This window comes from Peromyscus eremicus, unplaced genomic scaffold (genome assembly GCF_949786415.1).
Source record: "Peromyscus eremicus unplaced genomic scaffold, PerEre_H2_v1 PerEre#2#unplaced_110, whole genome shotgun sequence".
Taxonomy (NCBI): domain Eukaryota; kingdom Metazoa; phylum Chordata; class Mammalia; order Rodentia; family Cricetidae; genus Peromyscus; species Peromyscus eremicus.
The window spans coordinates 126,357-198,445 of NW_026734349.1; the positions used below are offsets into that span (position 1 = coordinate 126,357).

The window sequence follows — 72,089 nt, forward strand, 5'->3', positions numbered from 1 at the left end:
GACAAAACTTAAGAATAATAGGGATACAAGAAGAAGAATATCAGCTCAAAGGCACAGAAAATATATTCAAAAGCATGGCTTAATGTTAGAATTCAACAACAACACAAACCACAGAAATCATACACAATAATGGAAACTAAATAAAGCTCAACTGAATTACCAATGAGTGAAGGAAGAAATTGAGAAAAAAAATTGAAGACTTCCTAAAGTTCAATTAAAAGGATTGTACAATGAACCCAAACTTATATTACACTATGAAAGCACTAGTAAGAGGAAAGTTTGTAAAACTAAATGCCTACATAGAGAAATTAGAAAAATCTCACACTAGTGACATAACAGCACATCTGAAAACTCTCCAACAAAAAGAAGAAAATTCAGCCTTGAAGAATAGATGTCAGAAAATAATCAAATTGAGGTCTAAAAGCAATAAAGGAGAACCAATAAGAACAATACAAAAATGATTCAAAGAAAGAGTTAGTTATTTGAGAAAAATTAAGAAAATAGACAAACCCCTGTGCAAGCTAACCAAAAGGCAGAGAGAGAGAAAATGTCCAGATTAACAAAATCAAAAATGAAAAGAGTTCATAACAACAGAAAATAAGAAAATATGGAGCATCATAAGATCATACTGCAAAGGGCCACATGGTTTCAGCACAGAATTCTACCAGATTTTCAAAGAAGAGCTAATGCCAATACTCATCAAATTGTTCCACACAATAAAAACAGAAGGAACATTACCAGACTTTTTATGAGGCTACAGTGACTCTGATACCCAAATCACACAAAGATGCAAAAAAGAAAGAGAATTACGGAATAATCTCCCTCATGAACATTGATGCAAAAATATCCAATAAAATACTGGCAATCTGAATACAATAACAAATCAAAAAAATTATCCACAATGATCAAGTAGGCTTTATCCCAGGGATGCAAGGATGGCTCAACATATGAAAACCTGTCAATTTAATACACCATGTAAACAAACTGAAAGAAAAAAATCACATGATCATCTCACTAAATGCTGAAAATGCCTTTGACAAAATCCAACACCCCTTCATGATAAAGGTCTTGGAGAGATCAGGAATACAAGGAACATACCTAAACATAATAAAGTCAATTTACAGCAAGCTGACAGCCAATATAAAATTAAATGGAGGGAAACTCTAAGTGATTTCACTAAAATCAGTAATAAGACAAGGCTGTTGACTCTTGTCATACTTATTCAACATAGTACTTGAAGTTCTAGCTAGAGCAATAAGACAACAAGAGGAGATCAAGGGGATATAAATTGGAAAGGAAGAAGTCAAGCTTTCCCTATTTGCAGGCCCTGACATTAATCCACACACCTATCAACACCTGGTTTTTGACAAAGAGGCCAGAACTATACAATGGAAGAGAGAAGGCATCTTCAACAAATGGTGCTGGCATAACTGGATGTCAATATGTAGAAGACTGCAAATAGATCCACATCTGTCATCATGCACAAAACTCAAGTCCAAGTGCCTCAAAGACCTCAACATAAATCCAGTTACACAGAACCTGATAGAAGAGAAAGTAGGAAGTAGTCTTGAATTCATTGGAACAGGATTCCGGTTCCTAAATATAACACCAGTAGCACAGACACTGAGAGTGATAACTAATAAATGGAACCTCCTGAAACTGAGAAACTTCTGAAAGGCAAAGGACACAGTCAATAAGATAAAAATGGCAGCCTACAGAATGAGAAAAGATCTTCACCAGCCCCACATATGACAGAGGGCTAATATCCAGAATATATAAAGAACTCAAGAAATTGGACATCAAAATGCCCAACAGTGCAATTAAAAAAATGGGTTATAGAGATAAACAGAGAATTCTCAACAGAAGAAACTCAAATGGCTGAAAAACATTTAAGGAATTGGTCAACATCCTTAATCATCAGGGAAATGCAAATAAAAATGACTCTGAGATACTCTGAGCAGGAGTAATGGAGGGCAAGATTCGGGGGAAAGAGAGCTTAGGGAAGTGGGAGGTCCCAGTTGAATCAGGAGCAGATTGGGAGAATGGGAAGGGAGATACCATGATAAATGAAGACACCACGGGAATAAGAATAAGAAGAGTGCTAGAAAGGTCCCCAGAAATCCACAAAGATATCTCCACAATAGACTACTGACAATGGTCGAGAGAAAGCCTAAACTGACCTATTCTGGTGATTGGATGGCCGACTACCCTAACTGTCATGATAGAACTTTCATCCAGTGACTGATGGAAGCAGATGCAGAGATCCATGGCCAAACTCAGGTGGAGCTCCAGAAGTCCAATCAGTGAGAGAGAAGTGGGATTCTATGAGCAAGAGATATGGAGACCATGATTGGAAAAAGCACAGGGACAAATAGCTGAACCTGTGGAAGCATATAAACTATGAACCAATAGCTGAGGAACCCCCTTGGAACTGGACTAGGCCCTCTGGATAAGTGAGACAGTTGATTAGCTTGAAATATTTAGGAGGCCCCCAGACTGTGGGACCGGGACCTGTCCTTAGTGCATGAGCTGGCTTTTTGGAACCTAGGGTCTATGCTGGGAATTTGCTCAGCCTGGGTGAAGGGAGGAGGTGACTGGACCTGCCTCAAGTGTGAATCTAAAAGGCTGAGTTGAATCCCCAGGGCAGACCTTGTCTTGGATTAGGTGGGAATGGGGCATGGATTGGGAGGGGTAAGGAGTGGGAGGAGGGAGTACAGAGGAATCCATGGCTGATATGTAAAATTAAATTAATTATTAAAAAATTTAAAAAAATTACCACTCCTCCCCAAAAATCAGATAAACAAAACAGAAATTCTCAACTGATAAAGGTCTAATATCCAAAATAGACATATTGAACACAAGAAATTGTAAAGCAAAACAAATATTCTCATGTGATGAAAGTCTAATATCAAAAATTTACTTAGTGAAGACAAGAAATTAAATAAAACAAAAATTCTCATCAGATAAATGTCGAATATCCAAAATATACATACTGATCCAAAGAGATCACATAAATAAAACAAATTTTCTCTTCTAATAAAGGTGTAATATCCAAAATATACATATTGAACATAATTAGATAAACAAAACAAAAACATTCATCTGATAAAAGTCTATTATGCAAAATATACATATGAAGCATATAAGAAATTAAACAAAACTCATCTGATTAAGGTCTAATATCCAAAATACATATTGAACCCAAGAAATCAGATAAATAAAACAAAAATTTTCATCTGAAAAAGGTCTAATATCCAAAATATACATATTGAACATAGATAAATAAAATAAAAATTTTCATCTTATAAAGTTCTAATATTGAATAATATACTTATTGAACACAAGAAATCAGATAAATAACCAAAAATTCTCATTTGAAAAGGACTAATATCCAAAATATACATGTTGAACCCAAGAAATAAGATAAATAAATCAGCTCTTTTACCGGGACCCATCAACATGGGCCGCGTTCGCACCAAGACTGTGAAGAAGACGGCCCAGGTCATCATCGAGAAGTACTACACGTGCCTGGTTAATGACTTCCACACCAACAAGCACGTGTGCAAGGAGATCGCCATTATCCCCAGCAAGAAACTCAGCAACAAGATAGCCGGCTATGTCATGCATCTGATGAAGAGGATTCAGAGAGGCCCTGTGAGAGGTATCTCTATCAAGTTGCAGGAAGAAGAGAGAGAAAGGAGAGATAATTATGTTCCTGAGGTCTCAGGCCTGGATCAGGAGATCATTGAGGTAGATCCTGACACCAAGGAAATGCTGAAGCTTCTGGACTTTGGCAGCCTCTCTAACCTGCAGGTTACTCAGCCTACAGTTGGGGTGAATTTTAAAACACCGCGTGGAGCCGTTAGAATCTGTTTTGTCATGTTTTCAATAAACCTGAAAACAACAACAACAAAAAAGATAAATAAATCAAAAATTTTCATCTAATAAAGGTCTAAGATAAAAATATACACATAGAACATAAATAGGAAAATGAAAAAATTCTCTTCTGACAAAAGTCTAATAACTATAACATATATTGAACATAGGAGATTAAATAAAACAGAAAAATTTATCTGATAAAAGTCTAATATCCAAAATATATATATTGAACACAAGAATTCAAATAAAACAAAAATTCTCATCTGATAAAAGTCTAATAACTAAAATATAATTATTGAACACAAGAAATTAAATAAAATAAAAATTCTCATTTGATATAGGTCAAATATAAAACAATACATTGAACACAAGAATTCAGATAAACCAAACAAAAATTCTAATCTGAAAATCGTCTAATATCCAAAATGTACATATTGAACAGAGGAAATCATAAACAGGACAAAGTTCTCATGAGATAAAAGTCAAATATCAAAAATATACTTATTGAACACAAAAAATTAAATAAAAGAAAAATTCTCTGCAGTTCTAATATCCAAAATATACACATTGATGACAAAAAAACAGATAAATAAAACTAAAATTCTCACCTGTTAATGGTTTAATAACCAAAAAAATACATTGCAACCAAAAATCAGATAATAAAACAAAAATTCTCATCTGATAAAGGTCAAAAATCAAAAATGTATTTATTGTACACAAGAACTTAAATAAAACAATTTTTTCCCTCTGAGAACATTCTAATATCCAAAATATACATATTGAACACAAGAAGTTCAATAAAACAAAAATTCTCCTCTAATAGAGGTCTAATATCAAAAATATACATATTGAACACAAGAAATTAGATAAATAAAACAGAAATTCTCACCTGATAAAGGTCTAATGTCAACAATATCATTATTGAACACAAGAAATTAAATAAAACAAGAATTCTAATCTAATAAAAGTTTAATACCAAGAATACATATATTAAACATAATCAGAAAAATAAAACTAAAATTCTCATCTGAGAAAGGAGTAATATCAACAATATACATATTCAACACAAGAAATCATAAAAAGAAGATGAAATTCTCATGTGATAAATGTCAAATATCAAACATATAGTTATTGAACACAAGAAATAAAATAAAACAAAAATTCTCAGCTAACAAAAGTCTAATATCAAAAATATACATATTGAACAAAGAAATTAAATAAAAAATTCTCACCGAAAAAAGGTCTATCTCCAAAATTTACATGTTGAATCTAAGAAATAAAATAAATATAACAAAAATTCTCATCTCATATAAGTCGAATATTCAAAATATACCCATTGAACCAAAGAAATCAAATAAATCAAAAATTTTATTCTGATAAAGTTTTAATATCCAAATATACAAATTGATCCCAAGAAACCAGAAAAATAGAAGAAAAATTATCATCTGATAAAGGTCTAATATCCAAAATATACATATTGAACTGAAGAAACAAGATCAATAAGACAAAAACACTCATCAGATAAAGATCTAATATCCGGCCAGGCGGTGGTGGCGCACACCTTTAATCCCAGCACTTGGGAGGCAGAAACAGGCGGATCTTTGTGAGTTCAAGGCCAGCCTGGTCTACAGAGCGAGATCCAGGAAAGGCGCAAAGCTACACAGAGAAACCCTGTCTCGGGGAAAAAAAAAAAAAGATCTAATATCCAAAATATACATGCTGAACACAAGATATCAGAGTAATACAACAAAAATTGTCATCTGATATATGTCTAATATCAAAAATATACATATTGAACATATTTAGATAAACAAAACAAAAATTCTAATATGATAAAGATCTAATAACCTAAATATACATACTGAACACAATAAATTAATTAAATAAAAATTCTCAACTGACAAAGAACTAAAATTCTTACCTGATAAAGGTCTAATATCCAAAATATATATACACTGTACACAAGAAATTAAATAAAAGAAAAATTCTAATCTGATAAAGATCTAATAATAAAATATGCATATGGGATATAATTGGATAAATAAAACAAAAATTCTGATTTGAAAAAGGTCAAATATCCCAAATATTCATATTGAACACAAGAAATCCTATAAACGAATGAAAATTCTCATCTGATAAAGGTTTAGTATGCAAAATATACATATTGAACACAAGAAATCAGATCAATGAAACAAAAATTGCCACCTGATAAAGGCTTAACATTCACCATATACATATAGAATACAAATAAGCACAAAAACAAAACAAAATTCACATGTTATAAAGGTCTACTATGAAAAATATACTTATTGAACACAAGAAATAAAATAAAACAAAAATTCTGTTCTGATGAAGGTCTAATATAAAAAATATACCAATTGAAAGTAGAAATCAGATAAATAAAACAAAAAATTCTCATCTGTTAAAGTTTTAATATTAAAAATATCCATGTTGAACAGAAGAAATTAGATCAATAAAGCAAAATTTCTCACTTGACAAAGATCAAGTATCCAAACATACATATTGAACACAAAAACTAGTATAAATAAATCACAAAATCTCATCATATCAAAGAAACAAAAATTCTAACCTGATAAAGGTCTCATATCCAAAATATAGATATGGAACATAAGAAATCAGAAGAACAAAACAAAATTCTCATGTAATAAAGGTTTAATATGAAAAATATACTTGTTGAACACAAGAAATAAAACAAATTGTGTTCTGAAAAGGTCTAATATCAAAAATATGAATATGGAACATAATTAGACAAATAAAACAAAAATTCTCATCTGATAAATGTTTAATACCTAAAATATACATATTGAACACAAGAAATCAGAAAAAACAATTCTAATTTGATAAAGCTCTAATATTAAAATATACATATTGAACACAAGAAATGAGATAAATAAAATGAACAATTCTTTTCTGATAAAAATCTAATATCAAAAACGTACATACTGAAAACAGTAAATTAATTAAAACAAAAATTATTATCTCAGGAAAGTCTAAATCCAATCATACATACTGAACAGGATATTAAATAAAACAAAAATTCTAACCTGATAAAAGTGTAATATTCAAAATATACATATTGAATACAAGATATCAGGTAAATAAAAGGAAAATTCTCATCTGATAAAGGTCTAATATCCAAAATATACATAAAGAACACAAGAAATCAGAAAAAGAAAACAAAATTCACATGTGATAATGGTCTAATAAGAAAAATATACTTATTAAACATAAGAAATTAACTGAAAAATTCTGTTCTGATAAAGGTCTCATATCCAAAATATACATGTTGAACACAAGAAATCATAAAAATAAAACAAAAATTCTCATCTGATAGTGGTGTAATATTGAAAAAATACATAATGAACAAAAAATGAGATAAATAAAATGAAAATTCTTATCTGATTTATGTCTAATATCAAAAATACACATACTGAACACAAGTAATTAAATAAAACAAAAATTCACACCTGATAACAGTCTAATATCCAAATACTCCTATTGACTACAATAAATCAGATAAATAAACCAAAATTTCTCATCTGATAAAAGTTTAATATCAGAAATATACACATTGATCACAATAAATTGCAAAAATAACAAAAATTATCAGCGGCAGGTCTAATATCCAAAAATTACATATTGAACACTAGAAATCAGTTAAATAATATAAAAATTCTCATCTAATAAAGGTTTAATATCCAAAATATCCATATTGAACTCAAGAAATTAAATAAAACAATATTTCTCACCTGAACAAGAACTTACATCGAAAATATACATATTCAAGCAAAGAAATCAAATAAATCAACAAAATTTCTCATCTGATAAATGTTGAATATCCAAATATTACTTACTGAACACTAGAATTTAAATAAAAAACATTGTCATCTGATACTAGTCTAATATCCAAAATATCATATGGAACACGAGAAATCATATGAATACAACAAATATTCTCATCTGATAAAAGTCTAATGCCCTAATTATACATATTGAACACAAAAAAATAGATTAATAAAACAAAAATTCTCTTCTGATAAAGGACTAATATAAACAATATGCCTATTGAGCACAAGAAATCTGATAATTAAAACAAACATTCTCATCTGTTAAAGGTCTAATATCCAAAATATACATACTGAACACCAGAAATTATATAAAATAAAATCCTCTTCTGATAAATGTCTAATATCAAAAATATGATTAGGGAACATAACTAGAAAAAACACAGAAATTCTCATTAGATAAAAGTCTAATATCAAAAATATACAAATTGAACCAACAAATCAGATAAATACAATGAAAATTCTCATATGATAAGGGTGTGATATCAAATGTATACGTACTGAACACAAGAAATTAAGTAAAACAAAAATTTTCATTACATGAAATTCAAATGTAAAAAATATACATATTGAACATGAGAATGCATATAAATAATACAAAAATTCTCATCTGATAAAGGACTAATATTGAAAATAGACATATTGAACATAACTAGATGAATAAAATAAATAATCTCATCTGATACAGGTCTAATATTCAAAATACACATATTGAAAACAAGAAATTAGATAAAACAAAAATTCTCACCAGATAAATAACTAGTATCCAAAATATGCATATTCAAAAAAGAAATCAAATAAATAAAACAAAATTTCTCATCTGATAAATGTCTAATATCAAAACTACACTTATTAAAGATAAAAAAAATCAGATAAATAAAACAAAAATTCTCATCTGAGAAGGGACTAATATCCAAAATATGCACATTGATCCCAAGAAATCATGTAAATAAAACAAAAATTTTCATCTGATAAAGGCCTATTATCCAAAATATCCATATGCAACAAGAGAAATCTGAAAAAAAAACAAAAATTCTCATGTGATAAAGGTCAAAAATCAAACATATACTTATTGAACACAAGAAATCAGATACATAAAACAAAAATTCTCACTTGATGAAGGTTAAATATCAAAAATATACACATTGAACACAAAATATCATAAGAATAAAACAAAAATTCTCATCCGATAAAGGTGAAAAATCCAAAATATACATATTGAACATAATTAGATAAAAAAGTACTCTCATCTGATAAATATCTAATATCTAATATATATATGTAGAACACAGGAAATTAGATAAAACAAAAATTCTCACCAGTAATGTTCTAATATCGAAAATATAAATATTGAAAATGAAAAATAGGATAAGAAAACTAAAATTCAAACCTGATAAAGGTCTAATATCCAAAACAAATATTGAACACAATAAATCAAAATTTCTCACCTGAGAAAGGACAAATATGCAAAATATTCATACTGAACACAAGAAATTAACTAAAAGAAAAATTCACATCTGATAAATGTCTAATATCAAAAATATGCATGTGTAATGTAATTAGATAAATAAAGCAAAAATTCCCATCTGATAAAAGTCTAATAACCAAAATATACATACTGAACATAAGAAAACAGGTAGATAAAAGGAAAATTCCCATCTTATAAATGTCTATTATCCAAAATATACATATTGAACACAAGAAATCACATAAATAAAATGAAATTCTCATCTGATAAAGGTCTAATATCAAAAATATACACACTGAACACAAGAAATTAAATAATAAAAATCCTCACCTGATAAAGAACTAATATCCAAAATATACATACTGAACACAGCAAATCAAATATATAAACTAAAAATTCTTATCTGATAAAGGTCTAATAACAAAAATATACATATTGAACCATAATTAGACTTATAAAACCAAAACTGACACTTGATAAATATCTAATATCTTTAAAAAAATTATCATCTGAAAAGGTCTAATATCCAAAATATACATATTAACATAATAGATAAATTAAACAAACATTTTCATCTGATAAAGGTTTAATATCCTAAATAGACATGTTGAATATGTTGAGATAAATAAAACAAAAATTTTCATCTGATAAATTTCTATTATCCAAAATACACATAGTATAGAAAAGAATTCACATAAACAAAACAACAGGTCTCATCTGATAAAGGTCTAATATCCAATACAGACATATTGAACACAAGAAATCAGAAAAAGAAAACAAAATTTCTCATGTGATAAAGGTCTAATATCAAAAATATATTTAAGAAACATAATAAATGAAAAAAAACACAAACTCTCGTTTGATAAAGGTCTAAAACCAAAAAATACACACTGAACACAAGAAATCATATAAATAAAACAAAACATCAAATCTGATAAAAATCTAATACCAGAAACATACATATTGAACATAATTAAATAAATAAAACAAAAATTTTCTTATGATAAAAGTCTAATATTCAAAACATACATATTTAATACAAGAAATCAAATTAACAAAACAAAAATTCTCATCCCATAAAGGTCGAATACCCTAAATATACATATTGAACACAAGAAATCAGAAAAGCAAAAAAAATTTCTCATATGATAAATATAAAATATCAAAAATATTCTTATTGAACACAAAAAATTAAATTAAACAAAACTTTTCACTTGATGAAGGTCTAATATCAAAAATACACATATTGAACATAATTAGATAAATAAAACAAAAATTGTCATCTGATAAATGTCTTATATACAAAATATACATATTTAACCCAAGAAATCAAATAAATAAAACAAAAGTTGTCATCTGATGTTCATCTAATATCAAAAACATACTTATTGTACTCAAGAAATTAAATAAAAGCAAAATTCTCATCTGATAAAGTCTAATATACCAAACATACCTGTTGAATACAGAAATTTAAATAAAATAAATTTTTTTGTCTGATAAAATTCTAATATCAATTATATACATATTGAACACAAGATATTAAATAAAACAAATATTCTCATTTGATAAAGGTCTAATATAAAAAATAAACTTATTGAACACAGGAAATTAAATAAAAAAATTCTCATGTGATAAAGGTCTAATATTAAAATATACATATGGAACACAAGAAAACAGAAAAAACAAAAGGTCTGATTGGCAAAGGTTGAATATCCAAAATGTACATTTTGAACACAAGTAATTATATAAATAAAACAGAAATTATCACCTGATAAAAGTCTATTATCCAAAATATACACATTTAACCCAAGAAATCATATCAATGAAATGAAAATACTAATCTGATAAAGGTTCATAGCAGCATTATTTGTAAAAGCCAAAACCTGTAAACAACCTAGATGCCCTTCAATGGAAGAATGGATAAAGAAAATGTGGTACATATACATAATGGAGCACTATTCAGCCGAGAAAAACATTGACATCATGAGGTTTACAGGCAAATGAATGGAACTAGAAAATATCATCCTGAGTGAGGTAACCCAGACTCAGAAAGACAAACATGGTATGTACTCACTCATAAGTGGATACTAGATATAAATCAAAGGATAACCAGACTGCTACTCACAACTCCAGGGAGGCTAGCTAGTAAAGAGGACCCTAGGCAAGAATTTGACTTCCAGCATCCACATAAAAACTCACAGTCATCTTTAATTCTAGTTGCAGGGAATCTGACATCTACTTCTGGCCTCAATAGGCACCAGAAATGCAAGTGGTACATAGACATACATGTAGGCAAAGTACAAACATAGGGAACCTTAAATTAAAGCTACTATCTTCTAGTAAGAAATGTGCTAAGAAAAAATGTGGGGCAGGAGCAGCTACTTGTGCTGTGGGCTATAAACATAAAAAGGTAATAATGTATAAACAAGCACCAGGATTGAATACATAGTTCTACTAGGCTGAATTAGAGACAAAGAGCTCTCTTGGATTCTGGCAATGCTTAATTTTTTGTTCACAGAAAACACCAAACTGATCCTAAGAGTCACACGGGCTAAGCAGGTCAAGTGCTGTGACAGAGCAAGGCACTTAGTTTCCCTACAAGGAGCACAACCTGTTCTCAGGGGCCTAGAAGAACATAATCCAGGGCTGCAGGAAAACTTTATTCCTTAATTTGTATTTGTCTGGACAATCCTGGTATATTGTTTCTGTTATAGAAAAATAATTATAACCTCACTTAAACATACATAATGTCTCCACATTCCATAGGACTGAAAACATATCCTGAATTTAAGTAATTGAACTGAAAAACGCTAACTACCAAGTGAAGAATAAAAAAAAAAACATCTACCCAAATGATTGTCTACATTTATTAGCAGATTTCACATTTGCTGGAATACACAATCATTTATTTAGACATTTATGAGGGGAGAAAATAACTGGAAGATAAATGATAGTTTACTGTACACACACCTGTACTCACAGCTCTCAGAATGTAGCAGGATTACCCCAAGTGTGAGACCAGCCTGGTCTATGTAGATGAATTCCAGGAAAGCCACCCAGCAAAACTAGCTCAGATATATTGATTAAATCATTAATTATAATTTTAAAAATAGGGCAAATGTAATTTAGCTACAACATTTTTTCAGCTTTGTAACAAGATGATAGACACTTTCTTACACACAGTCTCAATATTATCCACAAGAAAAGCATGAGTCTTTGTTCAAAAATAGGATATATGAAAAAAAGCCTTAAAAACCAGGAAATGAAGTCATGTAACATCACAATTATCTTAATATAAGAAAAGTAGATGAAGTGAAAACTAATCTACAAGATTCATTAAGCAAAGGACAAGATCTATTTACTGAGATTGTACCAAAGAAAAAAATATTTTCATGCCATGAGGTGCAGGCCTTTAATCCCAGGACACAGGAGGCACAGCCAAGTGGATCTGTAAGTTCAAGGCCAGTCTGGTCTACAGACCAAGATCGAGGACAGACACCAAAACTATGCAGGGAAAACCTGTCATGAAAAACCAAGAAAAAGAAAAAAAGAAAGAAAGAAAGAAAAAATATTTTCACATATCAAACAAGTAGTCCTAAGGAAGAAAGCAGTACAGTGGAAGAGCCACTGCCTTGCATGAGCCCTGCCTGGGTTTCACTCCATGATGAAATTGTCTAGAATAATAAATCTAAGATATACAAAAAAACCTAATTCTAAAAGCAATAAACTTTTTAATAGAAAAGCTGAATAATAAAAAAAATTTATAAATAATTTGTGTAGCCATGGGCTGAAAAGGACAAAAATCAAACAAAGATAACACAGACAGAATGAAAGACAATATTATTCTTCATCTCTGAATCAAAACCTATACAGTATGAAAAAAGGAGCAACATTTTCATATTTTATATTTATATATCATAAAATGGACAGTGGCTGGTGTGGGGCTAAGGGCATCCAGACAAAGCCATCCTCAGGTAAATATAAAGTTCAAGGTCACCCTGGCCTGCTAAACAGCAGGTGGCAAAATAAGTAAATCAGGCTCCGAATTTTTAGCCCACATGTGTTGTTATACTTTCTCAAAGCAAAACCAACACTGACATTTAGTAGCCATATAAAAGTATCTAGCAAGTTATGGCAACATATATTTTAATTCCAGAGCTCTGGATTCAGAAGCAAACAAATCTCTGTGCCTGATGTCAGCCTGCTCTACTCAGCAGTGCTAGGCCCAACAAGGCCACATATTGAGACTGTTTCACAGAACCTAAATAAAGACCAGACATGCTGGTGTAAGCTTTCCTTCCCAGAACTTGAGAATCAGAGACAGGAGGATCTGTCTGAGTTCAAGGTCAGCCTGATCACCAGGTAATTTACAGGACAGCCAGGCCTACATAGAAAGAATGTGTCAAAAGAAAAAAATCAAAACAAGGTCTGTTTTTATTACATAAAAACATTAAAGTTCTTTACTATGACCCTAAAAAGTCTTTAAAATTTCAGTGTCTTCAACAGTTGCAGCCTTATACAATACTGAAAAAGATTTAAAATGATTTTTCTAAACCACAAATATTAAATGCAAAAATGTTTTATGCATCTTCTCCTCAGAGAATCCAAATTATCCCAAGTATCCCACATTCCAAATATTTATTTTATGGCTACCAAAAAAGACTAGTTCTATGAGTTCAGAATTTTCAGAACATACTGTCATGTTATACAAAATTGGTGAAGGCCAAAGACTTTCCAGAGAAACAGTCATATAATTAGATGATAATAAAACTAAAAACATAGAAGGGCCACCTGGGGAAAAAATGTGACATAAAGACATACCAACAAATTATATCATGCTCCATTAAACAAGAATGACAAGATTCTAATCGAAATCACTGGCCATCACTCATCCTATATACTCATTCTCTCCTTTGCCAAAAATAGAAAATATGTTATGTGAGGAGCATCTTCCACTAAAATTGGAGAGGTTCACTTGAAGCCCTCTGATACTTTAACTTTGTAGAAAACAGTTTTGACTACTAAAAGGATCTCATTCTCTTATGATGAAGAAATAGATATCTGTTAGGATCACTTAGACAACATCTTGTTTCTTGTGACTGAATGTGGGTTCCTGAGAACTTTCCTAGCACCCTGTCTTTTCCTATTCCCATGATGTCTTCATTTATCATGGTATCTCTTTCCTTGCTCTCCCACTCTGTCCCTTTCCAGCTCAAACCTCCTCTTCCCCTATATGCTCATCCCCCATTCTTTGCCCTCCATTCCCCCCCCCCTTTCAGTTGGCTCAGAGATCTCATCTATTTCTCCTTTGCTGTGCTATCTATGTGTCCCTCCTAGTTTGCTGGCTTCCCTGAAGCTATGGGTTGCAGTCTGGTTATCCTTTGCTTTACATCTAATATCCACTTATGAGTGAGTACATACCATGTTTGTCTTGTGAGTCTGGGTTACCTCACTCAGGATGATAATTGCTAGTTCCATCCATTTGCCTCCCAGTTTCATGATATCCTTGTTTTTTTTTTACTGCTGAGTAGTACTCCTTTGTGTATATGTGCCATATTTTCTTCAGCTCGGGTCATCTAGGTTGTTTCTAGGTTATAGCTATTATGAATTATACTGCTATGAACATAGTTGAGCATTTGTCCTAGTGGCAAGATTGAGCATTCCTTGGGTATATTCCCAAGAGTGGTATAGCTGGGTCCTGAGGTAGTTTAACTGCCAATTTTCTGACAAACAATTTATGGAAATAAATTTTAAAAAGGAGGGGCTAGAGGCATGGCTCAGTAATTAAGAGCACTGGGTGTTGTTACAGAGGACCCAGGTTCCATTTCTAGAACCTACATGGTAGCTAACAATTTGCTGTAACTCCAGTCGCAGGTATCTACTGCCTTCTTCTGACCTCTCTAAGTAGTGTGCTGCTGTGGGATGTATGGCAAATGTGTTGCTAATTAATCAATAAAACATTGATTGGCCGTTGGCTAGGCAGGAAATATAGGCGGGGCAAAGAGGAGAATAAAGCTGGGAAGTGGAAGGCTGAGTCAGGGAGACATTGCCAGCTGCCATGATGACAAACAGCTTGTAAAGATGCTGGTAAGCCACGAGCCACGTGGCAAGGTATAGATTAATGGAAATGCATTAATTTAAGCTGTAAGAACAGTTAGCAAGAAGCCTGCCACGGCCATACAGTTTGTAACCAATATAAGTCTCTGTGTTTACTTGGTTGGGTCTGAGGCTGTGGGACTGGCGAGTGAGAGAGATTTGCCCTGACCCTGGGCCAGGCAAAAAAACTCTAGCTACAAATGGCGCCCAATGTGGGGCAAGAGTTTCCACCTAAAACCTGAGAAAAGATTTTAAAATGGAGCTAAAAAATAGTTCCTAACTGTCTCTCTCAAATGAGCAGCAGCTGCCGGTTTGAGATACTGGTGGGTTCCAAGAATGTGCGCTCGACCTGCAGTTTGGCGGGAATGAGACCTCTGCAAGTGGCACATTAAGCTACATGGTGGATTTAGCCTTTGCTAGTACAAAGCAGAAGAGGTTTCTGGGCTGCACGCTGCTTGGATAAAACCATAGACCCATCATAGCTCCCAGAGCTGGCGGTAAACGTACTGTACCATACCACCATGTTGGGAAGCTGAGGTGGGCGGAGCCAGCAGCCACAGCTGCTGCAGTTTAAGGCAATAGATTCATGATAAGACAGATTCAGATTGCCGTTTCAGTCTTACAAATGCTGCAGTTTAAAGCAATAGATTTACAATAAGACAGATTCAGATGTAATAGTTTACAATGTGTGTAAAAATGTACGTAGGCTTGAAAGAGAGAGAAAAAGGAATATATACAGTTATATAAAGAAATAGAGTTTTTAAAAATAAAGTCTTTAAAGAGACAGTAAAGGTAGTATATAAAATAAGCCACGTAAAGATGGATATTACACAGAGAATCTGGATTGTGTTGTCTTTGGGATTTTTAACTGCAGAAAAACATTTGATTGTAAAAGCTGTTGAGTTATGCCAAAATGTATATTTTAAAGATACCTTGACTTCAAAATTTGGGTGTAAGGATATGTTACTTTGGAAAGGAGACTCTGCTTTTGTTCCCACAGAAAGCCAGAGGCTATGGATTTGTTCAAGATTAAGATACATCAGGTTTGACCAGCCAAGACCCCCTGAAAGGTCTCCGATGACACCATGGCCCAGATGATCCAACATCCAGAATGGTTTGAAGGCAACTGGCTCAGATGATACACCCTCATGGACTATTCCATAATTCTAAAATTTTCTTTGTATCCCCATAAGATACAGCGCCCCTCTCCAGCAGGAAGTAGTAAGAGAAGCTACGCCCAAATTCCCAAATTATATGTAATTTTACTTTGTTAAGGTTAAAACCTTCCTTTTTGAAAAAAAAAAGGGGGAAGTGCTGTGGGATGTATGGCAAATGTGTTGCTAATTAATCAATAAAACACTGATTGGCCGTTGGCTAGGCAGGAAATATAGGCGGGGCAAGGAGGAGAATAAAGCTGGGAAGTGGAAGGCTGAGTCAGGGAGACACTGCCAGCTGCCATGATGACAAACAGCTTGTAAAGATGCTGGTAAGCCACGAGCCACGTGGCAAGGTATAGATTAATGGAAATGCATTAATTTAAGCTGTAAGAACAGTTAGCAAGAAGCCTGCCACGGCCATACAGTTTGTAACCAATATAAGTCTCTGTGTTTACTTGGTTGGGTCTGAGGCTGTGGGACTGGCGAGTGAGAGAGATTTGCCCTGACCCTGGGCCAGGCAAAAAAACTCTAGCTACAGTGTGCACTGCCACATGCATGGACAAAACTCATAAAATTTCATTTTGTTAAAAGTTACAAAAAGTGAACAATGGGATTTTCTACAGTGATGTCACAGCCCTGAGACAGGCAGCAGCCAGAGATAGTTAAAATGACTTCCCTAAGGTCTTTCATGGAAGGAGCCATGGCCTTCCACTGACCCAGCCTGCTCAGAGGCAAAAGCAGCTTCATTCTGAGGTTAATATAGTTCATCATAACCATTCATCTAAGAGCAGAGTAAACAGTGCTCTTAAGTGTCTTTTTCCTGAAGTTTCCTTTGTGTTCTCTATCTTTTCTATATATGAAGCATATTGAAGGAGGAAGCTCTCTCTCTTTGCCACTTTGCCCTAGCACTGACTACCAAGTACATCTCTTTCCCACCATTAGATCCTTCTTCCTTGGTATTTTGGTGTATACTAAAGACCAGCTGAGACATGCAGCCTCATGGAATGAACAACTACTGGCTTCTTCAAATTTCCATTGGTAGGCAGCCATTGTTGGACTACCTGGACCACAGCTTGTAAGACATTCTAAGAAAACAACTTTCTACATACGTGGAAAGATTCATTCTCCCAGTCTTGTTCATATAGAGAATATTGAATAATACAGATGTGTTGTTTTATTTTTTTAACCTGCCCACTGAAGATGATGTGCTGGCTAACAATGGTGTTTATAACCACCTTCTGCCCATTTCCATCATTCTCTAAGAATTCAACTATGTATGAAGACTACTCTTTATTATTACATAATTTGCCCACACTCTGCTCTGATTTTCAGGAATAAAACTCCTTAAGCAATAGAGCCATGATCCAGCTTTCTGATGCTGAAAGACCTATTTATCCTGTTTGTGATCTAGTTCCTGCTTTTTTCCCCTGGTTGTCTGAAGTTCCTGTGACGAGCAGGTAAAAAGTATAATCAATTCACCTGACCTCAGTGTGAAGCCACCTAAGAAACATCTCCTTTTGTGTGCTTAAATCTCTCTTTAGTTGTTAATATTCTTGGAATCTTTCCACCTGTATGACAGGAAATCTCCACCCCACATAGTATAGTCGGTTGTACAAGCTAGTTACCCACATTGTGTCCAGGAGGAAGAAGGGGGAGTGCCTATGGAGAGCAGCAAGATCAGGTTGTCTGCTACTAGAGCCAGGGTCAAGTGCTATTGAATTGCAAATCTTTGCTGGTTCAGAAAAGGTCTGGGTCTAGTGTGTAAGGCAGGATCAGGAATCATTGTGCTGTGTCTTTAAGTGCAGTGTAACCCTATGGGAGCTGCTTCTGTCACTCAGGCTGTATTAGCCAATCAGGTGCTTTAGGTAACCTGCCAGTCTGAAGTTATGCAGGGTCTTTCCGGCCTCCTGCTTCAGGGTCTTTCAGTCCTCCTGCTTCAGAATTGGCTTAGAAGGGAATCTGTCTCCAGCAGTTTTTTTTTGTTGTTGTTGTTTTTTGTTTTTTTTGTTTTTGTTTTTTTTTGCTGTGCTGTGAGTGTTGCTGCTGCAAGCTGAGCAAAGAGCATGGCCGAGCTGGAAAACCACAATATGGTGAGCGAGGGGCTGCTGTCCTCAGACTGGGAGGAGTGCTCAGTTGAGTAATGGGAGTCAGTGTGTTGAGTCCTTCCCTTGCTGGGTGGGAGCAAGTGGTCAGATGCAGAGTTCTGCTTGTTCTTGCCTTGTCCTGCATTGTCCAGCACGGTGCCGCTCTTCCTACCTGCTCCAGCATGGATCTTCGTGGTCCTGCAAAGTCTTTGCAATTGTTGGGGCAGCTGGCAGCTTCTGAATAACTCCACTCTGCTGGCTGCATCTGTGCAGAGCATTGGGAGCAGGACTGCACTTTGAAATGTCCTTGTTGACATCACTGTGAAATGCCAGCACCATGTGTGTGTTGTTCTTATGGAACATAGCTTTCCAAACTCAAAGAGAACTTGTCCGTCCCTTATCTTCCAGAAGTTCTACACTTTCAACATTTAACATTAAGCTTTAAAATCCAACTGGAATTAATTTTATGAGCTTGTAAACAGTATTTCCTGTTTAAAGCTGCACTCCAATGCTCAACTGTGTTGTAGGAGAGTAGAATTGGTCATAGTAAAATTGATGGTATGTTATCTTTACACTTCTTAGGAGACATTCACAAAATAGAATTTAGGTAAGATAAGGCTGTATCACAAATACCCCAAAAATAAGTAGTATGGTAACCATGCCGATGAGAAATTACCATGATAAGATGTAAAAGTTTGTTCCTCAGGATTAACCAGCTACATTTCTTAACATGGGAGACAACCCTGGTTTACAACCAGTAGAAAGGCCCATCCTTCAACTAAAAACCTGGCTTTTAACATGCTTTTCAAGAGATCATTACAGGGTCACAACCAACATTAATTCCTGGTATGCCATGGAGGCATATTAATTCTTGAACAGGAAGTCTCCAGTCTTTTTGAAAAGCAGTTTTGAGTCAAGGTTTTCTATATTGGTTGAGGTGGACTTGAACCCTGTCTGTAGCCCCATAGAGCATTGCCTTTATTATCCCCAACTAATCCCGTAAATTCTGTATTACATGTCTACATCACCACAGAGTTCTAAAATTACCAGTTTGAGACACATAGTGGACTGTCCACTGCACAACAGGGAAAGGAAATGAGTGTAGAAAATGGCTTCTTCCTTCAGACCAGAAGAGGAAGAATGGAATTGGCCTGTAGACAGGTAGTGAGGTCTCCAGTCAGGGGGACGTGCCGAGGACAATTTTAAGAGACATGCCATATTGGCTGCCTGAGTTAAGTTTCTGTTGTCCAGTATTGAGCCACTAATCAGAAACTTTTGACATGCCTGGACAAGTCTGTAGCTTGAGTTTTCCTGCCTGGCCCACGGTCAGGGCAAATCTCTCTCACCCGCCAGTCCCACAGCTGCTCAAACCCGACCAAGTAAACACAGAGACTTATATTGGTTACAAACTGTATGGCTGTGTCAGGCTTCTTGCTAACTGTTCTTACAGCTTAAGTTAATCCATTTCTATAAATCTATACCTTGCCACGTGGCTTGTGGCTTACCGGCATCTTCACATGCGGCTTGTCATGGTGGTGGCTGGCAGTTTCTCTCCCTCAGCCTTCCACTTCCCAGAATTCTTCTCTTTGTCCCACCTATACTTCCTGCCTAGCCAATGGCCAATCAGTGATTTATTTACTGACCAATCAGCAACACACTTGACATACAGACCATCCCACAGCACAAGTCCTGAGTTAATAGAAAATAACTTAACATTTCCTTATCTTTCTGCTACAGTGACCATTATTAACAATGTTTTCTGGTTAGGTTGCTTGGTTGGGTTGCTTGGCAACTCAACAGTCCCCTGATCTTTTCCCAAAGAAAGTTTTCTGGTCTGCCTCTATAAAACCCACCTGAGAAAAGTAAAATTTTGCCGCTTGATCAGAATACTGTCTTGCTGTCAATTCTTTGTGTCTCTTGTCCCTTTCATTTGCCATTTGCCCTTCTAGGGTCTCTGCTGAAGATCCCACTGGCCAGGACAGGGATGGGCCACTGTTTACACCACAGGGGGCATTAGACTAGGCAATAGCTTGATCACAGACTGAAGTTGAGTGCAGTGAGGTGCAAAGGTCTCCATTACAAAGAAGGGCTGATGGGGCACAGTGAGTGACTTTCTCTGTAATTTCTCTGCATGAATTAATTCCTCCTATGTGAATGAAGACTGGCACTATTAGGTGGTGTACAGTTTATGGAGGATAGCTTGAACTACTAAGTATTCAGTTTCCAAATAGCAAACTCTTCTACGGAGATGTGTGCAATCCTTATTGATACAGTGAAGTCAGATGAGAGTTTGGAGATACAGGCCATTGGCTGTAACTCCATGTGTTAGTTTATACTACACAGTAGCTATCATTTTATGTGGGACAAAGTCATACAGTCTCTTATTAATGGTATTCACTCTACCATGGAGGTGCCTACTCTGATTCAAAGTCAGTATAGCTACATATGCTTTCAGTTATTTTTGTCACTTTTAAACATCAATTATTGGTATCCTTTTTAATATTAATTTTCTTTTGATGCATTACTGATAGTTTTTTCTATGTTTCCTAATTTAACAATTTTATTCCATTTTTTTCTTAACTGGTATTTGTTTATGTATTTATTTATGTCAGTTTATAATAGTGCTTCTCAAACTTGGAGGTCATGGCTCCCTTTGGGGGATCAAATTACCCTATCACAGGACTGGCCTAAGACTGTCAGAAAGTGTGGATATTTATATTATAATTCTAACATGAACAAAAATATAATTATGAAGTAGCAGTGAAAACAATTTTATAGTTGGGGTGTCACCACATTATGAGAAACTGTATTAAAGAGTCACAGCATTAGGAAGGTTGTGAACCATTGGTCAACATACCTTGTAGCTCAGGCTTGCCTCACACAATATACTTTAGAATTGCTTTGAATACCTATTCCTTCCTCTGCCTTCCAGTGCTGGAAAGATAGTCCTGCAACTCCTTCCAGGCTGGGCTTTGACTAGTCTGTGGGAAGGAAAAAGAGACCAGTGTATGAGTATCCTCCAACTTCTCTAGATTTCATTGTGAATTTACAAATGAAGTGGAACTTGTGTAAGAATTGAGTTCACTGACCAACTATAAAGCAGGTATAGTCACCGCAGAGAGAGAGATGAGGAAGAAAGAGGGTGAAAACTTTCCTGCTGTGATAGTAGTTGACCTTAGCAATGAGTAGTGAGATAATCAATGTTACAAGATCAATAAATGTTCTGACTGGCCATTTCTTTGGTCCACAGACCAGGCAATCAAGAATCTGGATACCAAAGAATTGAAATTTCATGAAAGCAAATTAGAGTAGTTACACCATTTGAACCTAAGAAATAGAACTGGAAAGAATGGTGTGGCCCTGCCTAACATGACTGTGTTTTCCAGGTTTAAGATGTATACCCCAAGAGAAATGGTATGAGTAGTACTTGGTGTCCTCTAATACAAATCCCTGGTCTCTGGAGCACATGGCCATAAATCCTGTTTCAACTTTTTAACAAAATTATTTGTGATTATGTTTACAATATTATCACTTTGTCTTCCCTGCTTTCATACCCTCCCATAGACCCTTCATTGTGTTCTAATCCATGGCTTCTTTTTGTTTAAGAACAGTTTCTGTTTGAATGTGACCTGTGTTTGGTTGTAGGACTTCCCAGCTATGAAGCAACAGGTTGGTTACACTGGACATTGCGTATATAATGAACTGTGCAACCATAGGACCCTGTGCCTTGGAAGAAAAACAGTGCTCTAGGAGATTAGGGAATTTTACCAAACTACCAAATACCCTGGTTAGTGTCCTGCCACAACTATGGTGTGGCAGGACCCATCTGGGAGGGTTTGTTTCTCTCTGAGTCCTTTGAATTCTGCTCATCCAGTAGGGAAACTGCTAATGTCCTGAAGCCCAGTTGGGTGGTCCTAGCTGATGAGGGACTCTGGGGAGGGTTAGCAATCAGGAGCACCAGCAGAAGGAAGCTTCCAGTTTCTTTCCAGGATTCTCCTCTTGTTCTGCTATATTGATCTGTAAGGAAGTCCACAAGCCATGCCATGGTGAGTGTAGAATGTTCAGAACAGGTCTGCTGAACTGTCATTTCTGCAGGGACTTGGATGAACCATGATCCAGACTTGGTTTTGTTGGTCCATGTGGTGACATGGGCACTAGTCCTTGTCCTCTGAGCCTTTATGTGTATGGATTTTCTGGATATGTGGAGACTCTGCGGCTCTGGCTTGGAAAGATATGATGCTTGTAATATCACTGTCCAGAGTGCACACATGGCCCAGTTTTTGTGTAATGGGAAGACAGATTGGAAACCTGAAGGTCTGGTGTCTAGAAGTTCTGAACATTGCACTCCACTTTCAGGTTTGTGTTATAAATATTACAAATATTTTAGAAACTGGTAGAAAAATGGTGATATGGATTGTCTTTCAGCAATACATGATTAGAATGCTTCTAACTTTTCTACCACCAGCTATAATTAGTATGATTTGGTGAAGGTTAGTTGCGGGGACAAAGGCAGTTTCTGATCTGCAGAAAATTCTCAACTGTGCATGGTGTTGTTTGGGTGCATATGGCAGAATCCATATCTTGTGCCATAATCCATGTGACCAGAAAACATTTGTAATTAATAAGAAGTATTTGTGTCATGATTTGGGAGCTGGTTGGTGTCCTAAATAAAACCCTGCTCCATGCCCCCACTCATTCTGTCTCAAACTGGTTTTCTCTTTAAATATTACTATTGCATATGTTATTTATACATCTATGCACATAAATAAATATGAGCTGCTGAGTCCATTTTTTATTTTTTCTATTTATATGATTTCAGTACAACCACTTTGTTTTGGATAACCAACTAGGAGGCTCATCCATGGGAAACAGAATTCTCCCTCTCAATAGTCATTAGTTTCCCATAGTTCTTGGTCTCTGGAGAGGGTTCATTAGATTCTTTCAAACCTTCTATGTTACTATATCTACTGGCCATGTTTTCTCCTCCACATGAGATCTTCTTGCAGGGCTCAGCATCTGTCTACTTTGTCAGCTACACCTTTGGGTTCCCAGCTTCTGTGTGAATGCAGCTATGGAGTAGGTCTCCTCTTCCAGAGCCCTGTGTTTGTAGTGGATGGGCTGCCCTGCTGTCTCCTCTGGCCTTGATTTTAGAGCAGATGTCCAGTTTAGCTGCTAAGCACTCCCCATTCTGCTAATTACCAAAAAAATGATGTCACCACAGGATTTTCATATCCTCTGAGTCAGGCAAAAAATAGTGTCTGGAAGGGCATTTTCAGGGAGGAGGAATGTCTGTAAGCAAGTTTTGTGGGTGTGTCTGAGGGACTTGCCTGGGGGGATGCATCTGGAGATTGCAGTGCTTGTGAGGAGAGGACTGGAGGAATTTCTGTTGAGTTTGTCTCAGGGAGAGGGTGTGTTTAGTAGGTGATTTGTGGGCTTGGCCCAGAGAAGTAGGAATGCAGGGCTGCAAAAGCTCACAGGTCTTGTGCACCAATACTGCTCTTTTGCCTATCTCAAATATCTGTGGAACTGAAGGAGGTGTTCATGGAGTGTCATCTGGCCTGATATTATGCAGCCCTGGAACTACTCCCTTGAAACCTCTGGACCTGGATCTAGCAGGACAAGGAGTCAACCAAGGCTGATGATGAAACTCAGAGATGTGAAGGTCACAGTGTTGCTGCTGTAGTTGCTAGGAGTAGCTGCATGGTGGGAATAATGCATGAAGAGCTTGCCATGGTCATATAGGTGAGAACCTGATGCAGGAAAAGTGAGACAGAAATCCACCCACATTTTTAAGGATTTTCCTGCCACCCAGTTGTCTTCTGATTCTTTAGTCTATAAGCCAATCTTCAGATCCTTTTTTGATTCCATATGCCTTTCAAATACTTCTTGGTTGCCCAGCTGTCATACTTAGCTTTCCAGGAGCCCCCATTGCCTCTGAAACTTCAGATATTACTATAGTCTTGAATGTTCCTGAGACAGCATGGGTGATCCTCATAGGTGAGCTCCTTGGTAAAACTGGAAATGTTATAAGGCAAATAATCTCATTACTGATGTTTGAGGCATTTACTATTTTGTATTTAAAACTCTTGTTATGTTGGCTATCATGAGAATGATGGAGCTTGTTGATATTATAAATTATTGTTGTTTCTATAGATTGTGGTTTTGGTCTGTTGGAAAGAGTTGTGGTAATTACATTCAGAATGGCAAAGACCTGCCAAACAACTGATAACAAGTGCTGGCAAGAACTGGGGCAAAAGAGTAATGTCATGAGCAAGAAAGATATGTGTAGTTAGTGTGACAAAAATTATATTTTATGATGCTGATGGTCATCACACAAAGTTCACACTCTTAATTTCTAACTAAGGTACTAAGACTCCTTCCTCAAGGCTGCTCACCTGTTCTAAGTATGTTTGCTGAAGAAATGCACAACTATACTCCCTGTTCACTTCAAGGACAAGGAGCAACCTTGTCATTATTCCCACATTGGGTTAAATGTAAGCTGAATACTTCACTTAATCTATCATGGGAACTTAGGTGGGTCCTACCAAAATTTTCATGATCTAATAAATTATGGTATAGAAACAAACTTATAATTTTAGTCTTTCTCAATAGAATGGGTTCATTGTTTTCTCACACAGGACTTATCGTATTTCTTTGTGAACATTAATACTTAGTACCTGTGGTAGTCTGGATGGAAATTTCCCCCATAAGTTCATAGGGATTGGCACTATTAGAAGGTGTGGCTTTGTTGGAGGAAGTGTGTCACTGTGGAGGTGGGCTTTGAGATCTCATATATGTTTAAACTATGTCCAGTCTCCCAGATTACCTGTAGATCATGGTGTAAATGCCCAGCTCCTTTTCCAGCACCATGTCTGCCTACATGCTGTGTTGTTCACCATGATGATAATGGACTAAACCTCTAAGAATGTAAGCCACGCCAATTAAATATTTTTCCTTTGTAAAAGTTGCCATGTTTATGGTGTCTCTTCACAACAATAGAAACCCTAACTTAGGCAGTACATGATTCAATAATCTTTAGGGAGGAAATACTTTTGAGAAACACTACTAATTTTTCTTTTTTGATAGAATCATATTATCTATAGGCTTATATGATTTCTCTTCATGTTTTATTAATAGAAATCCTAGTAATCCACTATAGCCAATCTTTATTTCATGTAACATATAACAACAGGTATTTAACTCAAAGTGTCGATAGCATAATAAATAATACTAAAATTGTTTATCAACAATCTCCTATTTTGATTCTAGTAAAATTAAAAATAGAGGGATATTTCAAAAATTTCAATACAATACTTGGAAAATTTCCAACTATTTTGGAAAAATAGTCTTAAAAATTCATTGGGTTACCAGTAGCTGGAACATTTACTTTTATAGGTGCTGTTTCTGCTTCCACAGTTGGGGTCTTAGCATTAAAACAAAATCTGTAAATACCTCAATTTACAAATAAATTAGTTAAAATGTTTCTAAATTAGAAGAAGTTCAAGGAAAGATGGATATTAATTTCATAGAATGATTGGATGGCAGAAAAACAACCTAGGAATGAAACAGTATAAATTTTATCCCACTTCCAGATCTTCTGAAGTTCAAGGAAATATAAAGACCATTGTTTGAAAGGTCCCTCCTGTTCAGAAAACTGTCATGCTTTGAATAATGGGCCAATGGTATAGAATGAAATGTTTTCTGGGAGTTGTTTAAAAATCTTCAATATATATTATCCATTAAACTATACAGTGTGAGGATTATTCTTGTTGGAGCTTTCTAATGATTCCTTGTCTCAAACAACAAAGCAAAATATATTAAACTATATTTGTGTGTGTGTATGTGCATGTTTGTGTCTGAGTGTGTCTGTGTCTGTGTTTATTGAGGAATGTCTTACTATCGTATTCCCTTCATAGACCAAAATGTCTTGAATTCAAGGAGAACTGCTTGACTCTGCTACCATACTAAGCTATATTTATTTCTGAGAATGATTTGACAGGAACCAGTGGCTGACACCTGAAAGGATTTTAAGAGATATTGTCCTGAACCATGAGACCTCTGCAGAGGTTAAGCTGGGACACTTCAATTCATTTTGGAAAATGATTTCAGGATGAGACAATGCAAATCAGAATTGAAATTTTATTTTGAGACAGGGTTTCTCTGTGTATCTCTAGATGTCCTTGAACTCAGAATATAGATTAGGTTGGCCCCAAACTCCCACAACTCTGCCTACCTCTGCTGCCCAAGTATTGGAATAAAAGTCATGTGCCACATCATCCATTTGTAATTTTATTATTTATTTGCTTATGACTGTTTTTATCTGTGTCCTAATTTATATGTGGATAGGTATGCATGTGTTTTGTGGTTTAGTTATAATAGTCAGAGAACATTTTGCTTGTTGGTCTTTTTCCTTCAGCATGTTTGAGACAGGGTCCTTTGTTTACTATCACATGTAAATAACCTTGCAAGATTTCTCCTGTCTGCCTTTTATCTTGCCTTAAAATTACTGGATTAGAAACATGCATTGTGGCAACTGTTTTTATAAGACAGAAGTAAAAGGATAGTTGCAAGGTGAGTACTTTATTTGTCGAACCTTTTTAACAGCCCTGAAGTTTATTGAGTAGAGATTTTAGAGCACGTGTGTTATGAGACATGGTCTGACATTCTTACCCTGTCTTACCTTGAACTCACTAAGTGGTAGATAGGCTACGCCTGGAACTTGAAGAGATCCACTAGTTTCTGCTTCATGTGTCTAGACTTGGAAAAAAAGAGACTTTTTAAAATGGATTTAACACAGATATTGGTAGGAAGTAGGGACTTTGGGAAAGTGTCATTTTGTGAGGGAGAGCTACACTTAATTAATACAGAGCCTTGTTACAATTTTGGGGACATTGTAAGTTCCAGTTCAGTGAGTTTTTTGTGAGCTCCTCTCTTTTTCTGTGTTTCTGTCTCTTCTCTGTGTCTCTCTGCCTCTCTGTCTCTGTCTCTCCTTTTTTTAATACAGAAAGGGGTAGAAGTAGCAAGCCAGAGACATGTAAGAAACATTTCATGTACAGAGCTAACTAAGCCCTTTGAGAATGAAGCCACACCTGTCTGAAACAGAGCTACAGGATTTGTTGTTTTTCCACACTGTGTCCACGTTTCAAACTTTCTTTTTTATTTTTTTATTCTTTTGTCATTCAATACACCCCAACTGCAGTTTTCCCTCCCTCTACTCCTTTGCATCCTCTCCATTTCTTCCTTTTTTACCAGATCCACTCCTCCTTCTTTTCCCTTCAGAACAGAGCAGATATCCCAGGGTTATCAATCAAACCCTGCATAACAAGTGACAAAAAGACTAGGCAGGAACCCTCATATCAAAGCTGGATGAAACAAGCTAGTACGAGTTAAAGGACTTCAAGAGCAGGCAAAGATGTCAGAGACACACCACCCACTTCTACTGTGAAGAGTTGCACAAAAACACCAAGCCATACAAGGGTAACACATATGTAGAAGAACTGGTGTGGACCCATGTAGGTAGTAAATGCTGTTTCAGTCTCTGTGAGCCCCTGTGAGCAACCTGTGAGCTCTGCTTAGTAGATTATCTGGGCTATGTTCTCTTCTGTTCCTTTATTTAAGAATTTTTTTTTTGAAAATTGTTTCTGGGATTTGACCTGAGATTTTCCTCCTTCTATTCCTATTATTCTTAGGTTTGGTCTTTTAATAGTGTGGCAGATTTCCTGGATCTTATGTTTCAGGAAATCTTTCAATTTAACATTTTCTTTCATCAATATAGCCATATTTCCTATCATAAGTTTAAAGCCTGTAATTCTCTATTCTATGTCTTTTATTCCTTTGGTGAAGCTTGCCTCTGTAGTTCCTGTTTGAATACCTAAATTTTTATTTCTAGAATTTCTTCAGTTTGCATTTTTTAATTGCTTCTATTTCTATTATCAGGTCTTGAAGAGATCATTCATTACCACCAACTGTTTGTTTGTCTTTAGTTTTCTTTAAGGGATTTGTTAATATTTTTCCAATATTAAATTTATCCTTTCTCTGCTTTCTTTAAACAATTCATTCACTTCCTCTTTAAGAACTCCTTATAAAGTTTGTCTTAATTGTCCTTCACCTGAGATGGAATATCCAGGGCTTGCTGTAGTAGGATAGCAGGAATCTGGTAGTGAAATATTACTCCAGCTGTTGTTATTATGTTCTTATTCTGGTGTCCAGGTATCTGGATTTGAGGTGATTGTGGCTCTGGGTGCTGGTTTTTCAGTTTGTCTTTTTTGGATGGGTGTTTTATTCCTTGGTTTCTATTTGCTCTTTGTTCTTCTCTTCTTTGTGGTCTATGATTGAACAGGGGTTCTCATCCTAAGTTGGGACCTTGAAATCTTGCAGTGTTACCTTTGTTCCAGCAGAGAGTATCTGCCCAAGTTTCAGGATGACCAAAGGGAGGAGAAGAGGAAGTTTGGGGATAGGGTTAAGGGGGCATTGAGAAAGTAGGGGAGGTCTATGGGCAGGTGGCCTACATAGACATCTGGCAGATTATGTATCCTTTGTTAGAGAAAAGATTTATGTAGCTTAAGTTTTCCTGCCTGGCCCACAGTCAGGACAAATCTCTCTCACCTGCCAGTCCCACATCCACTCAGACCCGACCAATAAACACAGAGACTTATGTTGCTTTCAAACTGTATGGCCGTGGCAGGCTTCTTGCTAAATGTTCTTATAGCTTAAATTAATCCATTTCCATTAATCTATACCTTGCCACATGGCTCGTGGCTTACCGGCATCTTCACAAGCTGTTTCTCATCGTGGTGGCTGGCAGTGTCTCTCTGACTCAGCCTTCCACTTCCCAGCTTTATTGTCCTCCTTGCCCCGCCTACACTTCCTGCCTAGCCAACGGCCAATCAGTGTTTTATTGATTAATCAGTAACACATTTGCCATACATCACACAGCAGATTTACCCAATTTTGAGGCAACAACACAGAGATGAAGAGAGAAGTGGGATTGAAGATATTGTTAGGGGATTATTGAAAGACTGCAGGATGTCCATAAGTGAGCAGGTTACATGGATTTCTGGTGGCTGGCATTGCCTCTGGTCCAGCAAGGCATTTCTACCTCATGTTGTCTACCTGTTCTTCTGGCTGGTGTGGCTTGCCTTTGAGCAGAGGATATCCATCCAATTTTGGGTGGGGACATGGATTTGGGAGTGGCAGCTGTATGGTTGGGGGAGGATTGTGTCTGTGGATATGTGGGGATGGTGGAAGTTTCATGGGCTGGTGGCCTGGCTACCTAACCTTCTGGCTGGTGTGATATGCACATGACCCGGGGATTCTTCATGTGTTGGGTCCAGGAACACAGTCACATTCCTTTTTTCTGAATGGGAATATATACTGCACCATTATTTGTTGGAAATCCTTGTCTCTTGATTTATACAAGATGTGACAGGCAAGAGATTATAGTGAGTGTCAAAAGAAACTGGACATTTGAGCTGTTTGGGGCTGTTACACACTATGAGGATCATTGTACTAATATTAAATGCATTTCCCTTTTTCTTTTTCTCTTGGTATTTATTCTTCTCTCATACAATACATCCTAACTTGCAGCTTCCTTCTCCTTTCTCCACTCCTTCTTGTCTCCACCCTGAAATCCTCATTCCTCCAAATCCACTGCTACCCTGTTTTCCTTCAGAAAATAGTAGGCCTCCCAGGGATATCAACCAAACACATCATAACAAGGTGCAATAAGGCTAGGAACAAACCCTCATATCAAGGCTGGACAGGGTAACCCAAGAGGAGGAGAGGGGTCCCAAAAGCAAGCAAAAGAGCCAGACACCAGGACTCCTACAGTTATAAGTCCCACAAACACACCAAGCTAAACAACCATAGAATGTGTGCAGATGACCTGGCACAGAACCATAGAGGCTTTATGATTGCCACTTCAATTTCTCTGAACCCCTATGCACCCTGCTTTGTTGACTCTATGGGACAAGATTTCCTTGTTTTCACAACCCTTCTGTATTCTACAATATTCATTCCCTCCTCCCACAGGATTCTTAGAGCTCATCCTCATGTTTGCGTAGGGATCTCTGCATGTGCTCCCATCATCTACTGAAAGAAGCCTCTCTGATAACAATTAGGCTAGGCACAAATCTTTGATTATAACAGAATATAGTTATACATCATCTCATTGTATTTTCCTTGGTCAGTTGTACTTGGTCCTTTCCTAGATTTCTGGACCATCCTATTGCAGTTCCTATCCATCTAGGCTTTATAAGGCATGAGCCTCCTTTCATAGCTTGGGCAACAATTTACACTAGTCATTCATTGGTTAGACACTCTGAGCCACGATTGCTCCAGCATATCCTTCACGCCGGACAAGTGTTAGCTGAGTGTTTTGTGTCTAGTTTGGTGTCCCAATCCTACCACTGGGAGTATTGTGTGCTTAGAGAAGATGGTTGGTTCAGCCTCTGTATTCTTTTTGTTTGTTTGTTTATTTTTTCTCTTTGTAGCTTTTGGAGCCTGTCCTAGAACTCACTTTGTAAAGAAAGCTGGCCTCAAACTCATAGAGATCTGCCTGCCTCTGCCTCCTGAGTATGTGCTATCACTACCCAGCCAGCCTCTGAATTCTTAATAACTAGGACTCCTCACTAGGGTCACCCTATTAGGTTCCATGAAGTTTACATTCCACTGTGTCCATGTCTCCTGCTAAAATCTCTACTAATCCAGTTATCTCTTCCTGTCTTCTCCTCTGTCCCTTCTTTACTCACCTGACCAATTCTGATCCCATCTCCAAATGCCTCCAGTGTACCCACAAAATCTATTCTATATACTTCTCTCAGTGAGATTCATGCATATACCCTAGAGCTGCTCTTCTTACTTAGCCTCTATGCATCTGTGGATTGTACTTTGATTAACTATGTTTATTGTGAGTGTACTTTACTTAACAGCTAATTTTCATGTATCAGTGAGTACAACATGTTTGTCTATGTGCTTCTGGGTTTTCTCACAAAAGATAATAAAGAACTCTAAAAACTAAACAACAAACCAAATAATGCAATTATAATGGGGTATAACTCTAAATAGAATTCTCAGTGGAAGAATCTAAAGTGGCTGAGAAACACTTGAACAAATGTTCAACATTCTTAGCCATCAGGCAAATGCACATTGAAAGGACTCTGAGCTTTCCTCTTACACTTGTAAGAATGGCTAAGATCAATAACACAAGTGACCGCAAATGTTAGAAAGGATATGGAGCTAGGGAATTCATTGCTGTCACAGGTTCAAATTTATACAGGCACTGTGGAAATCAATATATACTATATACAGTGTAGAGTCCTCAGATAATTGGGAATCAATCTACCTCAAGATCCAGTTATACCACTTTTGTGCATGTACCCACTGTTACTCTTCCATCTTACCACAAGGACAATTGCTCATCTAGGTTCTATCTGTCTTGGACCTGATGACATAGACTATTCTGGCATTCAACTCAGAGGCAGATATACCTGCACCCGGCTTTGGAGTGTTGGAATTAAAGTCATTAGCCAATAGCTTGTCTATCTTATTTCTTCTTTGTAGTTAGTTCATACAATTTTTCTCATTGCTCTGCCTGCAGGGTTTCAATGGGTTCTTGACCACCCTAAGGACAGAATGATAGGGACAGGAGATACAAAGGAAATACACCAAGTCTAGATTCTGATCAAGGTGCAACTTTATTTTTCTCCAAGAAGGTTTATATAGTTTCTGCAGGGTGGGGGGAGCAAGAAGCTGTTAATTTGCATAAGGTGGGGCAAGCTAACAGGATGTTTGTATAGGATGTTTTCAGGGTGAAAGGGTCAAAAGCTCTGCCTCAATGTCCTGTTGCTAGGCAACCTGAGTATAAGGTGATCTAGTTGCCTGTCCTTAGAGATTCTGTCCTTGTCCTTGACATCTCCCGCTTCTTAGTAATAAATCTAAGGGCCAACATAAACCAGGTTCAAATGGTCTAAAAGGAGGGCTCTGAAAGAGGCTTTGCATGGAGGATTACAGAGGCCCTATCCCTCTAAAGTTGAGAAAAAAGGGTCCAAGAGGGTATGTCTCTCCAGACTCAAGCACCTCAGGCGTCCCCATAGTGTGGGAATCAATGGACCATGCAGTTTTTTGAGGGAGCAGAAATGGGTAAGTGTAAGGTTGCTATTCTACAACCGCTATGCAACAGGGCATATAATCCAGGCTCTCAGGATTTTGGTGTACCATGGTCCCCAGCCTGTGCAGTCCCAGCTGCACTCCAATCATGCCTTGAGCGAGCCTTTTTGCCACACACAGTTGCAGTCTTCTCCGAGTGAAGGGGTCTGTGTGGGGCATCTCTCGTCAAACGAAATTTCAACCCTGGAGTCCTGTATATCAAAGCAGTGGTAATGAACCTGGATCTGCCTGGCTGGCAGGTCTGTTATTTGGCTTCCGATGAACCGAGTGAGCCAGAAAAGTGCCCATGGCCCAAAAGCAAGGACCAGGAGCAGGCCTACAACAGGTCCTAGGAGAGAGGAAAAAAGGGTTGTTAGCTAAGGGGAGTTGGAAAAACAATTCTGGAACCACCCAAGCTCTTGTTCTCCTTTTCTTTTTCTCTTTGTCTAGTCCTTTTCTGACCTTTACTATACTGTCCCTGACTACTCTGGTGTGGTAAAGAAGCAACATTTCTCTTTGAGTGCAGTACAAAGGCCACCCTGTTGTAGAAAGAGGAGATGCAGGCCTCTCCTGTTCTGTAAAACTACCTCAGCTAGGGAGGAAAGGGATGACTTGAGGGCAGAAATTCTCTGTTCAAATTGGGCAATATCCTCGTCTATGGACAGTCAAAGTTCAGAGTAATGTTGGTTGGACAGGACCAGAGAGGCAATTCCTGTGCCTGTTTCCATTGCTTCAACCCCCTAAATGACTGCTAAGGTGATGGCAGTAACAGGCTCCTGTCAAGGCAGTCGTCTCAGCGTGGCTTCTCTTCCTAGAGATCTAGGAATTGATCTGAGGAATAATAGGTTAGTCTAGGTGGAAGGGACCTAAGTGCCCTGAGTGGCATCTCTGGTGCTACCCTGTTTGCTGTGCTATCTGCCAGCCACAGGCTGTGTCAAGCTAACCCAACATGGCTATGACCACCTCTGACACCAAGGCCAGCCGGTCCGACAAGTCTTTCTGACTCCTTGGATGAAAATTCAGCACTGCCCTTGGAAAACATGACCTCTGCTGTCAGACTGGATTTGTGACAAGCAGTGTCACAGCCCAGAATGTGATTGACTATGGGACTTGTATACTGTGTGAAAGGTCTCAAACACAGTTTGCTGTAAAGTTCCCACTGTCCCCCCACAGGAACTCTGAGCAGAGTGATAACAGAGCTAAAGTGCTGGTGGGTGTTGCTGTGGGTAAGGACAACACCCTGGAGGGCTTGCCAGAAGGACAGCATTTGAAACAGAATTAGTTTCCTCAGGAGAGAGGCTATCTCTCCTGGGCAGATCAGGTATATTTACAGCTCTAACCAGGCGTTTTGATAACCATCTGGGAGCAGAGTGTATCTGGTCAAGAATGCAGGCCGAACCTCCTCCCCAAATAAGGACCGGGTCGGGGCCCTTCCAATGCCCTGTGAGGGGATCTCGCCACATGGCTAGCATCCGGGTGGCATCTGGAGAAGTGTGCCAGTGCCTGTCAGTGGCAGAGTGCCCTGCAGCATCTAAGATGAGGAACTTGAGAACAAACAGAGCATGGTTCAATTGATCTCTGGGGGAGGTAAAATGAAGGTTAGAAGACTTCAGGCAAGCCAACCAGGTCTTTAGGGTCTGGTGGGCTCGTTTTATTATGCCCTGTCCCTGGGGATTGTAAGGTATCCCTGTGGTATGAATAATTTGTAGACTATCACAAAATTTTTTGAAGCCTGTGTTGGAATAATCAGGGCCATTGTCTGTCTTTATCTTAGCTGGTTTTCCCAAGGCAGATAAGGCAAGAATCAGGTGAGAAAGAACATCCTTTGTGGCTTCCCCAGCATGAGGAGAGGCAAAGATAAAGCCACTAAAGGTATCTATAGAGACATGGGGCAATGAGTAACATCTGTCTGCCAGATTTGGTTGGGAAGGAGGCCTCGAGGGTTGACTCCCAAGTGTGGGGCAGGGTGAGAAACAATACAAGAGGGACATTGTTTGACAATTTCTTGGGCCTGTTGTTTAAAGATCTTAAAAAGAAGACGGAGGATCTGAGAATTTAAATGGTGGATCTTATGGGCAGTTTGTGCCTGTAGGACTGAGCCGACCATGACAGGGAAAGTCAGCCTGGTGGTGGCATCAGCCTGTGCATTGCCATCGGTTAATGGTCCAGGAAGATCACTATGGGCTCTAATATGGCCTATAAAATTGAGTGTTGGCGAGTCAGGATAAGCTGTTGAATCTTGGAGAAAAGTGGGGTGGTGTTGGAGGTAGGCCTTATGGCTGGAGAAGTTTCTAACAAGGGGATGGAAAAGGCAATATAGGCACTATCTGTATAGATATTAATAGGTTGATCAGAATAGGTCTGAAAAACCTTTAAAATTGCTGAAATTTCAACTGCGCTGACCGGAAAGGCGTTAGGAAGGAGGTAGGGCGGCCTTGGGCCACAAAGTCTGCAACACCATTAGTGCAACCATCAGTAAAGACTGTAAGTGCACGAGAAATGGGACCAGTTTTTGTAATTTTTGGAAAGATGAAGGGATGTAGCCGGGCAAAATGGAGCAAGAGGTCATCTGGGAGGTGATTATCCAAGGTCCCCATAAACCCTGCCAAGGTAACCCCCCACTTATTTAAGGTTTGGAAAAAAAACTGAGTTTGATCCTTGGAATAGGGTGTGAGTATGATATCAGGGTCCTTACCAAAATATTGGCGAGAAGTCTGTCCTTTCATAATGAGTAAGGCCACCTGTTCGGAGTAGAGGGAAATGACTCTCGAAAGGGCAGCGGGCATGTGGACCCAGAGGAGTATCTTGCCTTTAAGTTTTGGTTCTTGAGCATGTTGCCAAAAGACTCCTGTGGGTGTGTGTGGTGTGGGCAGAACTATAAAATATAGAGGTATGGCATAGGTAATCTGAAAGCAAGACTGTTGGTTAATGGCAATGGCTATCTGAATCAAAGCCTTGTTTCCTGCAGGGGAAAGCACACGGGGTGATGTGGGGTCAGGGTTGCCCCGGAGGATCTCATAGAGGGGAAGGAGAGAATCTGTAGGAAGCTTAAGGTAAGACCTAAGCCATTGGATATGGCCGAGCAATTGTTGGAAATCATTTAGGGTATGGAAATGGTCAGTGTGTAACTGGACGTGAGAAACGAGGACCCAGTTTGAATGGAGTTCCAACCCCAGGTAATTGAAAGAATCCTGGGTTTGGACCTTTTCTGGAGCAATCTGTAGTCCCAGTCCATTAAGGATTCTACTGAGTTCTGGAAAACATTGCTCAAGTGAGATGGGGTCAGGTGCAGCGAGGAGAAGGTCATCCATGTAATATAAGATATATATCTGGGGCCAATTAAGTCTGACAGGGTCCACAGCCTGAGCCATGAATTTCTGGCAGAGAGTAAGACTCTTGGCCATAGCCTGGGGTAATACCTTCCATTGGTAGCGAAGCATGGGTCCCTGAAAATTGGGGCGGGGAAGGCTGAATGCAAAATAGGCTCTGTGCTTGGGGTGTAAGGGAATAGTAAAGAAACAATCTTTAAGGTCAATGACCATCTTATAAAATTTAGCAGGAATAGCCACAGGCGAAGGCAATCCAGGCTGAAGTGCCCCCATAGGCCTCATTACCTCAATTACTGCCCTTAAGTCTTGAAGGAGCCTCCATTTTCCTGACTTCTTTTTGATAACAAATATAGGTGTACTCCAAGGGGAGTTGGAAGGCTCAATGTGGCCAGCCATAAGCTGCTCCTGTACAAGCATAGTGGCGGCCTGTAGCTTTTCTTGAGTAGGGGCCACTGATCCACCCAGACAGGGGTCTGGGTCATCCAGGTAATTTTGTCTGCATGGGGTACAGGAGGGTCAGTGACCACTACTAAAAACCAGAATATCCCAGCCCATGTCTATCTTCCTTGGGAACGGGCTGAATTGGTTGGACTCTCCCCTGAGCTGCCTTGCCCAAGCCTGTGCCAGGGGTGTAATTCATCCGTAGCATTTGTTGTGTGACTGTAGAGTTTGGGCTATATAAGATTACTTGCATTTGTGAAAGTATGTCCCTTCCCCAAAGAGTAACAGGCAGGCCCGTAACCACAAAAGGAGTGACAGTCCCCTGGTTTCCTTCCTCGTCCTTCCAGGAAAGTGTCCTTGAACTAATTAAAGGATTATTAGACTGACCGATTCCTTTTAAATTGGTGAGGGATGGAACCAGTGGCCAAGCGAACGGCCAGTGAGACTGTGAAATGACTGTGGTATCTGCCCCTGTATCCAAGATACCCTGAAACTTCTTTCCCTCTATTGTAAGAGTCAGAGTAGGGCAATCCTGAGTAACAGGCTGGACCCAGTAGGTTTCTGAGGAGCCCAATCCAGCTGACCCCCCAAGGGGTGTTTGTAATTGAGGGATTATCACAGACAGAGGAGGGTAGAGGAACTAGCTGTGCCAAGCGCGTACCTTGAGGAATCGTGACCATGCTGTTTACAGCAGTGGACAGAATCTAATTTTCACCTGAGAAATCACTATCTATTATGCCAGGGTAGACCTGGACCCCTCGGAGGGCCACAGAAGCACGGCCAAGGACAAGCGCACAAACATTAGGAGGTAAGGGCCCTGTCACCCCTGTAGGGATGACCTGAGCCCCTTCAAGGGAGTTTAATACTGTTTCGGTGGTGGCACACAAGTCCAATCTGGCACTGTCTGGAGTTGCTCTCTGGAAGGAGGAGAATGGAACTGGGGCAGAAGAATTTGTTGAGGCTGGGGAGGCAGGAGGTGAGCTGACCTCAAGGCCCCAGGGTGCGCTCTTGGAGGCATTGTGGCCAGGGGCTGGCCCCTTTGGAAGTTTCCTGGCATCTGCAGAGGAAGGGGCTGACCGAGATAATTGACTTTTGACCTGCATTCTGTAGCCCAATGACGGCCCTTGTTGCAGCAGGGGCAGAGAGTGGAAGGCAGGGGCCTCATAGAGGCGGCCTTCTGAGCTGGCTGGGCTAAGGGCGCGAGGCTGTGACCTATCTGGGGACATTCCCTAGCGAAATGTCCGGGTTGTTACAGAAGTAACAGGTGCGGGCTCCAGGCTGTTGTGAAGCCCTGAGGGCAGCACCTATAGCTGATCCCATGGCATGGGCGGCAGCAACACCTGAACAGAGTCTCACACATTCAGACAGGTCCGCTCTGTTTTTATGAGGGCAGAGGACTTCCTGGCAGGCAGGGTTTGCATTTTCAAAGGCCAAGTGTTTAACAAAGGTGCTTTCGTGTTCGTTTGGCCCAAAAAGTCTCTCAGCTGCGTCATTTAAGCTAGAGACAAATTCACTATAAGGTTCATCAGGGCCCTGACAAATCTTTGCTAATGAGGTGGTAGCCGAACCGTTTTGGGGCAGGCATTTCTAGGCCTGGACCCTTGTGTTTTGAATCTGGGCCAGGAGGCCAGGAGGGAATTTTGCATGTGCTGCATTTATATCGTAAGGGGGGTTGCCGAGGAGTTTATTTAGTGTTCAAATTTTTGAGGATGGCCTTTCAATATTTTTTTGAACAACTTCAAGAAAATTTTCTGTAAATTCTATTTTCCAGAGGACAAAGTCACCCCCAGAAAGAGCCGCACGGGCAAGAAAATACCAGTCATTAGGGGTCAACCAATGTTTGCTCTGGTTTTCCACTAAGGCTAATGTAAAAGGAGCTGTAGGACAATACTGAGCACAGGCGGATTTCAACTTTTCATCAAGGCAGAAATTTAATTTGTGATAAGTCTGTCCTGGTCGGGGTTGGGGGGGTGATCCTCTGGTGATGGCTTGTCCTCCTCCTCTGCCTCCCCCTCCTCCCCCTCCTCATTTTGATCTTCCAAACCCCCTGAGGGGCCACTCTGGGCGGCCACCTCACATGAGTCCCCAGAGGTCTGGCTTCTGGTAACAGGAAATGCCAGGACAGGCTGTGGCTTACTCTTCTATTTACTAGATTTTTGAGATGATTTTAGTGGACCAGGAGCCACCACTTCAAGAGCAAGATCTTTAAATTCTTTGTCAAGAGTTTTCAATTCCCTTAAAAGCTCAACATGTTCCCTACAAGCCTGGAGGGCCCGTCTCAGTGAGCCGAGATCTGGGACAGGGGGAGCCAACTCATCAAGAATAGGCACGCAAAAATGGGAAGACAGAGAAACATAGGCAGAGGGCATTGTGGAAGGGGGAACTTCCAGAGATTTTTGAGGTGGTATAAAAGGGCCCAAGGACTCTTGTGTTAAGGGGAGATTTTTGCACGGGGGCCAGTCTGGATTATGGTAATGGGTCACCCCTTTCTCTAGAGAAGCCTCCTAGGTGGGTTCTAGAGGGGAGATAGAGGTCAAATTAACAGAGGGATGAGGATGGGCAGGAGCGGACTCCTGGGGATTGTTAGGTTTAAAAGTCGTGAGCATCCCTCTTCCATAGAGCGCAGGTTGTGAACCGAGGGACAGACTGAAGGCGGAACAGAAAGAACTTGGGGGCCTTAGAGCAGGTAGAGGGGGAGTGAAAGGCTTCTTTGAAGATTTTTTCTCCTATATTAATAAGATTTTGTATGTCAGGGGAATATTTATAGACCTTGAGAATGTCATTAATAATCAACAAAGGCTTTAAGGTCTTTTTTCCTTACCCTAGTTCCTTGTATCTTTTTTTTTTCTTTTGTTTTTTTGAGACAGGGTTTCTCTGTGTAGCTTTGCACCTTTTTTTGGAACTCACTTGGTAGCCCAGGCTGGCCTCGAACTCACTGAGATCTGCCTGCTTCTGTCTCAGGAGTGCTGGGATTAAAGGCGTGCACCACCAATGCCTGGCTTAGTTCCTTGTATATTGAGGGGCTCATTTAGACTAGAAATAAATAAACCTTGTGACGAAGTTGCCTGTCCCATGGCTTGTCACTTTCTTACCTGCATCGTCTCAGCTCTCCTCCAGGATCCCATCCTGAACCGGCGATTTCAGGGGGATCCAACAACTTCACCAAGGCCTTGGTCTTTCTCCAGGAGACGATGTTCCGAATCCTCAAGAGGTGGTTTCATCCACGTTGGGCGCCAGTTGCCCCACCTGCAGGGCTTCAAAGAGTTCTCGATCACTCTAAGGACGGAATGATAGGGATAGGAGATACAAAGAAAATACACCAAGTCTAGATTCTGATCAAGGTGCCACTTTATTTTTCTCCAAGAGAGTTTATATAGTTCCTGCAGGGTGGGGGGAGCAAAAAGCTGTTATTTGCATAAGGTGGAGCAGGCTAACAGGATGTTTGTATAGGATGTTTACAGGGTGAAAGGATCAAGGGCTCTGCCTCAATGTCCTGTTGCTAGGCAACCTGACTGTAAGATGATCTAGTTGCCTATCCTTAGAGATTCTGTCCTTGTCCCTGACATTGTCAGGGCCTTGGAAATCTAGAATGTTCGTCAAAGGTAAGGAGGCAATTTAGAAAGCTCTGGTTCATTGACCAGCTGAAGAAACAGCATTTGCATCAGTTGGATTAGTTTATAACAGCTTTCATGAAGTTCAGGACTCATAGTCACATGGATCAGGTTGTCATTAACAATTGATGCTTCAATGGGTCTGTCAGCAAAGTGCAAACCTGTGGAGACAGATATAAACTAGGAACAGAAATAAAAATTTATGACCTTACTTGGAAATTTTAGACCCATATAATGCAAGCCTTTATGTCATCAGACCTTTATATTTCTCAGACCCTTGTCAGGATCATACAACCTGTCAAACAATACCTGAATGGGGTAGTGTAGATTAAGAAAAGACAGAAAAAACAGAGACAAACAAGAAACACAGAGACATAGGATAGATATGGGAGGACTATCACTGAATACTGTTGTATCCAGTTTATTGTATCCAGTGCTTATATACAGCTGAGCAATAGACAAGAGAGCATCTGCAAAGCATACTACATTGTTACAGACTTCTTTATATGAAGGTTCTTTGGGTTCAAGGAGCAGTTAAGCCACTTCACTGCAACACAGATCTTAGAAGGTCTTATTAATAAAAAACCACAAGACAGATATTGGGGTAAAAGCTGAAAGATTAGAGAGGTAGAGAGCAAGCTACTACATTTTAGCCCTATGAAATCCTGTGCCAAAAGAGAGAGTTAGCTCCTCTATGAACCCTGCCTTATTACTTCCTCTCTTCAGAACCTCTCGACATAGTCACTGAATCTCAGTATGCAGAAAAAGTGGTCCTACATATTGAAACTGCAGAATATATCCGTGATGAGTCAGAATTAACTTTGTTATTTATTCATTTACAAGATATAATCAGAAACAGGAAGTATCCCTTATATATAACTCACATCCAATACCATATGAGTCTGTCAGGCCCTTTAGCACAAGAAAATGAGGAGATTGTTCAATTATTGATAAGAAATGTACAGAAGGCCTCAGAGTTTCATAAAAAAAATCATGTCAATAGTGAGGTTTTAAAAAAGGATTTTTCCATAACCTGGAAACAAGATAAGGAAGTTATATGGAAATATCCTACTTGTTCATTTTACAATCAGAATCCACTACCCAAAGGATGTAACCCAAAGGGCACTCAGAGGAATGAAATCTGGCAGATGGATGCATTTCATTTTGTAGAATTTGGAAAATTGAAACATGTGCACCACACCATTGATACCTACTCAGGATTTGCATGAGCAACTGCTCTGAGTTTCAAAAAGGTTGATTCTGTAATCCAGAAATTGCTAGAAGTTATGGCCATCATGGGTATACCTATGTACGTTAAACCTAACAATATCTAGCCTATGTCTCTGGTAAAATGAAACAGTTTTTTGCTTATTACAATATAAAACATATTACAGGTATACCACACAATGCTACAGGAGAAAGTCATAGAAACATCAAATTGAACTCTAAAGAGTATCTAAATAAAGAAAAAGGAGCAACAAAATACCCCAGAAATAGATTACATAATGCTTTATTAATTTTGTATTTTCTCAATGCTAATGAGAAAGGAATAAACCTGCAGAGAGACATTGGATAATAGAAAAAAATACAGAGTTAAGTCAGCCTGTATATTTTAAGGATGTGCTGACCTCAGAATGGAAACCAGGATATGTGTTACCTTGGGGATGAGGTTTTGCTTTTGTTTCTGTCAGAGAAGGTAAGCTATAAATACCATCAAAATTGATAAAGGGCCAGGCGGTGGTGGCGGCGGCGCATGCCTTTAATCCAAGCACTCGGGAGGCAGAGCCAGCAGATCTTTGTGAGTTCAAGGCCAGCCAGGTCTACAGAGCGAGATCCAGGAAAGGCACAAAGCTACACAGAGTAACCCTGTCTCGAAAAAAACCAAAAAAATTATGGGCTTGGGGATTTAGCTCAGTGGTAGAGTGCTTGCCTAGCATGTGCAAGACCCTGGGTTTGATCCTCAGCTCCAGAAAAAAAATTGATAAAAGTTCGATTTGAACAAGACAGACATCTTAATTAGAAAAGGTGGTAATTCCTCAACCATCAGGAGCATCCAATTTAAAGTAACTTGGCCTATTGGTATTACATCACACATAAAATTCATAAGTCTTCCTAAATGTTTGTTTTTACTCTTCTCTACAAACACTTATCACAAATGGTGTTTATGTAGTCCCAGATCAATTAAAAATTAAAGCTGGCTTTGAAGTTGGATAATGACTCTCTCATTCTTTAAAGCCAAGCATTTTGTTAAAAAGAAAATGCATAATCTCTGTATCATGTCAGAAGAATCAACTGATATGGGGCAGAAGAAAGCCAAAATTAAGGGACGATTCTATTGCCACTGTTCTCATAATACTTTGATGCCATTTTGATTCTTTAAACTTTCCTTAAAGTATGAATTTTATATCAAAATTTATATATATATATATATATTTGTAACTCAACATAAATCCAGTTACTCTGATCCTAATAGAAGAAAAAGTAGGAAGTAGTCTTGAACACATTGGCATAGGAGATCACTTCCTAAATATAACACCAGTATCACAGTCACTGAGAAAAACAATAAATCAATGGGACCTTTTATACCAGAGAAGCTTTTGTAGAGAAAAGGACACAGTCAACAAGACAAAGTGACAGCCTACAGAATGGGAAAAGATCTTCACCAACCCCACATCTGACAGAGGGCTGATATCCAGAATATATAAAGAACTCAAGAAATTAGACATCAAAATATCCCACAGTCCAATTAAGAAATGGGCTACAGAGCTAAACAGAGGATTCTCAACAGAGGAAGCTCAAATGGCTGAAAGACATTTAAGGAATTGCTCAACCTCCCTAATCAGCAGGGAAATGCAAATCAAAAGGACTGTGAGATACCACCTAATCACATCAGAATGGCTAAGATCAAAAACATTGGAGAGGATGTAGAGCAAGAGAAACACTCCTACATTGTTGGTGGAAATGCAAGCTTGTACTTTTCCACTTTGGAAATGAATATGGCGATTTCTTAGAAAATTGGGACTCAATCTCTCCCAAACACAGCTATACCACTCTTGGGCATATACCCAAGGAATGCTCAATCATACCACAAGGGCACATGCTCAGCTATGTTCATAGCAGTATTTTTTGTAATAGCCAGAACCTGGAAACAACCTAGATGCCCTTCGACTGAAGAATGGATAAATAAAATGTGGTACATATACACAATGGAGTACTACTCAACAGAGAAAAACAATGACATCATGAGGTTTACAGGCAAATGGGTGGATTTAGAAAAAAAATCATCCTGAGTGAGGTAACCCATACTCAGAAAGACAAACAAAACGAAGGATGACTAGAGTTCCAGGGAGGCTACCTAGAAAACAGAACCCTAAGAAAGACACAGGGATCACCCAACAACGGAGAAATGAATGAGGTCTACATGAGCAAACTGGACATGAGGGGAGTTAATGAAGGGCAAGTGTCGGGGGAAAGAGAGCTTAGGGAAGTGGGAGGTCCCAGCTGGATCAGGAACAGAGAGGGAGAACAAGAAAAAAGAGACCAAGATAAATGAAGACCCCATGGGAATAGGAAGAAGAAAAGTGCTAGAGAAGTCCCCAGAAATCAACAAAGATACTTCCACAATAGACTGCTGGCAATGGTCAAGAGAAAGCCCGAACTGACCTTCTCTGGTGATCAGATGGCTAACCACCCTAACTGTCGTGCTAAAACTCTCCTCCAATGACTGATGGAAGTGGATGCAGAGATCCACGGCCAGGCCCCAGGTGGAGCTCCAGGAGTCTGATCAGTGAGAGAGAAGAGGGATTGTGTGAGCAAGAGATATTGAGACCATCATTGGAAAAAGCACAGGGACAAATAGCCAAACTAGTGGAAGCACATCAGCTATGAACCAATAGCTGAGGAGCCCCCAACTGGATGAGGTCCTCTGGATAAGTGAGACAGTTGATTAGCTTGAACTATTTAGGAGGCCCCCAGGCAGTGGGACCAGAACCTATTCTTAGTGCATGAGCTGGTTTTTTTTGGAGCCCAGAGCCTATGCTTGGACTCTTTGCTCAGCCTGGGTGAAAGGAGCAGGGGACTGGACCTGACTCCACTGAATCTACCAGGCTGTACTGAATCCCCAGGGGAGTCCTTGCACTGGAGCAGATGGGAATGGTGTGTGGATTGGGGGAAGAGTGAGGGGGGGACCTATAGAAGGGACGACAGTGGAATATATGGCTGATACATAAAATTAAATTAATTATAAAATTAAAGAAAATGAAATGCTTCTTCCATCAAAGTGCTAAAAGAAAAAAAAATCTGTTTTTGCAAGCTTTGCTGACTCTGATGTCTGCCCCCCAGCATGTAACAGGATCCTCTTAAATTCTGATTTTTTTCAGTGGAAAAACTTTTACAACTCCCAAACATATTCTGTTACAGTAGTTTATTGAAAAATTTTTCTCCCATTTAAATTGGGGCAGTTCACTTCCACTCAAACAAACAAATGTTCCAAATAAGAATAGCAAGACGGAGAAGAAAATATTAATAGCTGAACTCAATACATACTACATGAGGTATAGTAAGTCACCAAAATCGTTTATGTGCTTTTATTAAAATACAACAATGGGCACAGGTGGCATTTATTTTTTATTAGATTAGCCAGATAAGGATTAGAATTCTGAGATTGGAACAGGCAAATACAACTCTATATTTAGGATCAAACAAGTTGATTTCTAGCATCCCTCTCCATCTTCTTTACTTTTAGCATCTGAAAGTGGCTAATCAATAAAGAATAGCCAGCTGGTGAGTCTTTCCAAATGGCAAAGGACAGGAGCCACGCACAATATTTGGTAATGGTCATGAAGAGAAGTGTTAATTTTTTTCAACGAAGTGAAGTGATTCTCTGCTCTGAAGCATAATTTTCAGCATTTTTGTAAGTTTAATATCTGATTCCTTTGTTCCCAGAAAGAGATGTTCTCCAGAAATAGATGTGAGGCTTAGCTCATATAAATGCTAGCTTGTAACCCCACACACAAAAAGAAACATAAAAAAACAAAGTCCCACTTATGAAGGAAGTGATTTTGTAAGTCATGCCTTGTGACAGCACCCATCTCCATGGTGTATCCCAACCCATCTTTCTCTAGGTAGAAGAAACTGGCATGCAGGGAGGCTAAACTGCCAAAGACATAACCAAGAATTTCTTGGGTGTGCCTGCTTGTCCTGCCCTTGTTTTGCACTCTGTTCCTCAGACCTGCATTCTAAAGCTTTAACTGTGGCTATTTCAGACCTTATTCTCCTTGGATAACCTTTCATGTAACTCAAAAGGGCCTGTTTCATGTCCTAGGAGGAGAAGGAAAAAATCAAAGTGACTTTTCACATCTGATAAGGTCTATTTACTTTCAAAGGAGAAAATTTGTCAAAGATCCATTTACAGAAAACCTGTTGAAGAGGCACAGAAATTAGAGTGATACCGACAAGTTTTTATAGGGATCTATGTACATCAGCCCTGGAGTTAATCTCCAACATAAGGTAACTAGTGGACACATTGCCAATCATTATTTATACCCCCACATACCTGGAATTTATGGTGCTACATTGCTCTCAGCTTTAAGAAGCCTCTTATGACCTTCAAGGAAGGACATAGCATAAGATTGAGATTCATTTTCAAGGCAGTGAATTCAGACCCAGTTCCCCATATCTGAAAATTCCAATGATCAGGAAATTCAAGGAATAATACATTCGTTGAAGTGAGGCTTGCATATAACACATTAAAAGAATTTAGCATGGTACTTGTTATGGCAAGACAATTTCAGGGGACACTTATTGACAGGGTGAAGTGGTTTGTGAGTCTTTTGGTGTCTCTGGGTCTTTGTAAAACTGTGACAGGGAAACACAGGTTGGGTTCAGGAGGAAGTAGGATCTCTTCTTCTGAGACAGATAAGGTGCTGTTGAGCATTTCATGAAACACACATCTCACTGACTTGTGAAAACCCCTCTGTCATAGAGTGCTTTCTTAATATCTTTATTGCACTGAATTATCAGGCACAGCAACTTAGAATGGGAAAAATTGATCATAGCCCACAATTCCAGGTAATAGTTTCATTTTTAGAAAATCAGAATAGGAACTCAGCTAATCATAGTGCTGTGGGATGGTCTGTATGTCAAATGTGTTGCTGATTGGTCAATAAATAAATCACTGCTTGGCCAGTGGCCAGGCAGGAAGTATAGGCGGGATAACGAGGAGAATAAAGCTGGGAAGTGTAAAGCTGAGTCAGAGAGACAATGCCAGCCGCCTCGATGACAAACAGCATGTGAAGATGCCGGTAAGCCACGAGCCATGTGGCAGGGTATAGATTAATGGAAATGGATTAATTTAAGCTGTAAGAAAAGTTAGCAAGAAGCCTGCCACGGCTATACAGTTTGTAAGCAATATAATTCTCTGTGTTTACTTCTTCGGGTCTGAGTGACTGTGGGACTGGCAGGTGAGAGAGATTTGTCCTGACTGTGGGCCAGGCAGGAAAACTCAAGCTACATCATATCACATCCACAGCCAAGAGCAGAGATAAACAAATGTACCCATGCTGCCTGTTTGCTTATGCTTATGCTCTAGCTTCTTCATACTTACACAGTATAGGGTGCAGACAATGAAATATTCTGCCCATTTTAGGGAGTCTTATCTCAATTAACAATTAATAAATCCCACAGAGACAAGTTCAAAGAAAAATCTGATCTATATAATTCCTCATTGAGGGTCCCTCTTCCCAGGTGACTAGTTTGATTCAGTCTGATAATCAAAACTAAGAATCACACTGCCCTACCATCACTGCCAGGATTTGAGATTTCTGCCTGCATTCAGAGCTGTGGTCCTCAGCCTGTGTGGGTCACCACCCCATTGGGGGTCACATATCAGATATACTGCTCATCAAATATTTGAATTACAATTCATAACAGTAGCAAAATTAGGGCTGGAGAGATGGCTCAGAGGTTAAAAGCACTGCTTGCTCTTCCAAAGATCCTGAGTTCAATTCCCAGCAACCACATGGTGGCTCACAACCATCTGTAATGATATCCGGTGCCCTCTTCTGGCCTGCAGGGATATGTGCATACAGAATACTGTATACATAATTAATAAATAAAACTTTAAAAAAACAGTAGCAAAATTAAAGTTAAGAAACAATGAAGTAGTTATGTTAATGGCTCACCACAACATGAGGAACTACTGTTCATGCTATTTAAAGATTTTCATTCATTTATTTATTTATTTATTTATTTATTTATTTATTTATTTATTTTTGGTTTTTCGAGACAGGGTTTTTCTGTGTAGCTTTTCGCCTTTCCTGGGACTCACTTGGTAGCCCAGGCTGGCCTCAAACTCACAGAGATCCACTTGGCTCTGCCTCCCGAGTGCTGGGATTAAAGGTGTGTGCCACCACCACCTGGCTATTTAAAGATTTAAAGGGTCAGAGAATTGGAAAAAAATACCATTGATCTAGAGTGTTCAGTGGAACCCGAGTATCTATGTTGCTAACTATGAAGGGGCTAGCAAAGGATTTTCCTGAATATCCTTTGCTCTAAGGGAAACTCAAGTTCTGTGGGGAAGACTCCAGCTATCTGGCCACCTTTACTACCCAGTAATAGCAGACCACTTTGAGCTACTGAACAGAGAGTACAACACCCACTACACACATGGTGATGACACAGATTTTAGTCACACTGGGCTCCATGACCATATCACGCTCCTATGAGTGCTTGTTCCTAGACTGTATCAGCCTCTTCCTCTAGCATAACTCTGCCTAGCTGTTTCCTGTAGATTCTTTACCAGAAAGTTGTTCAACAAGTGTCCTTCTCAGTCAGCATTAAGTCTATAATGTCTTGTGGCTAAGGAGATAAGGAGATGTAGGTACTTTTTTTTTTTACATCTTTTTTGTATTGTTTTGTTTTTTTTTTTCATTTTTCATTATTAAGAAATTTTCTCCTCACCCCACATACTGTCCACAGAACCCGGTTCATCCCTCTACCCTCCCCATCCCTCTCTCCCAAGCCACTGCACATCCCCACATCCCCCAAATCGAGGTCTCCCATGGGCAGTCAGCAGAGTCCAGAACACTGAGCCTAGGCAGGTCCAACCCCCTCCACATAAACCAAAGCTGTTCAAGGTGTCACACCACAGGCACTGGGTTCTAGAGGCCTGTCCATTGACCATGGATTGATCCCTATCCCATGTCTGGGTGCCTCCCAAACAGTTTGAGCTGAAAAACCATCTTCTGTATCCAGAGGACCTAGTCCAGTCTCATGGGGGCTCCACAGCCACTTGTCCACAGTTCATAGGTTTCCACTAGTGTGGCCAGTCACTTCAGATGCGGTACTTATGATGAACTTTAGCATATATAAATTTCTATGATATTATTACCTTGTGTACATAAAATTTCAGTAGGAGATAAAGATTCAGTTCTACACAGGGAAAGAACTGAAGGATGTTCAATCAATCAGGGAGAGATCTCTGGCTTTGGATGAAGGGGATGCTGAAGGGCTTCCCTTGTATCCCAGCAGAGGCTCCTGCAAAGGAAAACTTGACTTCCAGTGCAAGGAAAGCTCTTAGCAATCGCAGTTCCCATGACATCTGCAGCTCTTCCCTAGACATTCTAATGTATCTTGGAGAGCCCTGGCATCCTCTGTGATGTCACTATGTTGTGGCCACACCCACTGTTTTTGGGAAGGTTATTCAGTGCCTTCACCATTTATTGATGAACATGATGGCATACTGGAGTCTAATTCAGAAAGAGAATGGAGAGGTTAGAGAAACCAGAGAGTGACTGAAGAAAGCTGACCTTCAGCCTCAATGTAAAACGTCCAGAAAGAAATGGTCAAGAGAATCATGTAATGAGTTCTGTGCAAGAAAAGGGAATCTTCCTGGAGGAAGTGGGCTTGTGCTGAATCTTCCAGTAATGGGGAACAGAAAGCTGGAGTCTCTGGGAACCAACAGAACTTCCCTGCTTGTCATGCCTCTTGGAATTCAAGGATTCCAGGATATTAATTGTTCTGGCTCAGAAGTCAGGAACTGGTAAGGCCAATGCTTTATGCTGGGAACTCTTGGCTTTCATTCCTTTTGGTAGATAGGCATTGATGTGTGAACATGAGATTGACATTAAAGCGGGAGGGATTAATGAGGTGTGCCCATTTCAAGGCAGGACATCACTCTACTTCAACCACAGTGGCTAACTTTAGGTACTTCCCAGCTGCTCTGTGTTCCTCAGTTGTCAGTGAGGAGACTTGTTGAGTTTGGTGACCATGTTCTGCCCTTATATGTCTTCTCCATAAATAGTTATATGGTTAGAGTGACCTATCAAGATATTTGGGGAACCTCTAAATGACTGGGGTGATTATGAACTATGGCAATTTTTTCCTGACTTGCAAACCCACAGGCTTGTGGACTCTGCAGGCAAGTTGAATTCTGAGTCTGCAGCTGTGAATGAGCCTGAAGAGGCTATCTCCTTGGTTACTTGGAGCATGTGCTATGAGGGCAGAGAAAACCAGATAGCTGGGATAACCACTTCCCTTCAAATAGAGGACACAGCTGAGTTCCCCAGAGAGGGCATCTGAAGAACAGGACAAAATAATTTGGGGTGTCACCGAGTCACTGGTAAACAAGCTTTCTCAAACATTTGATTAGGACTCAGTGTGGTCTGTCCATTATCTTTGCCTTGTGATACTGCAAGTTTATTTATGTTCATCTACCCACAAGGAGCACCAGAGTGCCACCATCCCACCAAACCTTCCTCACCAAGATGCAGGTGAAGCCGAAGGTGCAGACTGGCCACTCAGCTACAAGAAATGACTACTGAAAAAAATAACAGTGAGATCGCCTGATGTTTATCACAGGAGAGAGCATGAAGATTAGGTGTTAATTCTTTCAAAACCTGTGGTTTCAATCTCAGGTCCACTCTGTCATCATTACTTCATTTTATATAAGGTCTGTGATTCTGGTAGGCTGCATCTTCAGGGTATGCCTTCAGGGTATGCCAAAATCATGTCTCTGAACTCCTCCCAAAGGCAGAACCTCAAATGTGGACAGGAATGTCATGAGGACAAAGACTATTCTGCTTCCTCTAAAAAGAAACAAAAACAGAGCCTGTGGCATGAGTCATAGTACTCATGGACTGAGGCAGTAGTAGGTGAGTTACCAGCATGAATTTATAGAGATTCTATAAAGTGCTGGCGAGTCTGAGATGTTAGTTGCTGTGAGTTTGAGTTAATTTTTTTTGTTACTTACTTTAAAAGGCCTTGTAAATTTGATTCTCCAAGCAGCAGTTGGAGAGGCCTGGTCACATATCTAAATGTGTCCATACAGGGACTCAGACTGATCCCTGCTCCTTTTGTTCCCCTCTGAGAGGACACACCTGCATTCATTTGTTCAGCATCCAATTGATAGAGTTCTCCCACTCTCACTCAGTCTTTCTTTCTCTGTCTCTCTAAGTATCTCTTTCTCTCTCTGTCTCTCACATACATGTGTTTATGTTGTGTATTTTTCTATGTGTTTGTGCATGTATCTCCCTCTAGTCCCTGCAGTCAGGGATCTGTGGTTGGGCATGAGCAGTTCCCTATCTCACAGTTCCCAGGTGATACATTGGTGAAAATTGGGAGTACCAATTTGAGTATTATAGTTCCACCAGTATACTTACTTTAGTGACACATAGATATTTCCATGCAGGTGTTTATAAATCTGTCATGATGTTGACTCCCATCCTCAAAACTGTTCATGATGTTATTGTGGTCTCCATTGTGACAGGTCCCATCATAGACAATTTGTTTTTTAAGACAGAAGATACATCTTCACAGACTCTGGAGGGTACACATCTGTGGAGTAGACATCAGGGAAATTCTTAGACAGCTATTTCGGCAAGCCTCCTGAGAGAGCTCATGCAGCTCCACCTCCCATCATCTAAACAGCCTGCCTCTACCGGTGTAGGGTCAGCATAGGTATAAGTAAATTGTTTTCAAATCTGTGGGCTGGTCCCGGGTTTGGGTACCAACAATATAAGTAAATTTGTTGCAACAACTCTGGGGAAAGGTGTCCTGACTACCTGGGGTGTCAGGCAACACCTTGATCAGCTTCCGACAGCTCTGATGGCTGGAACTGCAAGGAGACAGTTTATCCTGGAGGACGAGGAATCCCACACACCTTGAGCTGATCATAACAGCAGCTCTGCCTTGAAGGTGCCCTGGACACCTGAAGTTGTTTAGCACAGCTCTGATGGCTGAAACTACAAGGGACAGTTTAGCCCTGGAGGGTGAGGTATTCCGGACACCTCAAGCTGCTCTCAACAGCTCTGCCCTGAAGGTATCCCAGAGACCTGGAGCTGTTGTGCACAGCTCTGACAGCTGGAACTGCAAAGAAGCAGCCCAACACTGGATGGGACAATTTTCTGACTTCTTGGGAAATTCAGGCCTGGCACTGATGGGGGATGATCTTCCTGCAGGATACAAAAATCCTGCTCTTCTCCCGGAGAGCTGCTACAGCTGAGCTTTGCTCAGTCCCCTCATAAGGGGGCTTCCTAGCAGAGCTCTGCTTCTCTTGCCTATGCTGTGGCTTTCTTTTGCTTCACTCTGCAAAAAGGGGAAAAAAACCTTCAGAAATGTAGCAATGTACTCTGGCTCTGGAGAAAAGTGTTACTTTTTAGCTCTTTATGGCTCTGTCCACTGAGGGACGTCTCAGCAAAGATCTTCTGTTCAGCTCCTCCTTGCTCTGCTCTTTCAGCTCCCTCTTGCTCTGTCCACTGGGGGACATCTCAACAAGGATCTTCTCTATGCCAGTGAATGAAGATCATTACACCCAAAATTGTTTTGAGAAAGGTATTTATTTGAGAAAGGAGTCCAGGAGAGTAGCTGCCTCTACCAGGGTGGACAGAACAGCCTTTTAAAAAAAAATGACCAGGCAGGGCGGTTTATACTGGATGTTTTGGGGGTGCAGTCAACCTTGGGTTGACTTGGAGCCCAGGGTTCTACTGTTCTGCTCTGTGATTGGTTGATTTCACAAGTCAGTTGGGCAGGGGCAGAGTTGACTCTGATCTGACTGAGACAAACAGTGTGTTTCTTTCTGCCCTGATCTGAGTCTTTCCTCCCTAGTTCTGGGCTTCAGGGTCAGGGTGGGTTTTTTTAGCCAGCCCCTTGTCCCTACAACAGCAAGTTTAATAAATACCAGAAGTTCCCATTACTTAGGAGACAGGATGTGGCATCCCATGACATCCAGTAGTCTAGAACACCCCCTGAATTCCTGTGATACTTGAGGACTATGTTCATGGAGTTCATTACCTCTAGGTCCAGGACCATCTACCAGCCAAATCCTTTCTATGAAAAGCTCAAGATGGGGCATGAGCAGGTCATGTCACACACGCAGAGCTTAAAGAATGAGAACACCAAGGTCTCAGAGAAATTAAATGGTCTGGCCGAGGAGTCAGTCTTCCATTATTAAGTACCTGCATTTCAGGGGACCACAACATTGTGCAATGGCCAACTCTGGCTTTCCTTGTTGCTGTACTGCAGAGTCTGAAGCTCTGGCTCCAGCCTTTCTGTCTCTTAGCAAGCTTCCTTAGCAAGTAGTGCTTTGTCTTATGCTTCTCATTCTCAGCATTGCCAATAGTGAAAGAGACTGTTAGCTACTCCCAACACCAAATTGTCATACTTAATAGTCTACAGAAATACTATTTTTTACTTTCCTAATGGCATGACCATTGATGTACAATTCCTCATGTTTTGACATTTCACCATAAAATTATTTTTCTTGCTATGTCATAACTGTAATCACTACTGTTATCAATCCTAATGTAAATATCTGTTATGCAGAGTATCTGAGATGTTTCCCCCTTGAAAGAGTCATTCCGTCACCAAATGAGTCATGACACTTAGAAGTCCAGTTTGCGACACGAGATGGTTATCATGTATGGTTTTGTGCAGGGGTCTATTGCAATAGGACTGCTACAGCACTTGTGTCTCCTACCCTCACTCAGACAGGATTTGTCCTCTGCTTGCTGATATTTCCCCATTTCCATGCTCAGAGAAGGGCAAATGAAGAATCTGTTTTCTTACTATAGGTTCTTGGATTCTTTTGTTGTTGGAGTTTTCAGAAATAGTATGATTCTTTCGGGAATTTCCTTTTCTCTACCAGTGGCCAAGAGGAAAATGTCAGAGACCCCCAGACACAGAAAGAGCAGGTAAGAACAAGCAGCTGGGTCAAGGTTAGGTCCAGCACCATTTCCTCCTGTAACATTAGCCTGTTTAACATTCAACTCATTTGTGTTTAATTCATCACTTTACTCATACACATTCCCCACACACACACATTCAATCCCATCACCACTTTCATGACAGTCAACTGTTTATTTTTTTGTTCATGCACCAGTAGTTCTGGGAAGTGAGTCTTTTGTGAGAATCATTTGGCAATCAATCCCTGCTTCTCTGCCTGAAGCTAAAATCCAATGATGGAGATGGATGTCACACATCACACACCTTCATGTCACTATGAGGAGAGAGGTGCTATGAACAGCATTGAGGTAGTAAGTTCAAAGTCCAGCACCATTTGCTTTTTGCACATTTGCTTTCCAGGTTTTATATATGATCACAGTGGGGATAGCAGCTTGCAAGTAGGAGAGCCCCCTGTAAAGGTCAAGTGAGTCATTCTCTTTGTCACCTCGTTGGGTGGCATGTGGCCTTCTTCCTCCCATTATCTGCATGCCAAGGTGGTCACTTCACTTTGACAAGCTGTTGGTTCTACAACATAGCACTCATGGTGCTATGATTTTAATGGTGATATCTTTTGAGGAATTGTTTCTTTGACATTGTTCTTAAAAGAATGCCCTGCAAATGCAATTCACCAACCTGAAATTGAGATTTATGTTTTTGTGAGAATTTAATAATACTCAATGCCCTTTAAGTAGTACTTATTTACACTGTTGCTTTTGTTTAAAATTTCCAGGGCACAATATAATTTCTTCACAGCCATATTTTTATCAGCTTGCACAAGAAAATTACCGTACATGTCTTCTAGAATTTTGAAAATGTTCTTCTGTACCTGGAGAATTTTTCTCCAGCTCCCACCACCAAGTCCCGCCAATCCTGGAGTGCACTTATAAAATAAACACACAGACTCTTTTAAGCCTACATACATTTTATACACATTGTAAACTATTCCATCTGAATCAGTCTTATTGTGAACTTCTTGCTTTAAACTGCAGCATTCTAAGCCTGAAATGGTGCTGTGGCTGCTGGCTCCGCCCACTTTAGCTTTCCAACATGGTGGTGGTCCGTTTTCCGCCAGCTCTGGGAGCTGTAACTCTCAGAAATAGTGGGTCTACGCTTTTATCAAAGTAGTGTGTAGCCCAGAAACCTCTTTTTTTTAAATATATATACTAGTAAAGACTACATCTACCACACAGTGTAATGTGCTGCTGGCAGAAGCCTTATTTCCGCCATACTGCCGGTCAGACGCGCAGGCCAAGAACCCGCCAGTAGTTCAAACCCGCATTTTGGGGCATCCACCTGCCCATATGAGACATGAAGCAGGAACCTGGTTTTGGCTCTGTTTAGAATTGATTATTAGCCGGGCGGTGGTGGCACACACCTTTAATCCCAGCACTCGGGAGGCAGAGCCAGGTGGATCTCTGTGAGTTTGAGGCCAGCCTGGGCTACCAAGTGAGTTCCAGGAGAGGTGCAAAGCTACACAGAGAAACCCTGTCTCGAAAAACCAAAAAAAAAAAAAAAAAAGGAAAGAAAAAAAGAATTGGTTATTAAATATTCTCAGGTTTAAGGTGGAAACTCGAGCCATAAGGTGCCATTTGTAGCTGGAGAATTTTTCTCCAGCTCCCACCGCCAAGTCCCGCCAGTCCCGGAGTGCACTTATAAAATAAACAAACAGACTCTTACCTTATTTAAACTGCTTGGCCATTAGCTCAGGCCTATCATTGTCTAGCTCTCACTGTTATATTCAGCCCATTTCTATTAATCTTTACTTTGCCACGTAGAGGAAAACTAAATAGAATGTTCACATCTGTCAATTCTGTACCCTTTGAAAGGGGTATCACCTCACAAGAAAAATGCCAATTAACAAACATATACAGACAAGTAAACAAAACAATACTACAGAGTACACATGAGAGAAATTGTATGAACTAATTACAAAGAAGAATTAAGATAGACAAGCTATTGGCTAACGACTTTAATCCCAACACTCCAAAGCCAGATGCAGGTATATCTGCCTCAGAGTTGAATGCCAGAATAGTCTATGTAATCAGGTCCAAGACAGATAGAACCTAGATGAGCAATTGTCCTTGTGGTAAGATGGAAGAGTAACAGTGGGTATATGCACAAAAGTGGTATAACTGGATCTTGAGGTAGATTGACTTCCAATTATCTGAGGATATCATATTGATTTCCACAGTGCCTGTATTAATTTGAACCTGTGACAGCAATGAATTCCCTTGCTCCATATCCTTTCCAAAATTAGCTGTCACTTGTGTTATTGATCTTAGCCATTCTTACAAGTGTAAGACAAAAGCTCAAAGTAGTTTCAATATGCATTTGCCTGATGGCTAAGAATATTGACCATTATTTCAAGTGTTTCTCAGCCACTTTAGATTCTTCTACTGAGAATTTTATTTAGAGGTATACCCCATTATAATTGCATTATTTGGTTTGTTGTTTAGTTTCTAGAGTTCTTTATTATCTTTTGTTAGAAAACCCAGAAGCACATAGACAAACATGTTGTACTCACTGATACATGAAAATTAGCTGTTAAGTAAAGTACACTCACAATAAACATAGTTAATTACAGTACAATCCACAGATGCATAAAGGCTAAGTAAGAAGAGCAGCTCTAGGGTATATGCATGAATCTCACTGGGAGAAGTATATAGAATAGATTTTGTGGGTGCACTGGAGGCATTTGGAGATGGGAACAGGATTGGTCAGGTTAGTAAGGAAGGGACAGAGGAGAAGACAGGGAAAGATAACTGGATTAGGGGAGATTTTAGCAGGAGACATGGACACAGTGCAGTGCAAACTTCATGGAACCTAATAGGGTGACCCTAGTGAGGAGTCCTAGTTATCAAGAATTCAGAGGCTGGCTGGGTAGTGATAGCACATACCTTTAATCCCAGTACTCAAAAGGCAGAGGCAGGCAGATCTCTGTGAGTTTGAGGCCAGCTTTCTCTAAAAAGTGAGTTCTAGGACAGGCTTCAAAAGCTACACAGAGAAAAAATAAACAAACATACAAAAAGAATACAAAGGCTGAACCAACCATCTTCTGTAAACACTCAACACTCCCAGTGGTAGGATTGGGACACCAAGTTAGACACAAAACACTCAGCTAACACTTGTCCTGCCTGAAAGATATGCTGGAGCAATGGTGGCTCAGAGTGTCTAACAAAAGAATGACTAGTGTAAATTGTTGCCCAAGCTATGAAAGGAGGCTCATGCCTTACAAAGCCTAGGTGGATAGGAACTGCAATAGGATGGTCCAGAAAACTAGGAAAGGACCAAGTACAACTGACCAAGGAAAATACAATGAGATGATCTATAACTATATTCTGTTATAATCAAAGATTTGTGCCTAGCCTAATTGTTATCAGAGAGGCTTCATTCAGTAGATGATGGGAGCACATGCAGAGATCCCTACCCAAACATGAGGGTGAGCTCTAAAAATCCTGTGGAAGGAGGGAATGAATATTGTAGGATACAGAAGTGTTGTGGAAACAAGGAAATCTTGGCCCATAGAATCAACAAAGCAGGGTGCATAGGGGTTCAGAGAAATTGAAGTGGCAATCATGAAGCCTGTATGGTTCTGTGCCAGGTCATCTGCATACTTTCTATAGTTGTTTACCTTGGTGTGTTTGTGGGACTTATAACTGTAGGAGTCTTGGTGTCTGGCTCTTTTGCTTGCTTTTGGGACCCCTTTCCTCCTATTGGATTACCTTGTCCAGCCTTGATGTGAAGATTTGTTCCTAGCCTTATTGCAACTTGTTATGGTGTGTTTGGTTGATATCCCTGAGAGGCCTAATATTTTCTGAAGGAAAACAGAGTAGCAGTGGATTTGGAGGAATGAGGATTTCAGGGTGGTGACTAGAAGGAGTGGAGAAAGGGAAAGGATGCTGCAAGTTAGGATGTATTGTATGAGAGAAGAATAAATACCAAGAGAAAAAGAAAAAGGGAAATGCATTTAATCTTAGTACAATGATCCTCATTGTCTGTAAGAGCCCCAAACAGCACAAATGTTCAGTTTCTTTTGACACTCAAGATAATCTCTTGCCTCTCACATCTTGTACAAATTAAGAGACAAGGATTTCCAACAAATAATGCCACAGTATATATTCCCATTCAGAAAAAAAGGAATGTGACTGTGTTCCTGGACCCAACACAAGCAGACATCCCTGGCTCATGTGCATATCACACCAGCCAGAAGATTAAGTAGCCAGGCCACCAGCCCATGAAACTTTCACCATCCACATATTTCCACACACACAATCCTCCAACAACCCTACAGCTGCCACTCCCAAATCCATATCCCCAACCCCAAATTGGATGGATATCCTCTGCTCAAAAGCAAGCCACACCAGTCAGAAGAACAGATAGACAACCTGTGGTAAAGATGCCCTGTTGGGCCAGAGGCCAGGCGAGCCACCAGAAATCCAAAAAATCTGCTCACTTTTGGACACCCTGCAGTCTTTCAATAATCCCCTAACAATATTCTCAATCCCACTTCTCTCTTCATCTCTGTGTTGTTGCCTCAAAATTGGGTTGACTCCTTTCTCTAACAAAGGACACACAATCTGCCAGATGTCTATGTAGGCCACCTGCCCATAGACCTCCCCTACTTTCTCAATGCCCCCTCAACCCTATCTCCAAACTTCCTCTTCTCCTCCCTTTGGTCATCCTGAAACTTGGGCAGATACTCTCTGCTGGAACAAAGGTAACACTGCAAGATTTCAAGGCCCTACTTGAGATGAGAACTCCTGTTCAATCATAGACCACAAAGAAGAGAAGAACAGAGAGCAAATAGAAACCAAGGAATAAAACACCCATCCAAAAAAGACCAACTGAGAAATCAGCACCCAGAGCCACAATCACCTCAAATCCAGATACCTGGACACCAGAATAAGAACATAATAACAACAGCTGGAGTAATTTTTCACTACCAGATTCCTGCTATCCTACTACAGCATGCCCTTGACTTTGCATCACAGGTAAAGGACAATTAAGTCAAACATTATAAAGATGATGGGAGTTCTTAAAGAGGAAGTTAATTGAATCCCTTTAAAGAAAGTATAGAAAGGATAAATGTAATATAGGAAAAAATTAACAAATCCCTTAAAGACAGCCAAAGACAAAAAACAGTTGATGGTAATAAATGACCTCTTCAAGACCTGATAATGGAAATAGAAGCAATTAAAAAATGCAAACTGAAGAAATTCTAGAAATGAAAATCTAGGTATTCAAGCAGGAACTACAGAGGCAAGCTTCACTAAAGATTACAAAACAAGGAATGAGAATTTCAGGCTTTAAAGATATGACAGAAAATATGGCTATATTGATGAAAGAAAATGTTAAATTGAAAGATTTCCTGAAACATAAGATCCAGGAAATGTGGAACACTATTAAAAGACCAAACCTTAGAATAATAGGAGTAGGAGGAAACTCTCAGCTCAAATCCCAAAAATGATTATCAAACAAATTTTTCTAACTAAAAGGACAGAAGAGAACATAGCCCAGAAAATCTACTAAGCAGAGCTCACAGAGGCTCACAGAGATGGAAAATGCATTTACTACCTGCATGTGTCCACACCTGTTCCCCTGCATATGTGTTACCATTGTGTAGCTTGGTGGTTTTGTCCAACTCCTAACAGTAGAAATAGGTGGTGTGTCTCTGACTTCTTTGCCTGCTCTTGACATTCTGTGACTTGTACTAGCTTGCTTCATCCAGCTTTGATATGAGGGTTCCTCCCTACTCTTATTGTCACTTGTTATGCAGGGTTTGGTTGATAACCCTGGAAAGCTGCTCTATTCTGAAAGGAAATGGAGGAAGTGTGGATCTGGTGAAGAGGAGAACAATGGAGAGAATTGGAGAAGTGGTGAGAGGGAAAACTGCAGTTGGGATGTATTGTATGACGAAAGAATAAATAAAAATAAAAAAGAAAGATTGTAATGTGGACACAGTGTGGAAAGACAACAAATCCTGTAGCTCTGTTTCAGACAGGTGCAGCTTCATTCTCAAAGGGCTTACATAGCTCTATCCATGAAATGTTTTTTACATGTCTCTGGCTTGGTACTTCTACTCCTTTTTGTATCAAAAAAGGAGAGTCAGAGACAAAGAGGCAGAGAGACACAGAGAAGAGAGAGAAACACAGAAAGAGAGAGGAGCTCCCCCAAAAAACTCACTGAACTGGAACTCACAATGTCCCCCAAACTGTAACAAGGCTCTGTATTAATTAAGTGTAGCTCTCCCTCACAAAATGACACTTTCCCAAAGTCCCTATTACCTACCAATATCTGTGTTAAATCCATAGTAAAAGTCTCTTTTTAATCCACTTCTGGTCACATGAAGCAGAAGCAGGTGGGTCTCTTCAAGTTCCAGGCCTAGCCTATCTACTACATAGGGAGTTCAAGGCAAAACAGGGTTAGAATGTGAGACTGAGTCTCAAAACAGATGCACTCAAAAATCTCTACTCAATAAAATTCATGGTTGTTAAAAAGGTTTGACAAATAAAGTACTCACCTTGCAACTATCACTTTACTTCTGTCTTATAAAAACAGTTGCCACATGCATGCTTCTAATCCAGTAATTTTAAGGCAAGATAAAAGGCAGACAGAAGAAATCTTGCAAGTTTATTTACATGTGGTAGTAAACTAAGGACCCTGTCTCAAACATGCTGAAGGGAAAGGACAAACAAGCAAAATGTTCTCTGACTATTATAACTAAACTACAAAACACATGCATGCCTATCCACACATAAATTAGCACACAGATAAAAACTGTCATAAGCAAATAAATAATATAATTACAATTGGATGATGTGGCTCCTTACTTTTATTCCAATAATTGGGCAGCAGAGGTAGGCAGAATTTTGGGAGTTTGGGACCAACCTCATCTATATTCTGCGTTCAAGGACAGCTAGAAATACAAGGAGAAACCCTGTCTCAAAATAAAATTTCAATTTTGATTTGTATTGTCTCATCCTGAAATCATTTTCCAAAATGAATTGAAGTGTCTCAGTTTCATCTCAGCAGAGGTCTCATGGTTCAGGACAATATCTCTTAAAGTAATTTTAGGTATCAGCCACTGGTCCCTGTCAAATCATTCTCAGAAATAATATAGCTTAGTATGGTAGCAGAGCCAAGCAGTTCTCCTTGAATTCAAGACATTTTGGTCTATGAAGGGAACATGAAAGTAAGACATTCATCAATAACACACAGAAACAGACACACACACACACACATGCAAACACACCCACATACACACAAATATTGTTTAATATACTTTGCTTTGTTGTTTGAGACAAGATCTCAATAAGCATAATCTTCACACTGTATAGTTTAATGGATAATATATATTGAATATTTTAAAACAAACCCCAGAAAACACTTCATTCTATACCAATGGCTCATTATTCAAAGAATGACAGTTTTCTAAACAGGAGGGACCTTTCAAACAATGGTCTTTATATTTCCTTAAACTTCAGTAGATCTGGAAGTGGGAGAAAATTTAGACTGTTTCATTCCTAGCTTGTTTCTCCTCCATCCAATCATTCCATAAAATTAATATCCATTTTTTTCTTGAACTTCTTCTAGTTTAGAAACATTTTAACTAATTTATTTGTAAATTGAGGTATTTCCTTATTTTGTTTTAATGGTAAGACTCCAACTGTGGAAGCTGAAACGATGCCTATAAAAGTAAATATTGTAGCTACCAGTTACCCAATGAATTTTTAAGAATATTTTTATAAAATAGATGGAAATTTTCCAAGAATTGTATTGAAATTTTGGGAATATTCCTTTATTTTTAATTTTACTGGAATCAAAATAGAAGGAGATTGTTGATAAACAATTATACAATTATTTAGTAGGCTATCAACACTTTGAGTTAAATACCTGTTATTATATGCAAGATGAAATAAAGAATGACTATAGTGGATTACTAGGATTTCAATTAATAAAACATGAAGAGAAATCACATAAGCCTATACATAATATGATTCTATCAAAAAAGTGAAATTAGCAGTGTTTCTCAAAAGTATTTCCTCTCTAAAGACTAATGAATCATATACTGCCTAAGTTAGGGTTTCTATTGTTGTGAAGAGACACCATGAACATGGCAACTCTTACAAAGGAAAAATATTTAATTGGCATGGCTTACATTTTTAGAGGTTTAGTCCATTATCATTATGGTGAACATAGCAGCATGTAAGCAGACAATGTGCTGGAGAAGGAGCTGGGCATTTACACCATGACCTACAGGTAATCTGGGAGACTGGACATGGTTTAAACATATATGAGATCTCAAAGCCCACCTCCACAGTGACACACTTCCTCCAACAAAGCCACACCCTCTAATAGTGCCAATTCCTATGAGCTTATGGGGGAAAATTCCATCCAGACTACCACAGGTACTAAGTAATAATGTTCACAAAGAAGTATGATATGTCCAGTGTGAGAAAACCATGAACCCATTCTATTGAGAAAGACTAAAAGTATAAGTTTGTGTCCATACTATAATTTATTAGACCATGAAAATTTTGCTAGGGCCCACCTAAGTCCCCATGACAGATTACGTGAAATATTCAGCTCACATTTAACCCAATGTGGGAATAATGACAAGGTTGCTCCTTGTCCTCGAAGTGATTAGGGTTTTTTTGAGTTGACTGTTTTAATAACTTTGCTGCCAATAACTTTTTCAGGTTAAACTTTTATTTTTCCCATTTTTAGGTACATAATGAAAAGCTATACCATTATTCATTCCAAGGAATCCTGGTGTACTATTTGTTACTCATGGTCATATGTATATGTGAATCAGAACCCTAATTGGAATGAGCATTATAAGAAAGATCTTTTAGACAACTAAAAATAGCTTAGTCAGTAACTTCACTACACCCAAAGCTGTACCTGATAAATAGAACTCAGTGACATCACTCACTAATGACAAGCCGATACAGTCCCAGAACCCCATGACACACACTGGACAGTATATAACCAGAAATCAAGAGCAATGCTCTGGTCTACACATCTGGAGAGACACCACATTGATCTACATATGGAAAGTCTCCCCCTAGGATCCCAAACTTTAAAACAGATGTCTATTAGAGACTAGACCTGACCTTCAGTAAACATACTTAGAACAGGTGAGCAGCCTTGAGGAAGGAGTCTTAGGATCTTAATTAGGAATTAGGAGTGTGAACTTTGTGTGATGACCATCAACATCATAAAATATAATTTTTGTCACACTAATTACACATATTATTCTTGCTCATGACATTACTCTTTTGCCCAGTTCTTCTCCAGCACTTGTTGTCAGTTGTTTGGCAGGTCTTTCCCATTCTGAATGTAATTACTGTTATGCTCAGATTGTAATCCCAAAGAGACCACTGAAGACCATGGATGTCCAGAATGCAATAGCAAGGTTTATTCTATAGATACAAGTCTAGACAGGGAACTCATTCCTACACCCAATAAAGTGAGGCAGGGAGGACTTGCTCTTTCTTTGTGAGGCTAGCTATTTAAAGGTAAAAATCACAAGCCATTCAGGCCAGTTGGGGAGGCTGGCACTGGTGCAACTCAGATTGGTTTATTTTTATTTTTGAAGGTCTCTGTTCTTTCAATTAGGTGTGTTGTGCCCAGATCGCGACCCCCAGAGAGACCACCAAAGACGAGCATGCCAGAATGCAAAAGCATGGTTTAATTCTGGATATCCAATACAAGCCTATACAGGGACTTTGTCCAATACATCCAACACAGTGGAGGCTGGATGAAGTGCCCACCTATCTGCAAGCTCAGCTTTTAAAGGGAAAAATCACAAGGTTACATCGTTTAGGGGTGCTAGTACGGGTGCAATTCTGATTGGCTCGCTTCTAGGGGCTTTCTAGAAATCATGGCTTAATCTTACTTCTAAGGGAGTGGTTGCCCGCCAACATTTCTCATTGGCTGCCCTCAGGTGGAAGCATTTGTATGGTCAGTTACCCTGGAAACCAGGGAGAGGACTTTCCATAGTCTGGCAGGCATTACCTCGTGACTATCTTGTGACTCTGTACTTTTACACTTCCTGGTTTCTGGAATCTGAACTGACTGGTTTCAGTAACTAATGGCCTATTCCCAAAAGAAAAAATCTTAGGCCTTCATAATAGGGTGAAAGCATTTTGGTCTTATTTCTAAGATGGCTTATTTTGGTCTCACAGATGATGGTATAGAAGCTTTGAATTTATAGGTTGGGGGATAAAATTATCATTTTAGGGGCAGTCCAGCACAAGTCCCAGCCTTTGACCTTGAGCTGCCATGGGGGCTGGCAGGTCAAACACGTACTGACTGTGGGGGCTGTCTCAGTGGTCCAGGCACTGTCCTTGAGGTGCCATGGGGGCTGGCTGGCCTAGCACATACTGACTGTGGGTGCTGATTCAGTGGTCTGGGCTCTGTCCTTGGCTCATGCACATAAATCTAAGTTGGTGAGGGGTCCCAGACAGTAAACATCTGGCTGAACTTTAAGCAGTCAGAGTACATGCAGAAAGGGAGCTACTGCAAGGATTATGTCTTCTGTTCACTGCTCTCCCAGAGACTGCCTGCTCAGTCTCAGGAAACTGAAATTGAGGCCTGATCTCTGAGAGAAGACTGAGCAGCCTTTTTATGGCATCTGCTTGGTCCTTTCAATTACCACAACTCTTTCCAACAGACTAAAACCACAATCTATAGAAACAGCAATAATTTATAATATCAATAAGCTCCATAATTCTCATAAGAGCCAATATAACAAGACTTTTAAATACAAAATAGCAAATGACTCAAAACAACTGAAATGAGATTATTTGCCTTATAACATTTGCAGTTTTCCCAAGGAGCTCACCTAAGAGGATCGACCATGCTGTCTCAGGAAAATCCAAGACTCTAGCAATATCTGAAGTCTCAGAGATAATGGGGTCCCCTGGAAAGCTAAGTATGGCAGCTGAGCACTAGGACATATTTGGAAGGCATATGGACTCAAACAAGGGCCTGGAGATTGTCTTAGATACTAAAGAATCAGAAGGCAACCTGGTGTCAGGAAAATCCTTAAAAACAGTGGGTGGATTTCTGTCTCACTTTTCCTGCAGCAGGTTCTCAGCTCTATGACCATGGTAAGCTGTTCCTGCAGTGTTCCCAGCATCCCGCTACTCCTAAATACTACAGCAGCAGCACCTTGAGCTCCACATCTCTGGGTTTCATCATCAGCCTTGTTTGAGTCCTTGTACAGCTGGATCCAGGTCTGCTGTTTCCAGGGAGTAGTTCCAGGGCTGCAAAAGATCAGGCCAGGTGACACTCCATGAACACCTCCTTCAGTTCCAAGGATATTTGAGATAGGCAAGAAAAGAGCAGTGTTGGTGCACAAGGCCTGTGAGCTTTTGCAGCCCTGCATTCCTACTTCCCTGGGCCAAGCCCACAAATCACCTACTAAACACACCCTCTCCCTGAGACAAACTCTAACAGATATTCCTCCAGTTCTCTCCTCACAAGCACTGCAATCTCCAGATGCATCCCCCAGGCAAGTCCCTCACAGACACACCCACAGAACGTGCTTACAGACATTCCTCCTCCCTGGAAATAACCTTCTAGACACTTTCTATTTTTAGCCAGACCCAGAGGATATGGGAATCCTGTAGTGACCTCAGTTTTTGGGTAAAGTAGTAGAATGGGGAGTACTTGGCAGGTAAAGTGGAGAGCTTCCCTAAGATCAATGCCAGAGGAGACAGCAGAGCAATCCATCCACTACAACCACAGGGCTCTGGAAGAGGAGACCTACTCTAGACCTGCATTTATACAGGAGCTGGGAACCCAAAGCCACAGCTGACAAAGTACACAGATGCTGAGCCCTGCAAGAAGATCTCATGTGGAAGAGAAAACATGGCCAGTAGACATAGTAACATAGAAGGTTTAAAGGGATCTAATGAACCCTCTCCCTAGACCAAGTACTAGAGGAAACTAATGACTATTGAGAGGGAGAATTGTGTTTTCCATGGATGAGCCTCCTAATTGGTTATCCAAAACAAAGTGGTTGTACTGAAATCATATAAATAGAAAAAATGAAAAATGGACTCAGCAGCTCATATTTATTTATGTTCATAGACATATAAATACATATGCAATAGTAATATCTAAATAGAAAACCAGTTTGAGACAGAATGAGTGGGAGCATGGAGCATGCTTTCATTTAGGACACCAACCAGCTCCCAAATCATGACACAAAGACTTCTTATTAGTTATGGATGCTTTCTGGTCAAATGGATTATGGCACAAGATGTGCATTCTGCCTTATCCACCCTAACAACACCATGCACACCTGAGAATTTTCTGCAGATCAGAAACTGCCTTTGTCCCCAGAAATAAACTTCACAAAATCATACCAATTGTAGCTGGTTGTAGCAAAGTTAGAAGCATTCTAATCATGTATTGCTGAAAGACAATCCATATCACCATCTTTCTATCAGTTTCTAAAATATTTGTTATATTTATAAGACCAACCTGAAAGTGGAGTGCAATGTTCAGAACTTATAGACACTAGACTTTCAGTTTTCCAATCTGTCTTCCCACTACACACAAAAACTCGGCCGTGTGTGCACACTGGAAAGTCATATTACCAGCATCATATCTTCCCATGTCAGATCCTCAGAGTCTCCACATATCCAGGAAATCCATACACAAGAAGGTGCAGAGGATAATGACTAGTGCCCATGTCACCACATGGACCAACAAAACCACAGTCTGGATCATGGTTCATCCAAGTCCCAGCAGAAAAGACAGCTCAACAGACCTGCTCTGAACATGCTACACTCACCATGGCATGGCTTGTGGACTTCCTTACAGCAGAACAAGAGGATAATCCTGGAAAGAAACTGGAAGCTACCTCCTGCTGATGCTCCTGATTGCTAACACTTCCAGAGTCCCTCATCAGCTAGGACCACCAAGCTGGGCTTCAGGACATTAGCAGTTTCCCTACTGGGTGAGCAGAGTTCAAAGGACTCAGAGAGAAAAAACCCTCCCAGGTGGGTCCTTCCACACTATGATTGGATAGGACACTAACCAGGGCATTTGGTAGTTTATTAAAATTCTCTAATATCCTAGAGCACTTCCTGTTTTTCTTCCAAGGCACATGGTCCTGTTGGTGCACAGTTCATTGCATACTCATTGTCCATTGCAACCAACCTGTTGCTTCATAGCTGGGAAATCCTGCAACCAAACACAGGACACATTCAAACAGTAACCATTCTTAAACAAAAGGAAGTCATGAATTAGAACATAATGAAGGGTCTGTGGGAAGGTATGAAAGTAGGGAAGACATAGTGATAATATTGTAAATATAATCCCAAATAATTTAGTTAAAATGTTGAAACAGGCTTTATGGCTATGTGCTCCAGAGACCAGGAATTTGTATTAGAGGACACCAAGTACTGCTCACACCATTTCTCCTGGGGTATACATCTTAAACCTGGAAAACACAGTTAGGCAGGGACACACCATTCTATCCAGTTCTATTTCTTTGGTTCAAATGGTGTAACTACTCTAATTTGGTTTCACTAAATTTCAGTTTTTTTATCCAGATTCTTGATTGCCTGGTCTGAGGACCCAAGAAATGGCCAGTCAGAACATTTATTGATCTTGTAACATTGATTATCTCACTACTCATTGCTAAGGTCAACTACTATCACAGCAGAAAAGTTTTCACCCTCTTTCTTGCTCTTCCTTCACTCTGCTGTGACTACACCTGCTTTATAGTTGGTCAGTGAACTCAATTCTTACACAAGTTCCACATCATTTGTAAATTCATGATAAAATCTAGAGAAGTTGGAGAATACTCCTTTACTGGTCTATTTTTCCTTCCCACAGACAAGTCAAGACCCAACCTGGAATTAGTTGCAGGATTCTCTTTCCAGCACTGGAAGGCAGAGGCAGGATTAGGTGTTCAAAGCAATTCTCAATTATATAGTGTGAGGCAAGCCTGGGTTACAAGAGACATTGACCTAAACCAATGGTTCACAACCTTCCTAATGCTGTGACTCTTTAATACAGTTTCTCATGATGTAGTCATACCCCAACTATAAAATTATTATCACTGCTACTTCATAACTGTAACTTTGTTCCTGCTATGAATTATAATATAAAATCTGCACTTTCTGACAGTCTTAGGCCAGTCCTGTGATAGGGTCATTTGATCCCCCAAAGGGAGCCATGATTTCTAAGGTAGAGTAGCACTGCTATAAAATGACATAAATAAATACACAAGCAAACACCAGTTAAGAAAAAAAATGGAGTAAAATTCTTAAACTGGGAAACAAACAAAAAATTATCAGTAGTGCATTAAAAGAAAATGAATATTAAAAAGGAAACCAATAATTGATGTTTTAAAGTGACAAATATAATTGAAAGCATATGTAGCTATACTGACTTTGAGTCAGATTAGACACCTCCATGGTAGAGTGCATACCATTAATAAGAGACTGTATGACTTTGTCCCACATAAAATGATAGCCACTGAGTGTTGTAAGCTAACACATGGAGTTACAGCCAGTGGCCTGTATCTCAAACCTCTCATCTGACTTCACTGTATCAATAAGGATTGCAAATATCTCCATAGGAGAATTCACTATTTGGAAACTGAATACTTAGTAGTTCAAACTATTCTCCATAAACTGTACACCACACAATAGTGTCAGTCTTCACTCACATAGGAGGAATTAATACATGCAGAGAAATTACAGAGAAAGTCACTCACCATGCCCCATCAGTCCTTCTTTGTAATGGAGACCCCTGCAGCTCACTGCACTCAACTTCAGTCTGTGATCAAGCTATTGCCTAGTCTAATGCACCCTGCAGTGTACACAGTGGCGAGTGCCCCTGTCTGCAGGACCCAGCCCTATCTGCATGTCAATTCCACTCTTCCTCCCCTTCAGGTCTGAAAGAAGAAGCCATTTTCCACACACATTTCCTTTCCCTGTTGTTCAATGGACAGTCCACTATGTGATTCAAACTGGTAATTTTAGAACTCTGTGGAGGTGCAGACATGTAATACAGAAATTAGGGTGATTAGTTGGGGATAATAAAGGCAATGCTTTGTGAGGATACAGACAGGATTCAAGTCCACCTCAACCAATGTAGGAGATCTTGACTTAAAACTGCTTTTCAAAATGACTGGAGACTCCCTGTTCAAGAATTAATAAACCTCAAGCCGGGCAGTGGTGGTGCACGCCTTTAATCCCAGCACTCAGGAGGCAGAGCCAGGCGGATCTCTGTGAGTTCGAGGCCAGACTGGGCTACCAAGTGAGTCCCAGGAAAGGTGCAAAGCTACACAGAGAAACCCTGTCTTGAAAAAACAAAAAAAAAAAAATTAATAAACCTCCATGGCATACCAGGAGTTAATATTGGTTGTGACGCTGTAATGGCTGGTCTCTTGAGCAGCATGTTAGAGGCCAGGATTTTAATGTAAGAATGGGCCTTTCTACTGGTTGTAAATCAAGGTTGTCTCAATTGTTACAGAATGTAGCTGGTTAATCCTGGGGAACAAACTTTTACATCTTATCATAGTAATTTCCAACCAGAATGGTTAGCATACTACTTATCTTTGGGGTATTTGGGTAATTGCAGGCCTCTCTTACCTGAATTCTACTTTGTGAACTAATGTCTCCTAGAACTGGAAAGTCCATGTACCATTAATTCTATTACCATCAATTCTAATCTTCTACACCACAGTTTAGCATTGGAGTGCAACTTTACAGAGAAAATACTGTTTACAAACTCCTAAAATTAATTCCAGTTAGACTTTAAATCTTAATGTTAAATGTTCAAAGTGTAGAACTTCTGGAAGATAAGGGAGGGACCAGGCCTCTTTAAGTTTGGAAATCACTGTTCCATAGAAACAACACACACATGGTGATGGAATTTCACAGTGATGTCAATAAGGACATTTCAAAGCGTAGTCCTCCTCCCAATGTCTGCACAGGTGCAGCTAACAGAGTGAAGTTATTCGGAGGCTGCCAGCGGGCCCCAACAATTGCAGAGATTATGCAGGACCACATACTAGAGCATGCAGGATGAGCAGAACCATGCTGGACTATGCAGGACAAGGAAAGAACAAGCAGAACTCTGCACCTGACCACTTCCTCCCACCCAGCAAGGGGAGAACCCAACACACTGACTCCCATGACTCAACTGAGCACTCCTCCCAGTCTGGGGACAGCAGCCCCACACTCACCATATTGTAGATTTCCAGCTCTGCCATGCTCTTTGCTCAGCTCACAGCAACAACAGCAGCAACACTCTCAGCATAGCACACAAAAGGACAGGGACAGATTCTCTTGTTAGCCAATTCTGAGGCGGGAGGCCAGAAAGACCCTGTAGAACTTCTGACTGGCAGGTCGCCTAGAGTGCCTGATTGGCTAGTGAGGCCTGAGTGACAGGAGCAGCTCCCATAGGGTTACACTGGGCTTAAAGACACAGCACAATGATTCCTGATCCTGCCTTCCACCCAAGACCCAGAACTTTTCTGAACCATCAAAGATTTGCAATTCAATAGCACTTGCCCCTGGCTCTAGTAGCAGACAATGTGATCTTCCTGCTCTCCATAGGCACTCCCCTTCTTCCTCTTGGACACAATGTGGCTAACTAGCTTGTACAACCCACTATACTATGTGGGGTGGAGATTCCCTGTCACACAGGTGAAAGAACACTGAGAATATTAACAACTAAAAGAGATTTAAGAGACAAAGGGAAATGTTTTTTTAGGTAGCTTCACAGGGAGGTCAGGTGAATTCAATGTACTTTTTACCTGCTTGTCACAGGGACTTCAGACAACCAGGAAAAAAAGCAGGAACTAGATCACTAACAGGATAAATAGGTTTTTCACCATCAGAAAGCTGAATCATGGCTCTATTACTTAAGTAGTTTTATTCCTGACATTCAGGGCAAAGTGTTGGCAAATTATATAACAATAAAGAGTAGTCTTCACGCAAAGTTGAATACTTAGAGAATAATGTAACTAGGAAGAACAACTTTATGTCCACCGTTGTTACCCAGTAGGGAGATGAAAAAAAAAAAAACCTGTATTATTGAATCTCTCCATGTATGTAGAAAGTTGATTTCTTACAATGTCTTACAAGCTGTGGTCCAGGTAGTCCAACAATGGCTGCCTACCAATGGAAATTTGAAGAAGCCAGTAGTTGTTCATTCCATGAGGCTGCATGTCTCAGCTGGTCTTCAGTATACACCAAAATACCAAGGAAGAAGGATCTAATGCTGGGAAAGTAATTTACTTTGTAGCCAGTGCTAGGGCAAAGAGACAAAGAGAGAGAGCTTCCTCCTTCAACATGCTTCATATATGCAGGATGCCACCAGAGAAGCATTCCAGATTAAAGGTGGATCTTAAAATTCATTTAATTTTTACTTTTTTTGGTGTTTTTGAGATAGGGTTTATCTGTGTAGCCTGGGAAATCCTTCTGTAGGCCAGGCCAGCCTCAAACTCAGGTAAATCCAACTGTTTCTACCTCCTGAGTGCTTTGGTTAAAGTGTACATAGACACCAAGCAACTGAAGGTGGATTTCACCTCAAATGATCCAGATTAAAGATGGACCTTTTTTAAAACATTCAAAAAATTCCATCACAGGTATACCCAACTCTTAGGGTTTTAGTTAATTCCACAAGGAGTAGGTGTGACTACCAATAATAGCCCTCACAACAGCCAAGAAAGAAGAAATGAGAAAAGTTCTTACCTGCAGGAGGCAGGGAAAGCATGCTTTTCCTAAACAAAGGAAGTATGTGGATTTTACTTTGGAAAACTGGACATATTCACATAGAATTCTTCCTATTCCTAAGCAGGCAAGTAAACAAATCCACTTCTGAACATGATAACAATGTAAAAGAGACATTCAGGAGTATTCTTAATCCAATGTCATGTAGAAATGTATATAAATTATAAAATGTTTGAAAAAAAATTGTCTCTGGCATGCTGAAAATCAATGAATCACACAGTAAAATAAATATTGCTTTGAAGCTTATGCAACCTGTCAATCTTGATGTTCAATGTTGAAGATAACTGTACCAATGCTATTCTCACCAATAGAAAAGATAGAGAACACAAATAAAGAAAACTTCAAGAAAAAGACACAACACACTGTACTCTGGTCTCAAATGAATGGTTATGATGAACTATATTAACCTCAGAATGAAGCTACTTTTGCCTCTGAGCAAGCTGGATCAGTGGAAGGCCACAGTTCCTTCCTTGCAAGACCTTAGGGAAGTCATTTAACTAGCCCTGTCTACTGCCTGTCTGAGGGCTGTGACATCCCTGTAGAAAATTCCATTGTTCAATTTTTGTAACTTTTAACAAAATGAAATTTTACGAGTATTGTCCATGCATGTGTCAGTGCACAGTACTTAGAAAAGTCAGAAGAAGGCAACAGATGCCTGGGAGTGGAGTTACAGCAAGTTGTTAGCTGCATGTGGGTTCTAGAAATGGAACCTGAGTCCTCTGTAATGATAGTTAGTGCTCTTAATTACTGAGCCATATCTCTAGCCTTTCTTTTTATTTAGAATTTATTTCTATAAATTGTTTCTCAAAAAATTGGCAGTCAAAAACCTTAGGACCCAGCTACACCACTCTTGGGAATATACCCAAGGAATGCTCAATCTTGCCACAAGGACAAATGGTCAGCTATGTTCATAACAGTATTATTTATAATAGCCAGAACCTATAAACAACCTAGATGACCCTCAACTGAGGAAAATATGGCACATATAAACAATGGAGAACTACTCAGTAGTAAAAAACAA

The 72,089-nt window shown here is 39.4% G+C and overlaps 1 protein-coding gene across 1 annotated transcript; it reads left to right on the top strand.

Annotated features, from left to right (window-relative positions):
* Positions 1-3,459: 3,459 nt before the first annotated feature.
* LOC131901562 (small ribosomal subunit protein eS17-like) lies at positions 3,460-18,795 on the top strand. Its single transcript, XM_059252678.1, has 2 exons — positions 3,460-3,861; positions 18,703-18,795. Exons 1-2 carry the CDS (start codon positions 3,460-3,462, stop codon positions 18,793-18,795), a joined length of 495 nt encoding a protein of 164 aa, XP_059108661.1.
* The last annotated feature ends 53,294 nt before the right edge of the window (positions 18,796-72,089 follow it).

Coding starts and splice junctions, on each gene's coding strand:
- LOC131901562 (XM_059252678.1), top strand. CDS start 3,460: ATGGGCCGCGTTCGCACCAAGACTGTGAAGAAGACGGCCCAGGTCATC. Junction 3,862..18,702: donor TTAAAACACCGCGTGGAGCC/GTTAGAATCTGT, acceptor TGCATTGTCCAG/CACGGTGCCGCTCTTCCTAC.